Source organism: Muscardinus avellanarius (assembly GCF_963383645.1).
Source record: "Muscardinus avellanarius genome assembly, chromosome: 1".
NCBI lineage: Eukaryota > Metazoa > Chordata > Mammalia > Rodentia > Gliridae > Muscardinus > Muscardinus avellanarius.
In genome coordinates, this window is record NC_137786.1 from 142,645,719 (window position 1) to 142,717,807 (window position 72,089).

Genomic DNA, 72,089 nt, shown 5'->3' on the forward strand with positions numbered 1-72,089 from the left:
GAGTCTGCTCTGTTTCTCAGGGGTAATTTAGACAAAGATAAGTCTTAGCTGCTTTAATGAAACCTAACTGGTCAGATACACAAGTGAAATGCCTTAACCTTGCTTTAGCTTCTGCAGCTTGCTAACAAGGGAACACTGAGCAAGCCACGGGGTAAGAACGTAACAGCAGCAGCATTGCTTTGTCCAAATGGGACTTCTCCAGATACAGCTGAAGCAGGATTCTACCAAGTACCAAAGCTCCTTAGTGAAAGATTATGTCTTATTATGAATGTCTGGATTTTGGAGAGGGCTTCATAAGCATTTTATAGTTCTTTAAGACCTAACTGCATGATTTACATAATCATCTCTGAACTGAAGGGATGAGGTTACCAGACTCCTGTTCAGTAGGGTTGAATCTACAGAAAGATGAATCTAGGGAGCCAATAGGAGAGAAGGGTTTATTAAGGACCTTGGTCATAGCTTTAGCAACTCCAAGACTTTGAACTTTAGCTATAATAGAGGGATACTGGTGTCTGATCTGCTTACCTTTCTTGGTTATTATAAGAACTAAGTATAATGATGAGTGTGCAAAAGTGCTTAAAAGAATTGCTGTAAAGCCCTCTATACATGTAAGGAATTTGTACTGTTACCTGACATTCTGTAGATGGGGATACAAACTTCTCCAGCTATATGTAGCAAATCACATCAAACTCACTCCTGACCTCTAAACTCTGAGCAGGGGCATGATGAACATTACTGAATATTACTTTCAATCCTTGGTTCGAATTTTATTTTAGCTGCCTTTCCCAAGTAATATTTATTGAGCACTTACTGTGTGAAAAGCACTCTTCCAAGTGCTTTATATGCAGTAGCTCACTTAATCCTTAAAATCCCTGTCATCCCCAATTTAAAGATAAGGGGAACTAGACAAGATAAACCGAGTAATCTTCTGGAGGAGACACACCACGGAGGAGCTGAAATCTGAACTCAGTGCACCTGACTTTGGAGCCTGTCTCACCCTCCCTACACAATTTGTTTCCTCCCATTTCATGAGGTCCCTGGCCAAAGGCCCTTTTCATGAAGTTGTACATTGAACAAAAACTGCACCAGGCACAAAATCTGTTGTGGGGGAAGATGTTCCCAGGCTGGAGAAGGACCAAACCTAACACAGGCAAAGCAATCCCCAGCTGTTTGATCCTACCAACACACTCAAACCAACCTACAAGCGACTGTATGATTCAGGCTTCCAGTGACAAGCTGCCCTCTCTTAGGGGATGGTCCCAGCCCATTTTATTTGGCTTTGCTGCTGCTGCCCTGAGTCCTCCTGCCAGCACTTATCTACTTTAGGAAGGTATATAAAGTGCCAGGGAACCCAACGACTCCCCAGATCCACCGTGCCGTAACATGGAACTACAGAAGGCTTTATTACTGTCTCCCTAACAGTAACAGCTACTTACCTGCTGGCTGCCTCTTTCCTGCAGGACTGTCAAGTCTTTTTTACTCGACTCTGACCAGTGAGGGGTGCCCCCCTCCAAAAAAAAATCCTGAGCCTCATGGCATGCCCCACCTGTACTCTATGGCTTCTTGTGGTGAACTGGGATGAAGCTGGGCCCAAGCTATAAGAACAGCTGAGGAAGGCGGGGTCTGACATAGACTGAATGAGGCCTACCATGGGCTGGGGGTGAGGGAGGGTGCATGCTTACGGTTCCCCCCGAGGCTGCCTGGTGAGCCCTCCTCTGCTGCAGCAGCTCCTTCACTGTGATCTTCACCCGCACGCCTTGGTACACCTTGGGTTTCTCTGGGGAAAGGCAACTGAGTCAGTGATCAAGTCCAGGGTGTGGGTATCAGGCTGCGGACCCCCTGTATAGGCTATGACAACCAAAGCACATTTCTGGGTTTGGACAACACAAAGAGAAGACTGAAAGATTGTTTAACTCCGCCCCACTCCAATTCCTCCGAGTTGAAAGGGCGAATGAAGGGGGGGTGCTGGGCAGTTTTGAGGACCCCAGTGGAAATCTGTGGGGCCCTCCACACCAGGCGGGGCCCCAACCCTACGCAACAGCACACAGGTTGTTCTGCTCTGGAATGTGGAGGCCAGTCGGAGTAGCCCGGCCCGCTGCGAGAGGGTGGGTGGTGTGCATCTGGGGGGAGCTGCTCTTGTCCCCCCAAGCATGAAGTGCCCAGTCTCTTCCGTCTCCACGAGGCCAGTGGTGGCTTTCGGGAAGCTAAGACCTCTATGTGTCCTTGCTCTAGAAGCCAGCCTGGGGCGAGCAGCAGTGTTTGGTCAGCCCGTCCTGGGCGGGTGGGACTAGACTGACCCCATTTGGAGGCCAGGCCGACTCCCTCCCTTCCGTCCCCCTCGGTGCCGGCGTCTCCTTCTATTTTCTCCGCCTTTCCCACTCTCCATCTTTCCCCCTCCTTCCTACGGTCCGGCTCGGCTCTCCCCTGCTTCCCCCCTCCCACGCCTCCCCGTCTGGTGCAGGCGTTTCCCGGCGGCGCCTCGGGCGGCGCAGCGGGCTGGCGGGGCGCAGGGTCCGAGGCTGCCGGGGTCCGCGACATCGCGGGGCAGACGCCCTCGGCAGGGGCGGCCTGGGATGGCGGCGCCCAGGGGGGGGACCCGGCGCCCCGCCGCCGCGGTGAGTCTGCGGGGCGGCCTGCGGGGTGGGCCGGCCTCGCCCCGGAGGGGGCGCAGTGCGCTCAGCCCGCGGCGGGGGACGCGGGCGCCTCGCCTGGCCGCCGCCGGGACCGCAGCCGGGCCCGGAGCCCCCCGCCGGCCCGACCCCGAGCGGGGTCTCCCGGGGGCCCGGCGGCCTCGCGGTTTCCAGGACCCGGGCCGCGCCCTCCCCGCGCCCGCGGCCTCCCCGCGCCTCCTGCTCCCGCTCCCGGCCCGGCTGGCGGCGCGGGCGGGCGGGCGGGGGGCGCCCGGGGGTCGCGCCCGCACCGAGCCCGGTCCGCGCCCGCCGCCAGCTCCGCCCGCCGCCGCTCCGGGGCGCGCGAGGTCCGCGCCGCGAGCCCGGGCGCCGCGCGGGGGAAGAGGGAGGGCGGGGGGTCGGGCGCGGTGTCCCGAGCGCCCCCGTCGGCCTCTGGGCCTCGGCCGGGGGCGGCAGGCGCCCGGGGGAGGGGAGGGGAGGCCACGGCGCGGCCCGCGCGCTCTCCGGATCCCCGGCCCTGGCCCGCGTGCCCTGACTCTGTGTGTCTATCTGTTGTGTGCAGGCAAAGCTGCGGAAATGCACCCGGATCGAAATGCCCCTGGCCCGGGCGACCCGACCCCCCGGAGAAGCAACCGAGTTACCGGACATCGTGGTCAGCGGGAGCTGGGTCGCAGGCTGGATGCTGCAGCTGCAGGGACTCTGCCTAGGAGGGCTCCTGTGCAGAGACAAAGGCAGAGATGCGACATTTTTAAAGTTTCACAAAGCATGCGGCTGCACCCAGGTCCCTGGAGCAGGAGACACACAGAATTCATGTTTTATACCTTCGGGTATAGGTTTGAGTTTTTCCCCCCTCATGCCAAGTATTTAAAACCTCTAGAAACCCATGATTTGACAATCAATGATTGCGCGATACTTTCAATTTGAATATTCAAAGGCTTAACAAAATGGACTATCTTCTGCAGAAATCCTGCACACAGGCACCCCACAGGGAGTCCAGAGAAACAGGGAGTGAGACCCCTTTGGGTCCTGACCCTTGCTTTTCTTGTATTTTGAGCGTTTTGTCCACCCTCCCACAGACAAAGCAGGTGTCCTCAAAGATGCTCTGTATTTCTGCTCCAGAGGCAGCTCAGAAGCCCCGGGTGACCTAGGCTGCCCCTCATGACCATCTGAGCCAGGTTGGCTGGCCAGACTGATTCTCACATACCCAGTCTCCATTTTAAGGGGGAAAACTGAGGTTTGGGGGAACGAACATGGCAGCCTGTGGGTGTGGCACGGCCAGGGGTCACTGTGGGCCCAGGTTGCAGGCCAGGGGACAGCAGAGGCCTCAGCTCTGTGCTTGGCTGTCTTTCTGTCCCTGCCTGGCCTTGTGTAGGCTTTTTTTCCCCTATTGATTTTGTTCTTTTCCTGGGCCCCAAACACTGGTGCTCTGGCACTGCAAGTCTGCCCATTAGGACCCTTTCCTCCTCGCCATGGAGCCAGGGATGGCCCAGTAAGGCTGATGTTCATCATCATTGTACTGTGAAGTTCCCTCTTCTGCTCTTGTCCTTCCCCCTCGAGAGCCACCCCTGCCTTCTTGCATAGGAGCAGGGAAACAGTGACAAGCTGGGCTCAGGCTCATTTCAGCTGAAAAGACATGGATCTCTTTTCAAGGCTTCTCACTTTGAGGTGAGAAGTGAGAGGGGTTTGAGGTCAGACCGCCCCTTGGTCCAGGCCCAGACCCCTCACAAATGACTCGGGACTGTGCAAGCTCATTTTCTCCAAGTGTAGGCTGTGCCTTTTCCCTGAGATGTGGAAAATGGATGGGGCAGGAGGGCGGGGCAGGGGGGGCAGGCCAAATCTTCATGTACTCCCCGGAGAAGGGGGCAGCACAGAAGACAGGGAGGTGAGGTGGGGTTTCCTTTGCAGATAACCAGGATCTTCCCAGGATGCCAGGCCAGTGATGGTTATAGGCCTCTGTCCTTTAAACCCTGACTTTTCTGAAACGGGTAGGGGGAATAAAGTTTAGCTCCAAAGGCCTCCAGAAAATATGAGTGCGCTCAAGTGCATCAAGTGCATCAGATGCTAGTGGCAACATACAGATGTCAGGGAAAAGACGTCTTTGAGAATGGTAAGATTGTGATGGGTAGGAATTACTAGGCAGCTAGAGCTACATCTCTGGGACCAGGATCAGGGCTGGGGGCACCTGGCAGTAGAGGGCAGGATGGAGTAAGTTTGTACCCAGTCCAGCTAGGATTTATCAGCTCTTAGTTTCTCCAAAGTCCTCAGGCATATATATATATATATATATATATATATATATATATATATATATATATATATATATATATATATACTGAGTTTCCCTGACAGAAGGCAGGCCTGAGGACCAGATCTGAGGGGGTGGGGGTGGGCAGTAGACTTGAGACCCCTGCCCCTGCTCTTTCCTTTCACCTACCATGCCTGGGCACAGCTCGCAATCAGGGTTAGTCTCTTGTCTTTATAGCTTCTTCCATTGTTTGTTTCCCCTTTGGCTATTTTTTTCCCCAAAAAAACCTTCCCTTCTTTTCCGTTTTATTTACTTTTCTCCATTTTTCTTTCTGTGCCTTTCTGCTTGACTTTCCCTTTCTCCTTTTCTTGTTTGTATTGCTGTTTTTCTTCCTGGCTTCCTGCATACCTTTATCCCCAGCGCTGGGGGCGGCTGTCTCAGTCTTTCAGGATTAAAGTCCTTCCCAACCTCTCCTTTTATGTGGAGAGAGACAGAGCTGGCAGGAAGCCTTTGCTCTCTCTCAGCAACATCATGGTAGTGCTGATGACTGGCTGTTCTGTAGAGAAGACAGGCAAGGCTGGTGAGAGGGGAAGTCATGGGGTCTATAGACACAGCAAATAACTCTTGGTTTCTTCCTTTAGAAGCCTCTGCCTGAGTCACGGCCAAAGTCTTGGATGGAGCTTCTGTGTTGGCCTGTGTTGCTGGGATGGACATCAAGTTGTTGGCTCACAGCTCCAGAAAATCAGGTTTCCTCATGCCTGAGCCCTGTTTTGAGATGAACCCTTGCTCCACCCTATTCTGGTTGTTAGCCTAACTTTAAGGAGTTTAGGTTCCTATTCTTTCTATAACTGCAGAAGGACAATCCTTTCTAAAAGGATCCTGTGAATCTCCCTTGAAAATCTGCATGTACCATGTCACCTGAGCAACCAGCCACTTCTACCCTAAGAACCCAGATACCCAGAGAATTGAGCGATCCTCACTGAAGCCCAAGTTGTCATCTAGCCGGGCATGGTGGCGTATGCTTGTAAAAAAATAAAGTTGTCATCTAATTTTTATTGGGTGTCAGGCACTATGTTGTCTACTGTCCCCATTTTATAGATGAAGAAACAGGCTTAAAGGTAAAAGAAATTTGACAAAATTATTGAGCAGCTAAATTAACAGAATTGGGATTAGAACTTTGATAGCTTTAACTCCAAAGCCCTTGCTCTTAACTCTCATTGTTGTCTGATCTTTTATAACAGAAGCTTTTAAACTTTTTGGACTTCAACCCACATCAAGAAATCCATTTCACATGTTGCATCTGCAACATTATCTATAAAACAAGCCATGAAGCAATGTGTGCCTGTGTATGGGAAGCACTCTGATACTTTCTGTAATACTCCAGCATTTTCATTTCATTCTGTTTATAAGAAATACATATTGGATGGGACTCCCTAAGTTAATTTAATGACCCATAATGAATTGTGAGTAGCTGTGGAAAAATTCCACTCTTAATACATGCAGACATGCTCAGCATTGAGCACGTGAGTATTTTGTGTGCTGTTTTTACTATTAGTTATGTACAAAGTGCCTAAGATGGGGCAGCCTAGTAACTAGGTTCTGAAAACCTTGGAACCCTGAAGAGGAGGCTGGCTGGAGGTAAGGATAAGCTCTTATTATGCTGATTATTACTTGTGCTTCTCAGACTAAAACCCTCTTGTTTGGGGGCACTGTTACCTCTAGGGTGTCTTCCCTGAAATCCTAATAATCTCTTTGGGATTTTGATTAAAAAAAAAAAACAACACTGAAAAACTCTTGTGGGGTCCAATCTACTCACAGGCTCATTTCCTTGAAAATATAATAGTATCTTTGATACTGGGCCTTGGAAAGGGTTTTTGACGTTCAGGGAGGCACTTCCGGTCTTTTCCCAACGTCTCTGTTGGTGGCTATCTAACCTCTGGCTCCATTTCTTGGCTGAGATGCTGAGTCTTAGAGAAGCTCTGTAGAGGAAATGGAGCTCACTGTAAGTCAGCCTGTTTCACTATCATACAATTTTAGTGATCAGTGATTAGGACAAATTTATTATGTACTAATTGATCACCACTGTATACCAGGTATGGTATTAAGCACCAGAAATACAAATATAATAAACCCTGGTTTTAGCCATCAGTCAGTGGCTCTTTCCTCCCACTTTCACACTACTCTTTTTTAAAAGTATGGGTTAAGTTCATTCGTTCATTCATTCATTCATTCATTCAACAATCATATGTCAATTATCTGCCCTGACCTAGTCCAGTACTAGTAAGAGGAAGTTATGCCCACTTTCCACCCAAGCCTTGTCTTCCTGAGGCCAACATCTGCACTTTCTCTAATTATTCATACATCAGTTTTCCAGATCTCTTGCCACCATGCTCAGAAATTCCTTACTTTGTTATTGGGCTTCTTAAAGTCGGCTGGTGGCACTCCAAGTGAATGGATTTGCTTTTGAAAGTTTAAATTGAATATTTTAACGGAAATTTTTGCAGTATTTTATATGCAAATGACACTATAAAGTACTATGTCCCCTTCCCCCAAAGTAGGAGGTTTAGTTAAACTTAGACACATATAGACTGAGAGTTTCCTTAAGAAAAAGGCATAGTTTTATCCCTCCAAATTTGACTACAGCTCTAAATTCTCTTTATTGATGCAAAGTTCTTTTGTTACCTTGACTTTGAGACACTGTTACCAAACCTTGTGGGAAATATCAAGTTCCAAAAAGTTGAATACATGGAGGACAAAGGCACTTATTGGGCGGTAGGATGAACATTTGGCCCTTAGGAAAATGACCAGGTAGACTGTTAGATGAAGGCTGCTCAATGATTTGGCCAACTCAGTCTCTTCTTATAAGACATACTCAAAGTTTTAACTTTTACTTTTTTTTTTTTTTGGTGGTACTGGGGTTCCTGGAAGCCCTGCTACCTCCGAGCTACACTCCCAGACCTATTTTACATTTTTATTTGGAAACAGGGTTTCTTAAGCCAGCACGGCTGACTTCAAACCTGAGCGATCCTCCTGTCTCTGACTCTCAAGCGCAGGGATTACAAGCGTGCGCCACCACGCCCGGCTAACTTTGACTTTTAAAGCTTCCATGAGAACAAACATTTGATAATTCATCATTTAAGTAAAAGATGCCATCATATTCTGTTTTGAAAGTTCATCTTTTACTTAGGGTGTTTTTTATTATGCAGTATTTAAGGCAAACATAAAGAATACTGCGATGAAAACTTAGGAATATGTAACTAATGTTAAGAAATAAAACAGTTAAGTGATCTTTCACTTACATTAGTTTACTAAGCATTAACACTTTTGTATTATTGCACTCAAGATATTTGGCTAGGGGAAAAGTTATCAGGACCATAAATTTTCCCAATGCAAAAGAGTTAATTCCTAGGTATTACTCATTTGGTTCACATTTTTCTCCTTTTTGAACATGTAACATATTTTACTATCCTCCCTTTTTCTTGTAATGTACTGACAGTGATATTGCATATAGCAAGCTGGGCACAGTGGCCCACTCTTGATTTCCTAGCATTTGGGAGGCTGAGACAGGAAGATCGTGGTTCACGGACAGCCTCAGCTACTATGAAACCCTTTGCAACTCAATGAGGTCCTGTTTCAAAATAAAGAATAAAAAATAGAGCTGGGGGTGTAGTTGGAGGTATAACGCCCCTGGGTTCCATACCCAGTACTGCAAAAATAATAATTGCATATAACAAACTTACATGATGATGATTATTATTATTTTATTTTTTTGGTGGTACTGGGGTTCCTGGAAACCCTTCTACCTCTGGGCTACTCTTCCAGACCTATTTTATATTTTTATTTAGATATAAGGGTCTCTTAAGCCAGCGAGCTGGCTTCGAACCTGTGTTATCCTCCTGTCTCCCCCTCCCAAGTGCAGGGATTACAAGTGTGTGCCACCATGCCTGGCACATGACTATTTATTAGGAGTTATGGTTAGATAATATTTCTATATAAAAGATCAGAAATAATTTGGTATCATCATTTGGAAATAAAGATGGAAGATATTATGTATTTAGTTTGACCCTGGGAGATTATAGTTTCTAATTTATTTGGCATACTTGTTTAAATCACACCAGAAAAGCCAGGCGTGGTGGCATACGCTTGTAATCTCTGCACTTGGGAGGCGGAGACAGGAGGATTGCACAGGTGCGAAGCCAGCCTCAGCTACTTAGTGAGGCTCTCAGCAACTTAGTGAGACCCTGTTTCCAAATAAATTATAAAATAGGTCTGGGAGTGTAGCCTGGAGGTAGAAAGCCCCTGGGTTCCATCACCCAGTACTGCAAGTAAATCAATCAATCAATCAATCAATCACACCAGAGATAATACACACACCGAATAACTTGAATTTGTCTTTCTATCAATATATCATAGTACCTGTAAATACTAAATTAACATATCAATATTTTTGTGCTACTTCAAAGGGTCAGTAATTTAACTTCTGAAAAACATTTTAAATACTAACTAAATTGTCTTAAATACATCACTACGAAAGCTTAGTATTCACCTACTGTCTGAATTTCCAGAGTATGGCTAATGTTACATGCTAAGCATGGTGAGAATTTTCTCATGTGCTGTCATCCACAGAGTCAGGGACTAAGCAGTTATTTATCTTGATGGCATAATTCTAGTTTGGTATGCAGACATACTGAGCACCTATAACATGTCAGCTCCCGAGCCAGGTACTAGGCACAACATTGGGAACCATCATGCAGCCTTCTCTTAAGTCTCTTTAGATAGAGAGGTACTCTCTTCTTTAGCATGTCTGATTTCCCTTAATCTCTCTGAGGTCAATAGTTACCATTGTATTGGAGGAATAGTATAATAATAAGAGGACACTTATACACAGAACCCAGTGGTTGAACCTAAAGAGTGTAATTTTGGTGTACGGTTGATAGAATCACTACAGTGCAATGTGACTTAACTCTTGGGTATCAAATGTTATTTTGGGACTCTAAATATTGCCAGTGTTTTATTTCTTATGATGATATTATTTAGATTTACATTTTGAAAAATGTGTCATAGAATACTATCTACATATATGAATATTCCTATGTCTTATATATATTTTACTGTTGGGGTTAGACACTCTCTTCCCTTTGTGAAATTTCTTTTGTAGCACTTCAGTCTTCTTCCTCTCCCACAATCCTACCTTGACATTGTATTATTAACTGAGCTGTGGCAAGTCATAATGATCATTTAAAAGTATTTATTAAATAAACAAGGTAAAGATGTGGTTTTCTCCTCTCATTCTTTGAGGTTTGAATAACACTGTAAGAGAAATGCAAACACTTTCAGCCACATGCTGTTTCAGTCCCCAGTGATTCACGGGGTGATTGTCTATAATGCAGCTTTTGCATGGACACGTTCCACTTTTGGCTTCTTTTTGACATTCTCATCTGGTCAGCTTTCCTGAGTAATTTAGACTTGACATGACTTTCTTTGCTTACTATACATCTTAAATATATGCTGTATCCTGGGAGGGTCTGAAAGAGAAAGTTTTGAACCCACGCTCTTAATTTTCTCTGGCCTTCCTAGAAAAGCCATGAGTCAGATTCGCAGGTTGAAGGAAGAAGAGGAAGAGAAGAATGTGCATTTTTCATATGCTAGTACCATGCAAGAACAGGTGTAACTGGTCCCCACGTGTAGTAAAACTTGGGAGGAGTTGAATGGAAAATAGGGTAGGGAAATAGAATTAAGTTCCCTGTTAAATTTGTAGCTTGTTTTCACTTTTTAGCAAAATGTGTAACAAGAAAATGGGGTCAAAATGAAATTTATGAAATGTAGGAACATGTTGTCAAGCTAAATAGAAATCTGAAAAACCATTTACCATTTGAAATTTATTAGCGTCACTTATACTACCTGCACAGGGCAGGCTAAATAACTGAAATGGGTAGTACATGGAATGTGGACCTGTGCATGTTTCTGCTTTAGAAATTAACTATACCACGCACTGAGAAAGGGTTTAGATGGCTTCAGGAGGAGCGTAGAAAACCCTCACTGTGTTTTCCTCTGCTCTGAAGTCTGGTTGCTGAGCTCAGCTTCTCTGAAAAGCAGTGCATCTTCAGGTTGTGAAGAGATGAATGTACGTCAGCACAAGAGCAGACAACAGTAAAATAAGTGATATGGATGTGTCTGACATTTAACCTTATAATCAAAAGTTAAAGTTATATGGACACATATATATTATTTACACAACCATGTTATTTCCAAATAATAAATGATGAACAGATGACTCTAGTTATACATTTTAAACAGTCAGCCAGGCATGGTGGTGCACACTTTCAATCTCAGTATTTAGGAGGCTGAGAAAGGACACAAATTTGCTGCCAGGCTCAAAAACTTAATAAGGCCTCCTGTAAATTAATCAGGCCTTGTTTCAAAATAAAAAAAAATAGAAAATGGGGCTAGGAGGGTATATCTCAGAGAATGCCCCTGGGTTCAATCTCCAGTAAAAAACACGCGCACGCAGGCACATATACATACATGCCCACACTTTACAGTCAGTCTAGAAAAATGATTCTGAGACTCTTGAAGACCCAGTAAATCTACAAAGAAGGCTGGATCCCTCCCTCCTTTCTTTCCTTTTATTGAACCCAGGGACTTTTTACCCTGAGCTACACTCCCAGCCTTAAAAAAAAAAAAAAAAAAAAAAAAAAAATATATATATATATATATATATATATATATATATATATATATATATATATATATATGGTACTGGGGTTCCTGGAAACCCTTCTACCGCCGGGCTACACTCCCAGACCTATTTTATATTTTTATTTGGAAACAGGGTCTCTTAAACCAGCAAGGCTGGCTTAGAACCTGCGCGATCCTCCTGTATCCACCTCCCAAGCGGGGGGGATTACAAGCATGTGCCACCATGCCCAGCTAAAAATATTAAAAAAAAAAAATTTTGAAACATGCTGGGGGTGGTGGCACATGCTTGTAATCCCAGCATTCGGGAGGCTGAGACAAGAGGATTGCGGTTCACGGAAAGCCTCAGCTACTTAGTGAGGTCCTCTGCAACTCAGTGAGATTCGGTTTCAAAATAAAGAATAAAAAATTGGGCAGGGGGTGTAGCTCAGAGGTCGAATGCCCCTGGGTTCCATCCTCAGACCCCCCCCCCCACACACACACACAAAAAAAAAAATTTGAAACATAATCTTGCTAAGTTGCTGAGGCTGGCCTCAAACCTACATTTCTCCTGTCTCAGCCTACTAAGAACTGAGATTACAGGCAAGCCACCATGCCCAGCTCTTCTTTATGATGCACAGATCTGTTGTTCACATATGAGTTGCTCTGAGGTGGACAGACGGCTCTGCTATTAAGGTCCAAGTCCCACTGGAATTAAGAAACAACAGTTATAGCTGGGCATGGTGGTATATTCCTGTAATCTCAGTACCTAGGAGGCTGAGACAAGAAGAGCACAGGTTTGCTGCCAGCCTCAGTAACTTAGTGAGGCCCTCTGCAACTTAGTGAGACCCTGTTTCAAAATCAAATAAAACAGGGCTGGAGTTTAGCTCAGAGGTAGACCACCTCTGGATTCAATCCCTAGTAACACACACACACACACACACACACACACACACACACACACACACAGTTTTTCTCTCCCACACCAGACATGGCTACCTTTCATGGAAAAACAAATAAAACTCTGGCTGATTTTCTTTCTTTCTTTCAGGCATATAACAGGATGTGGGATTGCTGGGTCATTTGGTAGAGCTATTTTTTTCTCCAGGAACCTCCATACTGTTGAAGAGCTATTTATATTAACTTTTCTTATTTATTTATTTATTTATTTATTTACTTATTTTTGCTATACTGGGGATGGAACCCAGGGGAATTCCACCTTCGAGCTACACCCCACCCCTATTTTTTTATTCTTTATTTCAAAACAGGGTCTCACTGAGCTGCAAAGGGACTCACTAAGTAGCTGATGTTGTCTGAGAACCAGGATCCTCCTGTCTCAGCCTCCCTGGGATTACAAGCGTGTACCATCATGTCTGGCTTGCATGCTTATTTATTTATTTATTTATTTATTTTTACTACGGTATTGAACCCAGAGATATTCTATCTCTGAGCTACATGCTCAGCTCTCTTTTATTCTTTTGTTTTGAGATAGTGTCTTGCTAGGTTACCGAGAGTTTTGCTAAATTGCTGATGCTGTTCTCAAACCTGCAATCCTCCCATATTAGCCTTCCGATTCCTGGGATTACCACTGTGTACCACCACATACAATTTATGCTCACATATTTATTGTAGCATTACTCACAATATCCATGATATGAAATCAACCTAAAGGCCATTGGTTGGTGAATGAATGAAGAGGATTTGGTATATAGACATAAGGCAATAGTATTCAGTCATAAAAAGATAAAAATCTTGTCATTTGTGTCAACATAGAGGAACCTGGATTGTATATTAAATGCAATAAGCCAGGTGCAGAGAGATAATTACAGCATGATCTCTCTGCGTCATGTGCAGAATCTAAATACATCAACCTCATAGAAAGAGTAGAATAATGGTTACCAGAGACTGAAGAGGGGAGATGGGGAAAAGTGAATCCAAGGGCCAAAGTTATAGTTAGGAGTACTGAACTATTATTGCACAGTAGAATAAGTATTGTCAGTAATAACATACTGTATATTTAAAATATAGAAGCGTTTTTTTAAAATGTTTCACTACCAAGATACGCATGTTCATGGGCATGCAAATGACCTTGATTATTATTAAATGTGTAGATGTATTGGAATAGCATGTTGTACCCCATAAGTGTTTACAGTTATTGTATGTCAATATAAAATTTATGAAAAATAAAAATAAGATGGGCGTGGTGGTGCACGCTTGTAACCCCAGTACTTGGGAGGCTGAGACAGGAGGATCACGGAGGTTCAAAGCCAGCCTCAGCTACTTAGTGAGGCTCTCAGCAACTTAGTGAGACCCTGTTTCCAAATAAAATATAAAATAGGTCAAAGATGTAGCCTGGAGGTAGAAAGCCCTGGGGTTCCATTCCCAGTACCACACACAAAAAAAAAGAAAGAGAGAAAGAAAGAAAGAAAGAGAGAAAGAAAGAGAAAGAAAGAAAAGAAAGAAAGAAAGAAAGAAAGAAAGAAAGAAAGAAAGAAAAAGAAAAAATATATAAATATACTCAGCAAAAAATACTTACTTAGCAAAAAAAGAGTTCTGGGGAGTAAGGAAGTTGGACAGGGGACCATAGAGTGTGGCCCAGCAGCTGAGGGCCACAAAGGCTCATTCTTAATTTGCTCCCATCAGTAATGCTCTCCTGGGAGGGAACTTCAGGGGTGTGAGGTTAAGGAAGGATTCCTACCCAGGAATTACTGCTGTCACTCCCAAGGTTAGCAGCATGTTTGCTGAACCATAAGATATCCTTGATATCTCAGAGAAGGAGATATATCCATTATTCACTTCTAAGTGTGACTGAATCCCCTTTATTTGAATTCCTGGACCCTTACCTATCTAAGGTAGAGTACAAGACAATAATTGAAGACACGGCAGAGACTCTATTGAGGGGCTTTGTGCAACTGAGTAGAAATTCAGTCTTTCCTTCCAGAGGATGAATAGGAGAAACGAGAGGGATGAGTAAGATGTGAGAAATAAAGAGAGGATGGAGGTAGAAGATTGGAGGAAGGGTGTAGGTTTAACTTATGGGTCTTGACTTGGGAGTTTGCAGTCAAAGTGTATACAGAGCGTTCATGATGGGCATGGTCTGAGGACAGGTGCACCACCAGGTGGGGCTTACCCTGGCACTGTCAGAGGAAACCCTGCCACAACTTACATGAGAAAGATGAATGTTTCAGGTGTTACTTTCTTCATTCTTACTTAGTAAGAGCTGTATATTTCTGACCAATAAGCCACCAACAAGGCCTTCCTTCACATAGCTAGGGATGCTGTGGGCAGTGCCATGAACTCCAACTGACAATAGATCCTTCCCCAGAGCCACTTGGCTTCGGGCATCCTCTGGCCTGTTTACTGCCAACAACGTGATCCTACTTTTTGTAATTTCTTTAAAATGCATGAATTCTAATTTGATCATGGAATGCCCATTTTACTCATCCACTTTGATAGCTGTTGGCTTATTCCATCAGAGAAACAATGTCTAGTTTAATTAAGGCTGTTGTCATTGATCAAAAAAAAATGTTTGGCTTTTGGGAGGTTGGACTAATTTTTAGACATCTTGGGCTTTAGGGAAGAGTTAAAACTATGTATTTTTAAAAATAGTTTCCTGAGCTCATCCTATTGTATTGATAATAAAACGCTTGCTTCATTGGTGCCTTATTTTTTTTTTTAACTGATCCCTTGCAAAAGTCTCAGGGAAATGCATATAATACTTAATGCTTTAAGGTCACATGATACAAATGGGTTTTGGTTTATGTGTCCCAATCTATATTATATCCTATCCATTCTCTTTTATTAAAGAATACATATAGCGTACAACTGAGAAAATTAGACAGGGAAATCTTTATGTTGTATGATCTGCACAAACTTTTTAATGTAATTTCAGCAAAAAAAAAAAAAAAAAAAAATCAGTGCCCCAAATGACACTCCAAAGATAACAGAGGATTCAAAACGTAATTGGTTCTTAAAGTTCCAGAATTATCTCACTGTAAGGTCATCTCACTAAACATATTCACTTAGCAGTGTGTTGTGTTCCTCGGGGAATGTGGTGGGGAAGATTACAAATAAATGTCATCGTCCATTAACAAAGGGTGGCATTATGGCTTATCCTGAAAATCCAGTTCCAAGTGAGCTGGCACACCTAACGCAATCTGCAGGCCATAGAACCCAACTTAGACATTAGCACAGAGTCCTTTGGTCCACACCCTCAGTAAGCTCTGCGGCATTCATAAGACCCCCAGGCCACACTCCCGTCTTCTTTTGTCCAGGGCGAAGGGTCATGGAGGGAAGAGGCATCTGTCCCCTCATCTGGGGAGAGAGGCACCACCTTGGGTGGCAGGTCATTTGACACCGTCATGAAAGGGGTGAAGGGGTAAGGAGGTGGCGTGGGGTACCCCGGCGTGTGGTGCAGATCCTCCAGCGTATGTAGTGTGTAGGGCTGAGCCCCAGCCAGAGAGGCACCCCAACTGGAGCTCCTGTGGTATGTGGTGCCTCCGGACTCCAGCTGAGGGAGACAGCTGGTGCTGGGTGGCAAGGTCTGCAGGGCGTCCGAGAGCACGGGATCCGGCTGGCTGAGGCCATCCGGCACTGTCTGCTCCCACGAATCCCTCTGAAGAGAACAGAAAGGCCAGCGTGGTTACTGGTTAGCTGGTGGTCTGTGGCTCCCAGGGCTGCTGCTGGACCCTGGCTTCCAGAGCAACCTCGGCGTCCTCCCACTGCTGATAACGCCTGCCTACCCGGCAGCTCACCTCTGGCGTCCGACACCCACAGGGAACGTTTTGGTTCCTTTTTACTCTAGGATGGGATTTCCTTATATGCTGAGATTCTTTTTTCCCAGGAAACAATACTAAGTGGGTGAAATGTGAGAAGAAAAAAAGTGGCCAAGTGCTGGGCATTGTATTGTTTACGATGCGCGGTGTCTAGTGTTCTTTTCGAGCCTCATGTTACTCTGGGCCCTAGAACACCCTTTACATAGTGAGTAGATCAGCATTTGGCCCCTTTCCAGCTGCACAGTGAGCTTTTGAGTGGGCTGGGGAGGCCATCCTGCCTGAGGTGGGGGAAACAGGAATGGAGCTACCTCTTCAAGCCGACCCGTGGGCGGGCTGATTCACTGACAGCTGCTACCTGCTGCCCTCCTGACCTGGAGCATCTCACTTCTTCATCCATAAAATGGGCCTTTCATGAACATTGTCTGCGTTAATGCAAGTACTAACCAGACAAAGTCATATACAGGGTTCTGGAACAGAGTAGGAATTCAGTAAGGTTAATTCTCTCTCCCACCCCTTTTCCCGAAATTCTGCCCTTAGAGACTCATTCCTTTGTGGTGGAGGCTGTATGGTTTTCTATAAGGAGAGGATTGCATCCTTCAGTTCTCTATGAACTTATTTCTTTGGAAGGATCAAGAGAGAACAAGGTGGTATAAGGTAGAGCTATTTTGGGGAAGGAGGAGGCAGGGGATCTTGGTGAAAGGAGAAACCCCTTGACCTGCTTTGGTAGATTACGTAGCCAGGCCTGGATGTAACTCAGTGTTCTGTCCTTAAGGATGACTTGCACTAAGGGGACTGAGGAACATCTGGCAAAATCAAAGTATGAGCAACATGGATGTACATCCTACCTTAAGGATTTTCGGTTCAGTTCCCTAAACACTCTTGCTGTCATGGTTAAAGTGGACCTTTGAGCCAGACTCGCTCAGGGGGCCTGGTGGAACCAGAACCAGTCCGACCTGGTGCCTCCGGGTGCACAGGGCAGCATCAGGGGTCTCGAGGTGAGTCAGAACCGCCTCCATTCCTGGCTTGTGAAATAAGGCATACTCACAAAAACAAAGTGGGCTGGGTCGCTGGGGAAGGGCGGCGGCAGGAGCGGCGGCAGGGGAGAGGCGCTGAACAGAGAGCCGGGGCTGGGGGCGAGCGCCGGGGCGCGGTAGTCAGCGTAGGGCTCCGCCATGTAGGGCTCCAGCAGCGCCGTGTGGCTCTGGCCCGCAGGCGGCTCGCAGGGAAAGGGCTTCGCCATGCTGGAGGTGTAGACGTCATTGGAAAATGGTTTACTGTTGTGAAAGTCTGAGTCAGACAAAAAAGATCTTCTGACGCCATAGTACCCCGACATGACCGGTGAACCTGTTGCCAAATGAAAAACAGTTGAACAAAACTGATGTTAACACCCACCCGATGCCCCTACCCCGAACTAGACAAGGGCCTTGAAAAGCACGAGATCTGCCTGCATTGCCTTTTAGAAATCTCCAGCCCAAGTAACAGAGATACTTAAAGAACACGCTGCCTTTAGGAATTAGCTCATTTTTATATTTTTAGTTTTTTTTTTGTGTGGTACTGAGGATTGAACCTGGGGGTATTGTGCCTCTGAACTGCACCCTCAGCCCCGTTTTATTCTTATTTTGAAACAGGGTCTCCTCAGGTTGAGAGTCTCACTACTTGCTGAGGCTGTCCTTGAACCTGTGACCCTCCGGTCTCAGCCTCCCAAATACTGGGATTACAGGCATGCGATATAGGATCTGTTCAATTATTCAAGCAGGCAACGCACATCTATTGTTTATCTTCCAGATGCTAGGCTCTATGCTAGGAAGGGGTTGGGCTTCAAGACAAAGCCAAGGAAACCCTTGGCATCCACATTTTATTGAATGGAGCATCTTTTATAGCTTTTGTGTGGTGTCCCTAAAATACAAAGATCATTTATAAGAGGCTGCTTCTGGGCTTGTTATCTCAGATGCTGTATCTCTAGATAAGGCTATCTGTATAACTCTACCTCAGATCATAGAAAGAGTTTGTTCTGTCTTCTAATTCTTTTATGTACTGACCTTTAACCTAGTAGGATGATAAATGGCTTGCTTTGATAACATGGTTAAATGGAAACCGATTTTATTTTATTTTTCGGCTAGCAGGTATCTTATTCTTAATGGTTTTTTATTGGTGCATTATAATTATGCATAATGGTGGGATTCATTGTTAGATATTCGTACATGCACATAACACAGTTTTGCCAATTTTATTCCCTACTATCTATCCTCCTTTTCCTTCCTTTAGGGAACCAATTTTAGAGGGTCTTTTTGTCTTTTTGGAACCAGAGATAACACTCAGAGCGCTGTATCTGCGAAGCCGGTGCTTTGCCACTGAGCTACATCTTAGCCTTTTAGGAACCAATTTTAGAGGAACACAAACATTATCCTCTGGCTTTGATGAGTCCGATGTTCTTTGCTGCCCTCTCCTGGCCATATGGGAGCCCTCAGCTCACCAGAGCAGGGCACTGGAAGAGGACGTGCTGGGCTCTGAAGTTTACCTGATGGAAGAGGGGAAAAGCTGAAACTGTCAAGTCTTTTGTAGTCAGGTAATGCTGGAAGTAGTTCCAGAAGAGAAGAGAAGAGAAGAGAAGAGAAGAGAAGAGAAGAGAAGAGAAAAAAAGAGAAGAGAAAAAAGGGAAGAGAAAAAGAGAAGAGAAGAGAAATGTTTGATAACCACTTTCTGACCCCATAGCTCAGTTGTAGCAGCAAACACATGATCACTTAGAACATGTTTGCGGGCACAAATTCAAGGTCTGCGTAACTGAGGTTTGGGTACTCCAGCTGGTGGTAGATGTGGTCTAACTATCAAAGACCAACACTGAGGTCACAGAAGAGCTGAGTGAGGGAGAAGATGCAAGCTCTGTTTCCCTTACTTCTCCCAACCGAGAGTGAAGGGCTTCTGAGCGTGTCTCTGCCCACCCCCCCACTCTCCGGGCTCATCCAGGCCCCTCCCCCTTGTCATCCTGGCACACCTGTCTGCGTGCACAGCGCTCCGGCCACTCCCACACTACATGGGATTTTATATTATGTCTATTTCTCTTTCACAGCTCACACCCGTCTTTCTAATCTGCAGGCCCCGTGGTGCTGGCAGAGCTCGGTCTTAGCCAGTTTCTGTAAACTCAGTGATATAAGATTGTGTTCAACAACTAAATGTAAATGCATTAATGCAGAAGAAGCCAACAAAATTCCCCAATGAAACCTTCAGCGTGATCTGACTTGCTATGTTTTTTTTTTATCTTAAATTCTATAACACCAAACTTCCAATCTACTCATGCATTTGAAACTTGTGGTTAGTTCTAATTATAAACATTCTTCCTTTGGGTGGGAGGGGGATCTGTGGAGATGGAAATTAGTATTTAAAAATAAGGTTCAGTTTTGTGTTACAAGTGTCCATCCATAGGAATGGTTACAGCTGGGGCCAGATTGAAGAATCTGTAAACAAGCCTTCCAGACCGTCATGTCTGTACTTTCAGTTTTCAAATAAAAACCACTATGCATCAGAAAAACCTCTGCTTTAAAAGTGGAAGACCAATTCTAGATGGAAAGAGAAGCTTCAGAAATTTCCTTCTGTAGAAGAGAGCAGCAAATTTCAATGACATTAAGTATGATTGAAAAACACAACATAGAGAGATACGTCCATCTGTTACTGGGTGGGAGAACTTAAAATTACTTTGCCATCTATTTGAGATCCTCCAGGGCTCTTATTTTTTTTCCCCCTATCCATCTTGGAAGATAGGAAAACTATTGAGAAGGCTTGTGAAATTTCTGAGCTTAAGCTCTGTGAAGGATGTGTGTGTGTGTGTGTGTGTGTGTGTGTGTGTGTATGAAGGTGCTCAACACTCTCATTAAGAAAGCCCCTAAACTGGGCATGGTGATGCATATTTGTAATCCCAGTACTGGGGAGACTGAGACAGGAGGATCACAGGTTTGAAGCCAGCCTCAGCAACTTAGTGAGACCTTGTTTCTAAAAAAAAAAAAAAAAAAAAAATATATATATATATATATATATATATATATATATATATATTTTTTTTAGGGCTCAGGATATAGCTCGGAGGTAAAATACCCCTGGGTTCAATCCCCATCACCACAAAGGAAAAATAAATAAAGAGAGAGAGAGAGAGAGAGAGAGAGAGAGAGAGAGAGAGAGAGAGAGAAAAGAGAAGAAAAGAAAGAAGACAAGAAAAAAATAGAAAAGAAAGAATACCCCTAGCCAGGCATCTTCCTGTAATCTTAGTACTTGAAAGACAGAGAGTAATATCACAGATTCAAGGCCGGGCTCAGCAGCTTATTGAAACTCAGAATTTAGTTTGAAAGCAGAAATTTAGAATTTAGCAAGACCTTGTTTTAAAATAAAAAAATAAGCCAGGCATGGTGGCACACACTTGTAATCCCAGCGCTTGGGAAGCTGAGACAGGAGGATCATACAGGTTCGAAGCCAGCCTCAGCTACTGAGTGAGGCTCTCAGCAACTTAGTGAGACCCTGTTTCCAAATAAAGTATAAAATAAGTCTGGGAGTATAGGCCGGAGGTAGAAAAGCCCCTGGGTTCCACCCCCAGTACTACCAAAAAAATAAAAATTAAAAAATAAAAAAAAAAAAATAAAATAAAAAATAAAAAGGGACGAGAGGTTCAGTTTGGAGATAGAATGCCCCTGGCTTCAATCTCTAGTACAAAAAAAAAAAAAAAAAAAAAAAAAAAAAAAAAAAAAAAGAAGAAGAAAAGATACAAGTAGAATGATTCTCTCTGAGCACAGCTCAGCTACTCAGCTACTCAGGAGGCTAAGTCAGGAAATTGCTAGTTGCAGGTGAACAAGGGCAACTTAGCAAGACCTTATTTTTAAAAAAGGAATGCCCCTTTTTACATCCCTACAGGATTATTTAATGAGGTATATGTATCGGAATGAATACAACATACTGAATTAAGTGGGTGACATAATAGAGGGCACCCGGCAAGTAGTCCCCTACTCTGCCTTCAGGTCTCTTTCTCTTTCCGTCTAAAGCAGATGAAACTCTGTCAATGGCTTAATTGCTATTTATTGCTTTTGTTGAAGAAGCTTCTGCTAGACAAGTGACAAGTGATTGAGAGGCTGCCTCCAAGACACATGACTTTGAGTTCAGGAGTGACTGACTGAGGCTTGCCTTCACCTAGCTTGTGGTTTTTTTTTTTGGTGTGTGTGTGTGTGTGTGTGTGTGTGTGTGTGTGTGTGTGTATCCCAGGGTCATTCTACCTCCAAGCTATACCTCCAGACCCCCTTTTTTGTTTGTTTGTTTTAAAATAGGGTCTTACTAAGTTGCTGAGAGTCTCACTACGTTGCTGAGAATGATCCTGCAAACCTGTGATCCTGCTGTTTCAGCCTCCCAAGTACTGAGAATACAGGCGTGCACCATCACCCCCAGCTGAGTCTATGTTTTAAAAATAGCTAATTTATTTTATTAAAATTTTTGTGATGCCAGGGATTGATCCCAGGGTCATTCTACTGTCAAGCTACAAGCCCTATTATTTTTAATTTGGAGTCAGGGTCTCCCTAAATTGCCGAGAGCATCACTAAATTGCTGAGGCTAGCTTTGAACCTGTGACCTCCTGTCTCAGCCTCCCAACTATTGTGATTACAGGCGTGTACGACAATACCTAGCTTAAAAAAGTAGCTTTTTTAAAGAAGCAAAGTTAGGAAAGTTGTGTAAAGTAGAACACACACACACATGCGCATGCACGCGCGCGCGTGTACACACACACACACACACACACCACCACCACCACCACCACCACCACCACCACCACCACCAAATACTCAGTTGTTTAAACTCCAAAGGGAATGAATTGCTGGTTGAATTAATTCAGCTGCTCACCTGGCATCTGGACGAAGGGAGCCTGGGAGGAACTGGCACTGCCCTGGAAGACAAGCAGAGTATGAGCATTCTTCTTTAGGTTTAAGCTCAAATTTAATTAAAAATCAAGAATGTATTTCACAAGCTTTTTTTTCTTATACTCAGAAATATTACTTGAGGAGTTGGGTTGGAGGATGTGACCAGAGAGTAAGAATTCAAGTTTTATAAGGGACAAGATTGAAACAAGACTTTCAGATTCTGGTAATCATGCTAACATGCTGGGTGAATACAATGATTTATTTGTTCTGTTTCACTATTTGTGTTAATATTCATTAAAATATATTAAGTGTAAGCTGGGCGTGGTATAATGCATGCTTGTAATCCCAGCATTTGGGAGGCTGAGACCAGAGGATCGTGATTTGTGGACAGCCTCACAGCCTCAGCTACTTAGTGAGGCCCTCTGCAACTTAGTAAGACCCTTTTTTAAGATAAAAAATAAAAAAATAGGACAGGGGATGTAACTTGGAAATCAAATGCCCCTGGGTTCCATCCCGAGACCTGCAAAAAAAAAAAAAAAAAAATATATATATATATATATATACACATATTAAGTGTATATATGCGCATGCATTGTGTATGTGCAGATGTGCATACGCAGACTTGGCATTTGGCTTCAGCCCTAAAAGTCCACTTTTTATTACCAGTCTCTGTCTAGAATAGAAGGACCTTGACCTTGACCTTGACTGTGGCTTGTCCTTATTGCCCAAAGTGTAGTTCATAAAAGACATAGTAAAAATATGTGAAATAAGGATGCTGTCTTCAAAAATCCCTCAGTCTACTGAGTGTGGGAGGTTAGGAGATGTAACAGGTTGAATTATGTTCCTCTAAAGAGAGATTGAAATCTTAATCCTTGGTACCTGTGAATTAATTCTTCTTGGGAAATAGGATCTTTGAAGGTATAATTATTTGTTTTGTTTTTGTTTCTGGGTACTGGGGATGGAACCCAGGGGCATTCTACCTCTGAGCTATACACTCAGCCCTATTTTTTGTTCTTTATTTTGAAACAAGGTCTCACTGGTTGCAAAGGGCCTCACTAGGTAGCTGGGGCTGTCCGCGAACCTCGATTCTCCTGTCTCAGCCTCCCAAGTGCTGGATTACAAGCATGTGCCACCATGCCCAGCTTTGAAGATATAATTATTTAAATTAAGATGAGGTCATACTGGATTAGAGTGGGCCCTAAGTCCCATTTGACTGATGTCCTTACCAGAAGAACGAGAACACACAAAGATACAAACCCCAAGGGGAGAAGGTCATTTGGAGACAGAAGCTTAAACTCAGTGATGTAACCTCAAGCCAAGGCAGCCCAGGGTTGCCTGGCAACCCCCAGAAGTTCAGAGGAAGCGAGGAAGGATACTTTCCTAGCAGCTTTAGAGGGAACAATCTGCTGACATGTCTGGCATCTAGAATGGTGAGGCAATAAATCCCTGTTGCTTTAAACCTCCTGAACCGGGGCAATCTGTCACTGTAGTCTGGGAAACTACCACAGAGGAGGTGGATGATGAAGCAGACAGCTCACTGAGGCATGAGAAGTGGCTTGGTCAGGAAAGACGGAGCAATATGGGCACTTAGCTGGTGCTAGGGATGGGGTAGGGAACACATCCTAGAGGAGGAGGTGATGCCTACATATGAGTTTGGAGGACACAAACATTCAGGGTATGTAGGTATGAAGTCTTAAATATATAGAGATGTAAGTGAAGACTCCATAGTGCCCTAGAGCACAGTAAGTGGATCCAGAACATCTGTGATTGAACCCCAGTTCTGCCTCTCAAGACAGCTGCGTGATCTTGGCTACATGAAGTACTGCCTGGCACACAGTGAGCAGTGTATATACTCACTAGCTATTCCGCTAGACCCCACTTCTCCCAAGACCCCCAGTGGATGCCTGAAACCCTGAACAATATCCAACCCTATATATATATATACTACCTATTTTTCTTACGCATGCATACTGCCATGAAGCTTCATTTATAATTTAGGCATCTTCTAGGAGCGAGATTTCTATTCTCCATGTGGTCTAATCGATTGTTTATAGTTTGAATTGATGCCTTCACTTCAATGCTTGCATCTTTTATTTCTGTAAATTAGGCAAGTAAAGGAATAACAATAATAATGATAAAATAAATTATAAGGCTATATGGTAATAAAATCGCCAGCATCTCTACTCTCAGTGATGCTGTGACAGTCTATCTGATAACTGAGAGCCTATTAAGTGACAGATGTTTGGGTAGTGCTATTGTACTGGACAAAGGTGTGATTTATGTCCCGAGCAGGACAGAGTGGTACAGCATGAGATCCCATAGTGTTACTCAGAATGCTGCACAATTTAAAACCCATCAATAGCCGGGCGTGGTGGCGCACGCTTGTAATCCCCGCGCTTGGGAGGCGGAGACAGGAGGATCGCGCAGGTTTGAAGCCAGCCGCACGCGCTGGCTTAGGAGACCCTGTTTCCAAATAAAAATTTGATTTGTCTTTTCCTGTTTAATAAGTCAACACGGTTCAGTGGCAGAAAGGCACAGTGGGGCATGCAAGTGGCCAGGAGTGAGTATAGATCAGGATCCTCCTAACATTGTTAAAACACAAATGTGCTTGTGTCTGGGCACATTTTTCCCATGTAGCCAGGGCCTGTGTTGTCCAGTGCCATCTTCTAGTTTCTGGCTCTGAATGGTTGGGTCATTATTGAAGGACTGTGCCCAGGGTCCCTCCTGTCTTCTGCCTTAGCCTTCATTCTGGTATGTCAGGTGTGGCAGGTGGTAGCTGTTGGTGCTGCCTGGAAGATGGCCCATCATTCTTCTCCCACCTTCTCTATCTGCCTGCTTCTCCTAAACTGCTCTGATGAGCTGAGGCCAGGATGAAGGGTCCTGTAAGTTATAGTTTATATGCTCAGTTGGATGCATGGACCGTTCTGACATCAGAGACTGTTCCTGATCACCACAGCAGCCTTCTCTTTCCTCTCAGCATCAGTCACAGCTGGCCTGACTGCCTTTTGCCTCTGTCCCAGGCTTGGATAAAGCTTAGACTATGCCACTATGGTTGACACAGTCCCTTTATTTTTGAGAATTATGCTATTAAATTTTTCCTATCTTTCTCTTCCACTGTCAACAGTTTCTAGCATCTTCTTATACTTCCTCTCTTCCTTCTGCCCAGGTTTATTTAATTATTACCATGCAGCTACTAGCATTGTTCCATCTCCAAATCAGTTTTTATACCAGAAGGCTATATATTACAAGTGTAATTGATTTTACTTATGGTTTGATGAAAAGAAGCCTCTTGTGTTCTTTTTTCCTATATAATTGTCCCTGTACCTGCTGTGGAAACAATATACCCTATTTTCATTTTTTTATGCTACCCATCGCATGTTATCAAGCAGATTTAGCAAAACCTATAAACAATATCTTAAACCTCCCAATGAATGACGAGGACCTGAGGATATGAACTCTTACACCCTTCTCCCAATTAATGTTATTTTAGTCAGCTTTTTTTGTTGCTGTGGCCAAAATGTCTGATCGGAACAACTTAGAAGAAATATTTATTTGGCTGATGGTTTTAGAAATACAGTCCATAGTTGGCCAATTCCAAGGTAGACATGGTAGAGGAAAGCTGAGCTCAATCTGATGGTGGCCAGAAGCAGGGAGAGAAGGGAGAGGGTGAGGGATCTATACAGCCCTAAGGCCATGCCCCCAAGGACCCAGCTCTAGCCATGCTTTACCTTCAAACCTGGCTGTGCAGCTTAACACATGAGCTTTGGAAGGACATTTTAAATTCTTCCAAATTATAAAATATGCGTATGTGCTGTCTTCTTATATTTTAGTGTGATTTGTTTTATTAAACCTCTATAGATTAGACATAATAGTTATCAATATATTAAGTAAATATGCATTAAGCTAACTTACACGGTTACCATTCTCTTTGCTTATTTTCTACCATAGTTTCTTTCTAGATTCATTTCCTTCTTCATAGGGAATTCTTTAAAACATTCACTAAGTGTAGATGGTGTTGATAGTAAACTGTTTTAGGTTTTAATTTATCTGAAACTATCATTTCTTTTGACCTTGTACTTGAAAGAGTATTGCTGGGGTTACAAATGTTACCTTATTGTAATTTTTTCAGTGCTTTTGTATTATTCCACTGTCTCTTGGCTTCCATTACTGTTGAGAAGTCTGCTATTAGTCTTAACATTTATTCTTTTATGACAGCATCCCTTTTCTTTTGCCTGCTTTTAACTCCCATTGTCATTGTCATTAAGGTTCTTCAAGTCCAGCTTAATTTATTTATAGGTAGACTTCTTTTTATTTATCTTGCTTGGTATAGGATATGCTTCATGTGTCTGAGGATTCATGTTTTTCTAGCTCCATGTTTTTTAATAATTCAATGCTTGGAAAACTCAACTTAATAACTCAAAAATAAAAAATAGGAAAGCATGATCATTTAAAAAATTAGCATAAAGGAGACTTAGGGATATTAAGAGAGATCTTATAATTATATAAAAGATCACAAAGAGGACCAGGTAGAATTGGATACTCCCCAGTGTGAACTACATAATGCAATTTTTTTTTTTTTTGGTGGTACTGGGGTTCCTGGAAGCCCTTCTACCTCCGGAATACACGCCCACAGGCTACACTCCCAGACCTATTTTTTAACATTTTTATGTGGAAACAGGGTCTCTTAAGCCAGCGAGGCTGTCTCCGAACCAACGCGATCCTCCTGTCTCCGCCTCCCAAGCGCAGAGATTACAAGCGTGCGCCACCAAGCCCGGCTACATAATGCAAATTTAAACACACAGATATTTACATATATATTTTATATATACTCCTTAATCTTTCAAGTGATAATCTATTTTTTGTGATGGGCAACTTTACTGATGTATAATTCACATATAATAAAATTCACAAATTTAATCATACTAACTGATGAATTTTTACAAATTTTGATGAATTCTTGTGACCCACTACTACATTCATGATACAGAATATTCTCATCGCGTTAATTGTTTTGTAGTTATAATTGGTACTATCCCTTCTGTGGTGGCCTTAGAAATATTTAGATGGACCACTGAGAAAAATTTAGATGGATCATTGACAGAACAAATGACAATACACCTGTTCAACTCACCTCACAGAGCATAGAACAATCCTAAGGGGCCGATCTTAGACTTCACTGGACATGGTTTAGAGAAGGCACTTATTTCTCTCTCCCATCCTCAGATTTCATGGACTAGGAAAGAACAGTCTAAACCAGGAGCCTTCAGCCCCCACACCAGCCATGGTGCCCCACGCAAAGGGAAAAGTCACATTCCTTTCCTCCTTGTTCAGTGTATCACATTAACATAGTTGCTTCTCATCCTACCAATCCTCCAGGAGTCATATTAAAATTAATATTGGAGAGCTCGTAGCTTTTGACCAAGTAAGATGGTATATAATTTTTTTAATTTGCATACTGCAAACAACAGGATCCTGCAATGCCAGGTAGCCAAATTTAGAGGCTTATATTTGAATGAAATTTGCCAGTCTGCAACTTCCTGTAGCTAACACAGCAGCCTCACAGCTGTCCCAAAAGCCCCTTCATGAAAATGAGTTAATTTGAACTAATAGGTCGCCATGTTAGTAGAGTGATAAGATTCGGAGTTTCCCTTGAATATATTAATTGTTATTTTTATGACCCTATAATATTTTTAGGTGCTAACCCAGTTGAAGGAATTATATTTAAATGTACTAGGAAGATTGTTTACTGGCATAACATGTTTTACACTGCTGAATACTTTTATCTTTTAACTTGAATTACATAGTTCAGAAAGTGTCCCTTTAAACTTAACGATGTTGCCACTGATGTTTACATAGTAATAATCATAGCCACTTGTAAATAGTACTTCTTCAAGGAATTCAAAGTACTTTATACATTTAATTTCTCATTGACAGAGCTTATGATAGTATATTGAACATTTTCATACCACATTTTAATATCTGAATTTAGACTCATATGATTTTTCTCCAACTCTGGAATGAATGTAAATACATGCCATATGTTAACACAGCCTTTAAATGAGTACCTGTGTTAGACTGGAACACTTTCTTCCCTCAAGGGGGAAAAATGGGCATAGAGAATTAGATGCCTTAATTAATGTGCTAAATATGTAGTAGAACCAGGAGCCTCTGACTCTTGTCATTTTTTATATGGTGATCAAACTAACCCAAACACATTCTAATAAATCTTATTACTTGTGCAATGTTTTAAACAGGTTTTTGACTTATGGAACACTTCTCTGAGTTACATATTTAATCAAAAATAAGAAAAATGCTCCATAATGAATAGAAGTACACTTATAAGCATCTACCATGTGCCAGATGCTTTATATCATGTTGTCTTAGAAGAAAGTAGATATTCTCATCTCTGTTTAACAGAAGAAGAGACCAAGCATAGGAAAAGTAATGCACTCAAGATCACCCACTTTGTAGATTAAGGAATTAGGACTGAAACCCAAGATTCCACAGTTTATTTTCCTTTGGCCTCTCAAACATAACAAGTAAGTTCTGTGTCCTAGTCTCTAAGTTGAACCAGAGATTCATTGGCCGCCCCCGATGTGGAAGATACAGTGCTGGATTTTGCAGGGGCTAGAGACAATGCCGTAAGCATTGCTTAGATTAGAATTTACTGAGGAAGATTAAATATGGCCATAATTTTTTTTGCAGCTCCTCCCATTAGGAAGTGGAGTCTATCTTGAATTTGGAATGACTTCGTGACTTGCTTTCGCCACTGGAATTTGGCTGAAGTGATAGGCTTCAGAGTCTAGATCTCAAGGGGATGTGCAGGAATCACCGTCACCTGCTTGAAATGCTGCCCTTTGACCTCCTCATAAGGAAGCCCATCAGGTCTCCTGGAGGATGAGACCATGTGGAAGTAAGGGGAGGCATTCCTGTGATAGCGGGCACCACCAACCACCAGACAGGCGATTCTGGGCCTTGCAGCCTAGCTGAGACTCCAGGTAAATGCAACTGCCTGAGGGAGCCCTGGAAAAACAATAGGGGGACTTCCTGGCAACATATAAAACTATAAGAAATAATCATTGTTTCAAATTGCTAAGTGTCAGGTGGTTTCTTAGGCACCAATAAATATCAGCTACAGACTCGTTCAGGTAAAAGTAACTCGTGGTTCACAACAGTGTGTACCTAGTTTCTAGGTATGTGATCTGTGTTCTACAAACGAAGTCAGAAAAGAGGAAAATGGATGTGCCTAGGATCAGAATTGGGTGCTGAAGGCTGAGGGGATGTGGAGAGGGGAAAGGAAGCTCCCAGGTGTGAGGGATCTTGTGAACCAAACATAGGCGAGAGAAAACAGATTTTTTTCTTTAAGAAATAATTAGCTTGTCGATGTTTTGGGCATAGAAGTTTCACTTTGCCAATTGCAGAAAAGTATATTGCATGGCTACTATGCTCCAGGATTGTACTGATTTATACATTATCAAACAAGAATAGGACATGCATTCTATTCTTAGATAGCATACACTTTCAGAGGGAAAATTGTTACACAAACAAATATATGTAATTGGTGCAGTGATTAAAGTAAGAGTTGAGTTGAGAAAACTAGCATTTCCTGACACCTGCTTCCTGTCGGACACTTTGTGTGTTTCTGTGTGTTTGTTTCATCTTTAGTGACAATTGTATCTTTGTGCTTCATGTACTCTGCAGTATGCTATATGATTTACGTACATATCTCATTAAATCCTTACTATTAATCAATGAGATAGATTGTTAAAAGTTATTATCCTTGGTTTATAGATTGGAAAATCAATAGGTACGCTAAACGATTTGTCCAAGGTCATAGAGCCAGTAGGTCATACAGCCTGAATTCTAGCCTAAATCAACTCTAACCACGATTTTGTGCAGCAGATTAAGGAGGAGTTTACTCTTGGACAATGTGATTGAGCACATGGTGATGTAGGTAATAGCTGAGTCCAGTTTTGAAAGATGGAAGGAAATCAGCAAACAGATAGGTTGAAGGTGCTGTCACTGTGGGAGAAAACCAAAGGCTCCAGTATGAGGAAGAGCACAGAGCAGGAGTGAGAGAGAGGAAAGCAGGAAGCTTGAAGCCTGGAAGACCGAGCGGAATCTGCAGAGGATGGAGGAGCTGGGGTCTCAAGGGCTTTTGGAGCCATGCTAAGGAATCTGAGCTTTGTCCACTAGCAGGCCATGATTCTTTTTTTTTTTTTTTTTGCGGGTCTGGGGATGGAACCTAGGGACATTTGACCTCCGAGCTACACCCCCTGCCCTATTTTTTATTCTTTATTTTGAAACGGTCTCACTGAGTTGCGGAGGGCCTCACTAGGTAGCTGAGGCTGTCCGCGATCAGCGATCCTCCGGTCTCAGCCTCCCAAATGCTGGGATTACAAGCGTGCACCACCACGCCCGGCTTGCAGGCCATGATTCTTAAGAAGTTCCTTAGCAGTGTAGACATGGCAAAGGCAGTATTCTAGAAATGGGATCTGAGGCTGAAATGATGAGTCTGAAATGTGATGAGTTTGAAATGATGGGTGAAGTGTGTGTTGAACTTGACTAGAGACCCAGTGACGAGGGTCTGATGGGATTTCAGCAGGCGAGATTCCCAGGTCCTTCTATGTGGCATTCTTTCAGAGAATATATCAGCAAGGGCTGATAGAGTGCCCATAGCAGCTGATATGAGGTCTGCTGGCCAACTGTCCTGGGCCTGTACCATTCTCTCCCTGAGTCATCTCCCGTTTTCTTCATTATCAAAATTTCAGCTGATGCCTGTGTACAGAGGGGCTGGCACATTTCCTGTGTACTACCCTACTTACAAAAGGAGGAAAAATCTATGTTCTTCAATTATTTAATTTAATTGTATGTTGTATACATCTAGTCCTAAGGCCAGTAAGAATTTTTAATTGAGGAAGGAATATTAAAACAAGTATCTTTAAAACTCTTATGCCTGCCAAGCCTAGGTTACAGGGGACTTACCTCACAAGGAAAGAGCTCACCTGGTTTTGATAAACTCGTCTCCACTACCACCAGCCTGGATAGCAAGAGAGACTTATTGACATAAAAGAATTAAGTGATTTGTTTAAGGTCTTTAAATGTATGGAGGTAAGATTAAATAACTATGTTAAAATTCTGTCAGGGAAGGGAACTTGCCATGAATATGTGATTTATTAACGTTTGTAACAGCGTGTGTAATTACCTAACAGACATTTTTGATATTTTTGATATTCATTAATGATGCAACAACTTAAATTTCTCTGTAATAAAACATCATAGAAAATACTGGGAAGAATGCACATGGTACCAGACTAAATGATTGCTGGGATATAGAACAAGTAGGTAGGGGGGTAGGGGAGATTTCAGTAGACTTCTACTTTTAGCTTTATACTCCAGTTTTATTTGCAATTTTTTACAATGCATTGTGTAATTAAAGTAACTAGCTAATAAAAATTAGAAAATAGTCATTAGGTTTTACATCTTTATTGTAAATCTCATTTTTTTAAAAAAAAAACTATGATTCCTAGCATCTTAAATTTCTGGGTTCAGAACAATTTTATGTCCTCTGGAAAGCTCAGAGGATTACAGAAGTCCAACTTTCTGACAGTAAAATTTTTACTGTTTAAATTCTCCTGCTTGGCACAAAATAATGTCCAAGCTGTCTTTGTGAGAAGCCATTGCTGTTGCCTGAGTTATGAAATGAAACCTGTCTTTGAACATTTGTTTATTTCCCCCCTGGATCTTGGTGTGCCTTTCAGATGCTATTTGTATTTATGTAGCTCAGTTAGAGCGACAGGAGTCACTGTAATGTACTTGGGCCAGAACAGAATCTGCAGAACGTTGGCCCTGACAGATGGACTTGCTATGGCTGTTTTGCTGCAAAACTTGATTATTTTTGCAAGCTGCTTGAAAGAATTCACCAGCAGGAATTATTTTAAATTTCATGACATTAAAAAAAAAAAAAAACTCGCAGAACCAACAGAACAGCTGAAAAAATAAGAGGCTTGCAAAAGGTGGACTTTTATTATGATTTAAAAATTTTCTACAATTGTAAAGGAGCAGGTGGTTGGGTGGGGAATGCAGAAAGCCCTAGAAATGTGGTTCAGTTCTCTAAACAGGGCAGGACAGTGGGCTAATTAAAGGCAGACAACGGGCTGTTTAGAAAGGCTCACAAAATAAAGCATTCATCCCAATGAAAGCCAAGGATATAGTGTGTATCTCTGTATTCAAATGATGGCATATTGAGTTTATGAGGCATTGCCTGCTTAGAAAATGCCCCCCCCATTTTTTTTCTTTTTTGATTCTCTGGACTCATGAAGGGGGGTAGCTAGGAATGTTAATAAACAACATGCAAAGTGCCACGCAATGAGAATGGGCAAAAGGTGTGGGGCAGATGTTTCCAGGCTAGATACTCATTCCCTTTATCAGTAACCTTGCAAAAATTACAAGTAATAAGAAAGGGGCTTTTCTGCAGGGAATTCAGAAACACGTAGCAACAGCAAATGAGATGCATTTATTAAAGGGACATAAATCCCTGCAGTTTTCCGAAGGGCTTAGTAATAATGGAGCACAAACAGCAACAGATACTTCTAAAAATAAGAAAAAAAAATAAAGATAATATTGAGAAAAGTAAAAGCACAAGAAAATATAGCAAAAACAAAACAGGTACAGGTAGCAAAGCAGGGGGCCGTACATTAAGCCACATGATGATCGCTTGTTTCTTGTGCCTGGGGGGCAAGCATGACGATCTTATTAAAGCTAGAATACAGTGTGGGAGGGGTTCAGTTTATGAGAGTTGAAGAGATGAAAAATAATTTTTATGTTAAGTTTTAGGAAATCAGAGAGAAGTATGAGCTTCTCCTGAAATAGCCGTGGTGCTGCCTCTTGCATTCATGTGCCTGCAGAGCTTGGGCTGCCTCAAGATATGCCCTACCCTTTCCCCAGCCATCCATGTGCTGCTTTGTTTTCAACCCTAGTAGAGTGATGCACGGGCTAAGGGAGGGAGCCTTGCTGAAGGAAGTGCTTCAGTGGACAGGATGCACATACACAGATTTATCTCTATCACTCTGAACTTCATCATGATATATGATTACAATGCATCAGTCAAAAAAATAATACCAGAGAGAAATAGTGCAATGTAGGAGTTGTCCAACTTTTAGTAGGTTTGGGGATGTCTATCTTGCTTAAAATTGGATTTCTATGCCAGGAAAAGGTTCCGTCTGTCTTTTACATGAAGTATTGGGAAATGAGAGTATGGGTGGTCTCCCTCCACCTATCTTTCCCCATACTTTCATAAGAAGGCAAGTGCATAAGGGAATTGTTCTCCCATTTCCTTGGTAGCTAGAGTATTTGTTAAGAGCTATAGTATTTATTATTAAGTAGTGGTACTTATTATTAAGCTATAGTACTTATCATTAAGTAATGGCCAGGCGTGGTGGTGCATGCTTGTAATCTCAGTACTTGGAAGGCTGAGTCAGGAGGACCGCAGGTTCACAGTCAGCCTCAGTTATTTAGTGAGGCCCTCTGCAACTTAGTGAGATGCTGTTTCAAAATAAAGAATAAAAATAGGGCTGAAGGTATAGCTTGGAGGTAGGATATCCCTGGGTTCCATCCCTAGTTCCACACAAAAAGAAAAAGAAGTGAGATGTAATTTCATGTATACGAGAGGATTGTAGGCACCACCCTCTTGAGGCTGTTGTACTCTTGTGAATAAATGGTATATGTGTGTGTGTGTGTGTGTGTGTGTGTGTGTGTGTTTGTGTATACCTTTTTATTTTTTTTATTGGGGATTGAATTCAGGGGCATTCTGCCTCTGAGCTATACTTCAGCACTTTTAATTTTTTTTAATCTTGAAACAGGATCTTGATGAATTACTAAGAGTCTTGGTAAGTTACTGAGACTGGCCTCTTGAATTCCTCTTTCTCCCAAGTACTAGGATTACAGGCATGTGTTACCACCCCCATCTAGATAAATGAAATGTATTCTAAGTAGGGAAATAAAAACATTTGCAAAGTTTCTATTTCAGAGCTCAGCAGTTAGTGGCAGCTATTGTTGTTGTTGTTATTATTGTTATTATTAATTATTAATTATTATTATTATTATTATTATTATTATTATTATTTCTTATTTATTCTAGAAAGAAGTGATAGAAAAAAGGAGTCAGGTCTGAAAGTCATCTCAATTGTACCACTCCTGCCAGTCTTTTACCAGATATTTGTGTCAGGACATTTATAGGCCATGTAATCATTCTTGTGCTTTATATGATTTTTCTTTTCTTTATGGTACTGGGGATAGAACCTAGGAGCTTTCTACCTTCAGGATACACACCCAACCTTTTTTCTTTTTCTGGAAACAGGGTCTCTCTAAGTTACTGACAGCCTCACTAAATTGCTGAGATTGGTTGCAAACCTGTGATCCTCCTGTCTCCGCCTCCCCAGCACTGGGATTACAGGTATGTGCCTCTACTCTCAGCTTATATAAATTTTCTATTCCCTGTTTTTCTTGGAAATGTTTTCCAAGACTTTAGCTGAACCAGAGAAAAGAGGATGTAGCTTTCTTAGTATAAATAGGGGCTTCATCTTGGCATTGGAGGCTGGGAATTGAGGTGCTCATGGGTCTATTCTTGAGGTCTGAATAAATCTGTTGAGTCAAGAAGAAAAACAACTGCCTCCCATGGAGAGTTGTGGACACATTGAGACCCCATGCATACTGATCTCCTCCTATCTGCACCACACTTAAGAGTTTTTTATACTGAGGAAATATAGGCTTAAGAAAGTAATATTGCTTGTTATGTCAGTAACAAATAATAGCAAGTCATAACCAAAATATTAGGACTTTTGGTTTCCTTCTTTCTGTCATTTGAAGCTAGATTTTTCATAAAATGGTACATTACAGTGGATAAATATGATTCATGGTTTGTTATCCAAGACTGGCCAAGTCTTTGTATAGTTAGGATTATGGAATGGGAGCAATTGAAATTATATTAACGAAATACAACAGGTTGGAACTCTGAATCTCACCATTTCAACCCACAGAATCAGAGAGGGTGGTATGGCTGAGTTCATATAAAATTAAGATTGTTCTTGCCATGTTTATTCCTGCACTATTTACAATAGCCAAGATAAGGAATTACAAAAGGTGTATCTGTTGATGGGTGAATAGATAGCAATGCAGTACATATGCATAACAGAATATTATTCAGCCAGGCCGGGAGTGGTGGCTCACACTTGTAATCCCCGCGCTTGGGAAGAAGAGACAGGAGGATCACGCAGGTTCGAAGCTAGACACGCTGGCTTAAGAGACCCTGTTTCCAAATAAAACCTATAAAATAGGTCTGGGAGTGTAGCCCAGAGGTAGACGGGCTTCCAGGAACCCCAGTACCACTACCACACACACAAAAAAAGAATATTATTCAGCCAGAAAAAGAAGAAAATCTTGTCATTTGTGGCTGCATGAATGGAATTGAAGGACATTATTAAGTGAAATAAGCCAGACACAGAAAGACAAATATATGTTCTTGCTCCTATAGGAAAACTAAAAAAGTGGATCTCATAGAAGCTGAGGAGTCGAATAGCATTACCAGAGGTTGAGAAGTGTCAGTGAGAGGAGACAAGAAATTGAAAAGGGCTGGTTAGTAGGTATGGTGGTGAAGTTGGATAAGGAGGGATTCATTTCCAGTGTTTGATAGCACAGTAAGATAACTATGTTTGACAATATTTAATCATAAATTTCAAAATAGCTAATAATAGGAATTTTGAATGTTTCCAACACAAAGAAATGATAAATGTTTGAGATAATGGAGATGCCACTTTCCTGATCTGATCATTATATAACATATAAGTGTATTGAAATATCACATTGTACTCCAGAAGCATATAAAACAATTATGAGTCAGTAAAAATTTTAAAATGAAAGAAAATCCCAAATAACAAAATACTAAGGTTTCTAGCTCTTGTTTTTACCATTGTTGTTTCATTCACTTATAGTGAATACAGTTTTTTCAGGCCTGCAAAGTTTCCCCAGTGGCCTTGCTAGTAGTTGATGTATTTCTGTACGTTAGACATTGTAGTGACAAAACCAGGTATGGTGATGCATGCTTCTAATCCCAGTACTCGGGAGGCTGAGACAGGAAGATCATAGTTGTGCAGCCAACCTCAGCTACTTAGTGAGGCCCTCTGCAGCTTAGTGAGACCTTGCTTCAAAATAAAGAATAAAAAATAGGGCTGGGAGTATAGCTCGGAGGTAGAATGCCCCTGGGTTCAATCCCAGCACCACACACAAAAAAGAAGAAATGGTAATGACAAGGACAAGAATATCTGACTCCTAAGGCCGCTCTTCAGAGCTACCATGACCTACCATGTTTACCTTAGTGCAGCATACCTTTGCTATGATACTTATCAAATGCTGCTATCAGTTCTATAAAAAGCCATAAAATCTGCCATTTGCTGAACACAATAGGTCATGTGTTGTACCAGGTGTATTGTAGAAGTCACCTAATTTCTCTCGCATGGTACTTTCTATGTTGGGTATCATTGCTCTCATTTGCATAAGAGGAAACTGAGGCCCAGAGAAATTAGATCCTTTCACATGCTAGAGTCAGAGCTAGGTCTGTCTGGCTCTGAGATGCAAGGTCCCAACCTTCCTACCACATTGCCATTCATTCTGGGCCAGAGGCTCCAGAAGGGACAAATAGACATAGCCAGACACTAGTCAGCTGGGGAGGAGATTTAAGAAAACAAATGGTATGGTGCAATGCAGTAAGTATTTCAGCAGAAAAATATGCTAGAGGCTCCGGGAGCAGCAGAGAGTTTCTGAGCCACCTTACTAGACAAGCCTAGAACTGAATTTTGAAGGGTTATGCACCAGGCAGGCCTCCCAGCTGTCTCTTTCACTTCTGCATCCTGCAGACAGAGTTGGTCCACTCACTGTGTATGGCTGATAGAGCACCTTGTTTTCCTGGCCTTTACCCTCTCCTCTGCATGGACTCTCTCCCACTCACTGCTCACTTGTCATTTTTTTTCCTTCAAAGCCAATGCGAGGCACAGCATCTTGCAAGGAGTCTTCCTGCACCCACCCTGCCTGGGCTTTGCTCATTCCTTCTGGGCCTCTGCAGTGTTCACCGATGGTCACCGTCACTCTTCTGGCACTTGGCGCAAAGCCAACTTGGTATATTGATCATATAGGTCATGTATAATTCCTTCTCCCACAACTGCACTATACATTTCTTCAGGGCAGTAGAATTTTTATATTACTCTGGATTCTAATCAGCATCATTACTTGCATGTAGTCACATCAATTGAGCACCTATTATGTTCCAAGTCCTTGGCAAATATTAAATATAACATTTATGATAAACCTGCAAGGCAGAATTATTGTCTTCCTTTAGCAGCAAGGTTAGGTAACTTTACCACTGGCACATAGTTGGCAGTGGCAGAGCTGGGGTTTGAATGTGGGTCACCTGGATCCAGTCCCCAAACTCTTCACCTTGCTAAGCAAGCATCTTACATGATGGACCTCTGTCAACCCAAGTGCTGAGGCTCCCAGATGACAGCGATCTGAACATTAGCTCAAAGGTGTTCATGCTGGGTCTGGGCTAGTTCTCAGGGACTCAGATCTATTTAAAATCCTAAGCAGTGAGATGGACACATTTTTTTTTTTTTTTTTTTTTTTGTGGTACTGGGGTTCCTGGAAGCCCGTCTGCCTCTGGGTTACACTCCCAGACCTATTTTTATATTTTTATTTGGAAACAGGGCCTCTTAAGCCAGCCTGGCTGGCTTCGAACCTGCGCAATCCTCCTGTCTCTGCCTCCCAAGCGCGGGGATTACAAGCGTGCGCCACCACGCCCGGTAGAGATGAACACATTTTAAATATGAATAAGAGCTGGGCAGAATGGCACATACCTGTAATTTCAATGCTTGGGAAGCTGAGACAGGAGGATTGCAAGTTTGAGACCATACTCAGAAATTTAGTGAGGTCCTCTACAACTGAGCAAGACCTGTTTTCAAAATAAGAAACAAAAAGAGCTGGGGTGTAGCTCAGAGATGGAATTCCCCTGGGTTCAATCCTAGTCTCCGACCCCCACACCCCCAATGTAAACTATGAATAACATAAAGAAGGTAAAATAATTGGATAAACCTTTTAGAGTGTTAAAAATGAATGCTGAGTTGTACTTCAAAGGGTCCAAAGTAGCAGATATCCAGGAAGAACAAGTTTAGAGATCTTATGTACAATAGAAAAGCTATAGTTTATGAAATTGTAATATGTTAGAGATCTTTGTTAAATAAATATATTTTAGCTTCTCTTGACACAAAATACCTGTGAGATATATATATGTTAATTTGCTTCATTATAATAACAATTTTACTATTAATAGTTATCTCATAATATCAAATTATACAATCAAATTGATTAAAAATGAACACACTCAAATTGGTTAAAAAATGAACACCGAGAGGAATCTTAGATATCTCAATTTTCTGCTTCTGTTGACAAAGACACTGAGGCTCATAAAGGAGAAAGGAATTGCCCCAGACCACTTATTGCTACCATGAGGAATTCAAGAAGACCAAGGAAAGGAAAATTTTTCCTGGGGGCAGAAAAGAGGTCTTGAATATGTTTCCCAAATTTTCAGGGAAGCTAAAGAAACTATGACTGACATAGGATGACATAATACACAGTTCCCAATTGTGTATTTTTTCCTAATACTTCACAAGAAATCCAAATGCAAATCATGGATTTGGACATCACAGTGTTTATACTCGGCGGTAATTGAAGTATACACGTGACTGGGATAGCAAAGCAGCAGCTGGGTATGTATCTAAACAAACCTCCAACTAGCAGTCCTGGTGCAAAGACAGTTACTAGGAACTGAGCTGGCCAGTGCACATCTGTTCTGCAGTTGGGGTTTGCTCACCTCTCAGCAAAGATTAAATACTTCCAATGACTCCATGCCATAAACCCACTGTAGGGTACCGTTTACCTCTGTTCCCTCAAAAATTTTCTACAGATATGTACTATTGTTGAACCTCTTTTTGTTACTTACAATGTGTTCATCCCCAAAACAACAATGACAAATTATTAATTAAGAACTCCAGCTGACAATATGGCTTCATCCAAGATGTTCTTGACATAGAGGTTTCAGAGGTTAATTTAAATATGAGCACTTAGAAAAATGGGGAAAGAGAAAATAATTGTAAGTAATTACAGTTTGAGAACAAACACCCCAGGCTGGTACCAAAGAATTGTGCCATGCGGAAATAAATGTTGCTCTGTATCTACATAATATGTTTATTTACATATCATCTTTATCATCCAACTATATTTCCTATTTGAGATATTCCTCTTCCGCATTTCCCTCAGTTTAGTTTTTCATGAACAGAACCAGAATTCTTATTTTTCCTCATTTATGTAAAATAGTAACTTAAAGGAACTTTCATACCTATATTATTATTGTTACTGATCGTAGCACTTTGAAGAGTGAGTAGAGTAGAAGAGCCCTTATTATTCCCATAAATCCATAAAATTAATCAACCGCCAGCCTGTAGTTTCAGGCCTATTGCTAATCTTCCGCAGAACACATAGCCCTTCTCCCTTCTCCCACAAGATTTTAATTCTAAGCTGATTTCCATTTCCTACTTCTCCCCTCATGCCAGCTGTTGTATATTCAACGTTTCAAAATGAGTCTTTATGACAGTTTAAGAAAAACTTGATCAGAAAGCTGAAGAGCCTGCAAACTGCTCCCTGGATTTCAAAACAAAGCTGAAAAATAATGGCTATTACACTTACTGTTTTTTATTTCCCTATAGATAACAGAGTTTATTGAATTTTATGATGTTATTTTAAGAAATTCTATGATGAGCTTATACGGAACTCCACTGGGATAGTTTAATTGGAAAAATGCAGCAATCAGAAATCTAATTCTTTGGTACTAGATGTTGGTGAGTGGCTCATATTTATTTATTCTGGCAGAAGATCTATTAATGTAGTAAAGAATAATAGAAAAATCCAAGAAAGAAAACCCATGATTTAAAAATATTCACAATAGTAGTTGTGAAGCCACAGAATTGTGGCTAAAATGCATAAAGGTGTTTTTAATTTCTAGTCTTTGGTAAAAATCTTTTTGATGCAAGATTTTTGTCTTTATGGTTTTTTTTTTTAAATTTCTACTGCCAAGATGTGAAAAACATTCCATAACATGGAGAACATCTGTTCTTGAAGGAAATGTGGTAAAGCTGGATCACCGTGACTTGTGTAAACCTGTCAGAGTGTTGTCAGAAAGAGAAGGGCCACGATTGAGGCATCAGATAATTTCTTCCTGAACACACACTTTTCCAGGGAGTTGTAGTTTTTGTAATTTATGTGCATTAGTTTTCTAGAATTCCTGTAATGAATGACCACAAAGGAGATAGTTTTAAACCATCAAAATCGATGGTTTTCCTGTGGTTCTGGGGGCCAAAATGGAGGTGTTGGCAGGGCTGGACTCATCATGGGGCTCCAGGAGGAAACTGGACCTCTTCTACCTATGCCTCTGCCTCTTCCACCTTTCAGGGGTTTGGGGACTTCTTGCTTCATCATTCCAACCTGTCTGAAGTGATCCCTTCACCTCCTTTTTCTGTCTTCCATGTGAAGTTTCTCCCTCTGACTCTCCTCTTTTAAGAATACATGTGGTTGCCCAGAGTGATCGCCCAGACAACCTAGGATAAGGGCTTCCTCTCAAGGTCCTTAGCTAACCGCAGATTTTGTCATGGAAGGCAACATTTATAGGTCCTTTGACATGGACTCTTTTGGGGTCAGTTTTTGCAGCCTAGTAAAGTGTGTTTATAGTAAAACTGCACAGTAGGGCCTTTAGTCATTAGTCACGCTCTCAGCCAAAACTCTTGAACACAGCTCATGGATGGCTTCCCTATCTGAACCTAACTGAGATATTAGACTCATTGTTGTGTATTGCACTGGTATTAAAAAAAAGTAGTTTCAGCCGGGCGTGGTGGCGCACGCTTGTAATCCCCGCGCTTGGGGGGTGGAGACAGGAGGATCGCGCAGGTTTGAAGCCAGCCGCGCTGGCTTAAGAGACCCTGTTTCCAAATAAAAAAGTATAAAAATAGGTCTGGGAGTGTAGCCCAGAGGTAGAAGGGCTTCCAGGAACCCCAGTACCACCAAAAAAAAAAAAAAGTAGTTTTAGCATTGCTCATGCCATGAGAACCCCTGGAGTATCCACCAGTGAAATGATGCTCTGTGACTTTTGCTCATTGGGCTGCAATTTTCAACAGGGGCAGAAACAGGTCTTAAGAGTGGATGATACATGAAAACAACATTGTTGACATTTTCAGGTATTCTAGAAGAGACAGCAAGAAGATGAAACATGTGCAAGTGGACAATAAGGTCAACCCACAGATGCTTGAAGCCTCAATAACACCCTGTTGGGATGTTATGAATTTAATTATTCAAATTGAATACATCACCAAAGTGAAGATGAGAGTAAGATGCTGGCCTTGAGATGCTGCCTAATTTGATGGGAACCTGGAGTAAAGGGTGAGTTTGTACCACCTGTGCACCTGCTACCAGAGAGTAACAATATCGTTAGAGCTGCTTTGCACTTTCTAGTTCTACTTCTTCCTACATGATATTTCATGCAATATTCTCTGTTTCTCTTTTTATATATTTTCTTTTTTTCAATCTATCAGAGATTATTCTATGCTTGTCCACATTGATCTTTCCTTTCAAATATGGAATTAGGAGAAACAAAGTCTGCTAATTATTAACTGTGCAGCTTGGAAACAATCACTTTTGTTCTCTTGTTTTCAAATGACTCATCTGTAAATATCAACCTCATGGGTTAGTGTGTCTATGGAATAAGATAAAATACACAAGGAAGTACACCTTAAAACCTCCCAAAGAGGATAGTTCCATTCACTGCTATTCCGCCCAGTCTTCTTGTCTTTAGCATTCAGTCTAGTGCTTGGATATATGGTCTTGCCTTTTTATATGTGTAAATTTTTTTTCACCAGATGATTTGTTTAATGCCCTAGGCTATGTGCTAGCTTCTCTTGTACATAGTTTGTCAATAACACAGGGTCACTAGGCCAATATCAATGGTTGGCAAGTTTTTATCTGGGTACAGGTAAGAGCGTTGGTTGTGGTGTGTGAGGCCTGGACACTTGCTCTTTGCTCTGTGACCAAGTTCGTGAATAGTGATGTGCAACGAAATCGCACAAGGAGCCTGTGAAAGAATGGGAGAATGAGCGTTCCCTGGCCCCAACCCAACAGCTCTATGTTAGGAAACATGGGATAGGCCCAGGGACTTTAATTTTAAATGAAATAAGATAAACTATTTTCAATTATTTTGATATCATTTTATCTTTTTTTGCGGTACTGGGGATGGAACCCAGGGGGATTCTACCTCTGAGCTACACTTCCAACCCTATTTTTTTTCTCTTTATTTTGAAACAGGGTCTCACTGAGTTGCAAAGGGCCTTACTAAGTAGCTGAGGCTGGCTGCGAACCGCAATCCTCCTGTCTCAGCCTCCTGAATGCTGGGATTATAAGTGTGTGCCACCATGCCTGGCTCATTTTATTTTTTAAAAATAAAAAATTTAAAATTAAAGAAACAAAAAATAGTTACATACACTTAGTATTAAGTACTGTTTGTGTGTGTGTGTGTGTGTGTGTGTGTGTGTGTGTGTATGTGAGTGACTCAGGATTGAACCCAGGAACATTCAACCTCTGATCTACACTTCCAGCCCTTCTTTAAAATTTTGATTTTAAATCAGGGTCTCCCTAGGTTGCTGAAAATTTTGCTAAGTTGATGAAGGTAGTCTTGAACCTGCAATCCTCCTGACTCAGCCTCTCAAGTACTGGATCACAGGCATATAGCACACACAGTTTAAGTACATTTTAAAAATAGTTTATTCAAACTTGAAATATAAGTCAGAAAAACAAAGATCTTGTCACTGTTAGCTTTTGGGAAAATTTAAGGCTTTATGGCGCAAATGATTTGATGACTTTAAATAAACAGCTACTTTCTTATACATTATAATGAAAAGCAATAAGAAAATGTTGTATCTTTGTATTCTTCATCCCTATTTATATCTTGGAAATATTGGAATATTGGGCATAGATTATATATAAAATTTCCTAATTTTTTAATGAAAGTTTTAAAAATACTTTTATTGGTACATTATAGTCTCACACCATAATGGAGTTCACGGTGATAGTAGCATACATGCACACAACACTTGGTGGGCTTTGCTCCGGCTCCATCCCCACCTCCCCTTTTCCTGTACAGGGTACTGAGATTGGCATTGGTATTCTCACATATGTACACAGTCAGTGGAAGTGATTCCTTCGCTGATTTTCATTCTCCACCTCCCTTCTCCTAGACCACCTCCCTGGATGCACTGGAGTTTCTCCTCTATTATCTGACGTCCTTCTGATATCTTGATTACTCCCTAGTTTCCATATATGAGAAAAAACACATGACCCTTAATTTTCTGTGACTGGCTAATCTCACTTAACATTTCATATGGAGAAACAAAAGACCCAGAATAGCTAAAGCAATTCTCAACAATAAGAATCATGCAGGGGGTGTCGCAATTCTTGACTTAATACTGCAAAGCTGTAGTAACAAAAACAGCATGCATGGTATTGGCACAAAAACAGACAGATAGACCAATAGAACAGAATAGAAGATACAGAAACAAGTCCACACACTTTTAGCCAGTTGATTTTCAACAAAAGTGTCAAATACATATGTTGAAGAAAAGACAGTTTTTTTCAACCAACAGTGTTGGGAAAACTGGTTATCCATTTGTAGAACAATAAAATTAAGGCCCTACCTTTCACCCTGCACAAGAGCCACCTTGAGATAGATCAAAGACCTGGAAATTAGATTGAAGACTTTGAAATTACTAGAGAAGAACAGAGGTCCAACATTCCAACATATACTTACAGAAATAAACTTCCTCAGTAAGACCTCCCAAACTCAGGAAATTAAAACAAGAATGAGTAAATGGGATGACATTAAACCAGAAACTTCTGCTCATCAAAAGAAACAACCGAGTCTAAAGAAAGAGCCTACAGAATGGGAGAAGATTTTTACCAGATATTCCTCTTATAGAGAACTAATATCTAGAATATATGAAGTATTTAAGTAAAATTTAAAAAACACGGCATGGTGGTGCTTGCTTATAATCCCAGTACTTGGGAGGCTAAGACAGGATAATCACAGATTCATGGCCAGTCTCAGCAATGTAAGATTCTCCCTAACTTGGTGACATTTGGTTTCAAAATACAAAACAAAATAGGGCTAGAGATTTGGCCCAGAGGTAGAATGATCCTGGGTTCAATTCTCAGTAACACACACACACACACACACACACACACACACACACACACACACACTCATTCACCATTTGGATATGCAGTATGCCTTCTTGTCTTTTTATATAATATTTTTTGGTATTGGGAATTGAAACCAGGGTAATTCTAGTTCTGAGCTATACCCTTAACGCCCTTTATTTAATTTTTTAAAAATTTGAAACAGAGTCTTGCTAAGTTGAACTCTGATATTGTGCTTTATCATTTTTGTCCAAGTATTGATTATGATGCTAAGATTCAGGTAGATCCTTGTTGACACTAAGAAGATATAATACCTGCTCCTAGACCATGGGTATTTTCCTTAAAATGTGATTATCTTTCTGATTGACAATTTGCCTGGAACTTTTATCAAGTTTCACAATTCAGTTGTTCCTTGTCTGTAGTTGTCCTTGTAGTTATGGCCAAACGATCCACATTACTTCTACTTGAAGTCATGGTTCAATTTCAGTAGACTGTGAAATCACTCTCTTCCTTGCACTTTCAGGAGACTAAGCTCAGCATGATATTTTAAAATTTTATTATATATTTTATTATTATAATTGCTTATATCATATTATATGGTTTTATTAATAATATATAAGCCAAATATATGATATTAACATAATATCTATTAATTTGAAATATGCATGGGATAAACCCATTTTTTGTCATGTTTAAAAATTTTTTTAAAGTTTTTATTGGTGCATTAAAGCCATACATCTTAATGGGGTAAAAGATGGTGGAGGCATACATGCACACATCACCCAATTAGCCCTTACCCAATTCCCACTCCATTCCCTTCCCCCTCCCTCCTCTCATGTTTGGCTTAGTGATTGACTCTGATGTGTTTGTGAATGCACATCATACACATGAGGGAATTACCCTCTTCCCCTCTCCCATTCTCATCAGTTAGACCTCCTTATTTGCTTATCTATAGTTTCTCCTTCTTTGCCTAGAGTTCTTCCCATGACCCTTTTTCTCCCTAGTTTCTGCATATTAGGGAGAACAACCAATTTCTTACTTTTTGTGACTGACTAATCTTATTTAGCATAATGTTCTCCAGTTCCATCCATTTTCTTGCAAATGATATAATTTTGTTCTTCTTTATGGCTGAGTAAAATTTCATTGGGTACATATTCCATAGTTTTGTAATCCATTCATCTGTTGATGGACAACTTGGCTGATTCCATAGTTTGGCAATTGTGAATTATCAGAATGATATTTTTAACATCAACTCCAGATGCTTTTGAGCAGATATGAGGAGAAGCACTGAATGAGGAACAGATAAGGGATCAATAATTCAGTTTCCTCTGTGTCAACTAAGCTTCATTTGTTGAGCTAGAAGAGGAGAGGTGGCTTCAAAGAAAGGACAACAGGAATTGAGCAATGGAAGGTGTCCTTGGATCACTTGAATCACTTGAAGCTGTTCCAGGAGTTTGCTTTTGGAGCAGTGTTGGCCATGGTCCCCACATTTTCAGCAGACACGCAGGAGGCAGAAGGACTTCTGTGTATCAGCCCCTGCACTAGATACTGCACCTGGCTGCCCTGTTTATTCCTGGCCATACGCAGATGCCCAACAGATGCTCAGCATTCATGTTGTTATACTCTGCTTAGTAGAATAGGTGGTTATTTACTGACTTGACAGCCTAAGTAGTATTGTTATGCTTGGATAATTTTTGGATATGCAGGTGCAACTACTGAAATATTGAAGGTGCAGAGTTTAGCTATCTATGAAGACATGGGTGGCAAATAAGAGGTTTTAGACTCAAGACATATCTCATTTTATTTTTTTATTTTTATCTTTTTGGTGGTACTGGGGTTCCTGGAAACCCTTCTACCTCCGGGCTACACTCCCAGATCTATTTAATACTTTTGTATTTGGAAACAGGGTCTCTTGAGCCAGTGCGGCTGGCTTCGAACCTGCGCGATCTTCCTGTCTCTGCCTCCCAAGTGCGGGGATTAAAAGCATGTGTCACCACACCCGGCTCATATCTCATTTTAAAGTCTGATTTTTGTGTATTATAGAGATGATTCTTCTGAATTTATCTCTGCCTGGTTTAGAAGACCATGGGGATTAAGGTCAGCATTATCCTCACACACTGAGCTATTGTTAATTCATGACTGAGGGACATGGAAAAGTCAGGGTGCACCATCTTCTCATTGTCACCAGATTCAGTAACCAGCCAGCAAGATCACAAAACTCTTGGAACAGCGCTAACAGACATGCCAGGGTGTGGCTAACGCTCAGAGATTTTTATGTCATAAGGCACCCTTGAGGTCATTTTGATTCACTTATTTCATCTTGGATCCAGAGAAATCAAGTGACTTTCCCAGGTTCACGCATCTGAGTCCTGGCAGGGACATGGCTCCCTCTATGTTCCTTCCACTCCACCAGGCTTTTTAGTTAGGAAGAGAGTCAACCCATATCAACTGTAACTTACATGACATATAATTTTGAGGGAAGGCAAGTTCTATTTCCAAAGGCATATGATCAATAGCAGATGAATAGAGATATCTATTTTAAAAAGAACACATAGACTTCCGGGAAGATGGCGACGGAGGAAAGCGGCACTTACAAGTCCCGCTAACAATCCAACTCTACTACCACAAAACCAGCACCTTTCAGAGCCAGAAAACACCACCAGCAAAGAAATAAAAACGGTAAATACAAGGGACAGAGAAAAAGGGCTGGAAAAACAAGACACCAGAAAAAAACCAGCCCGAAGTGCCGCGCCCGCGCGGCGCGGAGCGGCCGGAACAGCTGGAGTGGCCAGAGCCGCAGCGCGGATTGGGGGAGCCACGGAACGGAGTGGCCTGAGCAGCCAGAGCAGCCAGAGCCACGTCGCGGAACGGCTGGAGCAGCCGGAGTGGCCAGACCCGCGGTGCAGAGCAGCCGGAGCTGCGGTTCAGAGCAGCCGAGCAGAGCGGCCAGAACAGCCCAGCAGAGCAGCCAGAACAGCCGGAGCAGCCAGAGCGGAGCGGCCAGAACAGCTGGGCGGAGCGGCCAGAGCAGCCGAGCAGAGCGGCCGGAGCAGAGCGGCCAGAACAGCCGGAGCAGCCAGAGCCGCGTCGCGGAACGGCCGGAGTGGCCAGACCCGCGGTGTAGAGCAGCCAGAGCTGCAGTGCAGAGCGGCCGGAGCAGCTGGAGTGGCCAGAGCCGTGGTGCGGAGCAGTCAGAGCCGCGGCGCAGAGCAGCCGGAGCGGCACGGCCTACATCTCCCCTAGCAGCACCAGGCTCCAGAGAGGAGGGAGACTCAAAACAGAGCTCAAATCCAGAGAGGAGGTACTCTGGCCTCGCGGCCTAGGTTGCAGAAGCAGCATCTTACTGCTGGCGGCAGCGGCGAGTTCACCGGACGGCCCTAGACCAACCCACTCAACCAGCCACCAGGCGCCTGAGAGGAGGGGTGGACAGCGAGCCGAGGTGAGCAGGTGCTGAACAGCTGGGCAGCAGTCAGCAGTTTTGTCGGTGCAGGGAACATCTAAAGCTCCCAAGGGCCGGGCACAGCACAACTGGCAAGGACTCAGAGTGGAGTTAAAAACCTGAGAAGAAATACACCGCATCACGGCTGAGGGCGTGGCAGTGGTGCCATATTGCCAGTGGCGGCAGCAGCGAATCCACCGAGTTCACTACAGCTCCATCAGTGCACTCAACAACCATGAGTCAAATTGCGGCCCGTAGGAGAGAAATCCCAGTACTGCACTCCCAGGGACTTGCGCAGATAGTCTCCCTGGGTCGGAGATTTTAGCAGTGCAGCCTAGTGGGGGAGTGGCAGTGGCAGGGATATCATACCATAGTCACAACTCCCCACTGGAGAACGCCCAACTTGGCACCCCCCACGGTCTAAGCAGCCTTGATTGACTCCCTGGGTCTGAGACTTTGTGATACAACCCAGTAAAGGAGTAGTGGTGACTGAGATACCACAGACTCGAGATCCAGAGCATCTTATGTGAACTCGTAGTGACTCAGGGAAGAACCCAGAGAAGGCACAAACTTCCAAAATCATGGGAAAGAGAAATAACAATGGAGCAGTGAATGCCAACAACCCCACAACATCAGAATCTGATAACACAGAAATCCAAAGATCTCTAGAAGATCAAATTAGGAAAATAATTTTAGAAATAATAGAGGACTTTCGAAAAGAATTTAGAGAGAGTAAAAAAGAGATAAAGGATGCAATTAATGAAGTAAAGGCCTCAATTAAAAGTATAAACAACAAATTAGACCACATGGAGAATAGAATCTCGTTTCTTGAAGATTATCATTCTAAAAATGAACGCATAGTTTCTAATTTAGAAAAAAAAAACCCGACAGCAGGAATCTGACATTGAAGAAATATGGGCCCATTTCAAGAGAGCTAACCTAAGAATAATTGGAATAGAGGAGGGAAAAGAAGGTGAAACCAAAGGGATCAACAATCTCTTCAAGGAAGTAATAGCAGAAAATTTTCCAAACATAGAGCAAGAGGTCGATACACAGGTCCAGAAAACTTATAGAACTCCCTTTAGACAGGATCGGAGAAGAGGATCCCCACGCCACATAATTGTCAAAATGACTAATGTGGAAGCCAAGCAGAGAATCTTAAAGGCAACAAAAACAAAGGGCCAAGTGACATTCAGAGGCAAACCAATTAGAATCACTCCAGATTTCCCAAACCAAGTCATGAGAGCCAGAAGGGCTTGGAGTAACATATTCCAAACTCTGAAAGAAAACAACTTCCAGCCAAAAATTTCGTACCCAGCAAAACTATCCATCAAATTAGATGGGGAAATAAGAAGCTTCCATGACAAACAGCAACTGAAGGAATTTATGTCTTCAAAACCAGCGCTAGAGAAAATACTCAAGGAGATTAACTGCAAAGAGGAAATGGGTAATACATGCCAGAACCAAAGAAACAAGAATTCCCATCCAGCAGACAACTAAGCAAAGAAGAATAAACAGTATCTCAAACAGAAATAAGATCTTAACATGTTGGGAATTAAAAATTATCTCTCTATAATCACACTGAATGTAAACGGCCTCAACTCCCCAATAAAAAGACATAAAGTGGCAAAATGGATTAAAAGCCAGAATCCATCCATCTGCTGCTTACAAGAAACACACCTTACAAGTAAAGATAGGAACAAACTCAAGGTAAAGGGCTGGAGCAAGGTAATCCATGCTAATGGTACTCGAAGACAAGCAGGAGTAGCAATTATGATATCAGACAAGCTAGACTTCAAACCCAAACTTATTAGAAGAGACAAAGAAGGTCACATTTTACTGGTAAAAGGAATAGTCCAGCAAGAGGAAATAACAATAATCAACATCTATGCCCCAAACATAGGGGCAGCTACTTTCATAAACTAAACTCTTTGTGACATGAAGTCACACATAAATCCCAACACAATAATACTGGGAGACTTCAACACACCTCTTACAATACTAGACCAATCTTCCAGACAAAGGGTCAGTAAAGATGTCTCAGAACAAAAGAACACCATTAACCAAATGGACCTGTTGGACACATATAGAATATTTCACCCAACTACAGCAGAGTTTACATTTTTCTCAGCTGCTCATGGAACCTTCTCCAAAATAGATCACATCCTGGGACACAAAATGAGCACTAGCAAATTTAAAAAAATGTTACATACTTCCCTGTGTCATTTCAGACCATAATGGAATGAAACTAGAAATCAACTATAAGAAGACCCAGAGAAACAACATAAACATGTGGAGACTGAACACCACACTTCTGAATGAAGAATGGGTCATAGAAGATGTAAGAGGTGAAATCAAGAAATTTCTAGAAACAAATGAAAATAAAGAAGCAACATATCAAAACCTCTGGGACACTTTGAAGGCAGTAATAAGAGGAAAATTTATAGCACTGAGTGCTCACATAAGAAAAACAGAAAATCTTCAAATAAATAGCCTTATGACACACCTCAAAGCCCTTGAAAAGCAGGAACAATTGAACCCCAAAGCCAGCAGAAGACGGGAAATTATTAAAATTAGAGCAGAAATTAACGAAATAGAGAATAAAAAAACAATACAGAAAATCAACAAAACCAAAAGCTGGTTTCTTGAAAAAATTAACAAGATTGATAAACCACTAGCCAACCTAACTAAAAAAAAGAGAGAATCAACCCAAATTATGAAGATAAGGGATGAAAAAGGAGACATTACTACTGACAGCGTAGAAATCCAGAGGATTATCAGAAGCTACTTTGAAAAACTATACTCCAACAAAATGAAAAATCTGGAGGAAATCGACAACTTCCTAGATAAATACAACCTTCCTAAACTGAGTCAAGAAGATATAGAACACTTAAACCAACCAATAACAATCAAAGAGATTGAAATAGCAATAAAAAGCTTACCATCAAAGAAAAGCCCAGGACCAGATGGTTTCCCAAGTGAATTCTATAAAACCTTTATAGGAGAACTAATCCCAATACTACTCAAACTATTTCGGGAAATAGAAAAAAACAGGACTCTCCCAAATACATTCTATGAAGCCAACATCACTCTAATACCCAAACCGAATAAAGACAGTTCAAGGAAGGAAAACTACAGGCCTATATCTCTGATGAACTTGCATGCAAAACTATTAAACAAAATACTAGCAACACGCATTCAAAACCACATCAAGAAAATCATTCACCATGACCAGGTAGGGTTCATCCCAGGGATGCAAGGCTGGTTCAATATACGAAAATCAATCCATGTAATTCATCATATAAACAGAATCAAAGACAAAAACCACATGATCATCTCAATAGATGCTGAAAAAGCATTTGCAAAAATTCAACATCCATTTATGATAAAAACACTGCAGAGAATTGGAATAGAAGGAACATATCTCAACATTATTAAGGCAATCTACAATAAGCCCACTGCCAACATCTATTAAATGGGGAAAAACTTCAAGAATTTCCCCTAAAAACTGGAACGAGACAAGGATGTCCACTATCACCACTTCTCTTCAATATAGTACTAGAGACTCTAGCCAGAGCAATAAGGCAAGAAAAGGAAATCAAAGGAGTACAAATAGGAAAAGAAGAACTTAAGCTTTCACTATTTGCAGATGACATGATACTATATTTAGAAAACCCAACAAACTCAACCAAAAGGCTTATAGAACTGATCAACAAATTCAGCAAGGTATCTGGATACAAAATCAATCTTAAAAAATCAGAAGCTTTCCTGTACACCAACCATAAATCCACTGAAAAAGAAATTCAGAAAACACTTCCACTCAGGATCTCCCACAAAAAAATAAAATACCTAGGAATAAACTTGACCAAGGAGGTAAAAGATCTCTACAAAGAAAATTATAAAACACTGAAAAAAGACATCGAAGAAGATCTTAGAAGATGGAAAGACCTTCCATGTTCATGGATTGGCAGAATAAATATCATTAAAATGGCCATCCTCCCAAAAATGATCTACAGATTTAATGCAATGCCCATTAAACTACCAAGATCATTCCTCACAGACATAGAAAAATCAGTCCTTAAATTTATCTGGAATAACAAAAAGCCCAGAATAGCCAAGGTAGTTCTCAGCAACAAAAACCACGCAGGAGGAATCACAATACCTGACTTTAAACTATACTACAAAGCCATTGTAATAAAAACAGCATGGCACTGGCAAAAGAACAGATATATAGACCAATGGAGCAGAATAGAAGACCCAGAAACAAGTCCACACACTATCAGCCAATTGATTTTTGACAAAGAGGCCAAAAACATACACTGGAAAAAAGCCTCTTCAACAAATGGTGTTGGCAAAACTGGTTAACCATATGCAGAAAATTGGATGTTAATCCCACTTTTTTACCCTGTACAAAAGTCAACTCATGATGGATCAAAGACTTGGAAATTAAACCAGAGACTTTGAAGCTCCTTGAAGAGGGCATAGGTCCAACACTACAACACATAGGCACAGACTAACATTTCCTCAACAAGACCCCAAAGGCACAACAAATTAAAAGGAGAATCAATACATGGGATTGCATGAAACTAAGAGCTTCTGTTCAGCAAAGGAAACTATCAAGAATCTCAATCGAGAGCCAACAGAATGGGAGAAGATTTTTGCCACCTACACCACTGATAGAGGACTAATATCTAGAATATACAGAGAACTCAAGAAACTCAACACTAAGAAAACAAAGCATCCAATAACAAAATGGGCAAATGAACTAAATAGACACTTCACAAAAGAAGGAATTCATATGGCCAATAAATGCATGAAAAAATGCTCAACATCACTGGCAATCAGAGAGATGCAAATCAAAACTACCCTGAGATTTCACCTAACTCCAACTAGAATGGCCATTATTCAAAACACAAACAACAACAGATGCTGGCGAGGATGTGGAGAAGTGGGGACTCTAAGACATTGTTGGTGGGATTGCAAATTAGTGCAACCACTTTGGAAAACAGTATGGAGAATCCTCAGAAGAATGGGAACAAATCTACCATTTGATCCAGCAATACCACTGTTGGGTACCTACCCAAAAGAAAAGAAACCAAACTACCAAACTAATGCATGTGTATCTATGTTCATAGCTGCACAATTCACCATAGCTAAACTATGGAACCAGCCAAGATGTCCATCAACAGATGAATGGATTACAAAACTGTGGGATATGTACACAATGGAATTTTACTCAGCCATCAAAAAAAAACCTCAATTACATCATTTTCAGGGAAATGGATGGAACTGGAGGACATTATGCTAAGTGAGATTAGTCAGGCACAAAAAATAAGAAATCAGATGCTTTCCCTAATATGTGAGAGTTAGGGAGAAAAGAGGAGCAAACAAGACAACCTAAAGGAGGAGAAATGAGGGGGAAGAGGAAAATCTCTAAAGCTCACAATGTACTTAAACATATCGAAGTCAATCACTAAGCCAAGCAAGGGAGGGAGGGACGGGGAGGGAATGGGGTGGGATTTGGGTAGGGGTTAAATCAGCGATGAGTACATGTTTGTACACACAAGTTTTTTACCCCAATAAGTTGTATGTATAATGCACCAATAAAAAAATTTAAAAAAATAAAAATAAAAAAGAACACAAAAACCAGTGTGCAGTAGGATGAGGAAGGTGAGGGAGGAGTAAAATTAAGGTGTAAATAGTGTAAGGTGTAAGTGTAATTAAAGTGTAAATCATCTCAGTATTTGGGAGGCTGAGATAGGAAGATTGCAGTTTTGAGGCCAACTTCAACAACTTAGTGAGACCCTGTTTCAAAATAAAAATAAATAAATAAATAAAAAGGGCTAGGGGTAAAACTCAGAGGCAAAAATGCCACTGGGTTTAATCTCCAGTATGAAAAAGAAAATAGTGTAGGTGTTGGCACCACTGAGAGAGTGGGTGTGTCCTGCAGAGAAAAAGTGTTCATCATTCATCATAGGGTTAAATGAAAAAATAAAAAACCAACATAAATCTGTCGTTCCAGTTAAAGGAAGGCTTAGGAAGTGGGAAGTTGGAGTGTGGATAAAGGGAGAGGGGAGATAGCCGACCTTAACAGAGGACTTGAGCACCTCCTGCCTGGGAATATGTTAAGTCAGGACTTACATTAAGTCTCGAGTTACTTGTCTGCTTGGATCGTTTTTCTGCCAGGAGATCTTTGACGGTGTGCTTCACCCTCACGCCTTGGTACACTCGTTTGGTGTAATCTCCTGGGACTTAAACAAATGGAATAGTTACAGTCAGACTTACATAGAATAACTAGGTCAACTTCCCAAAGGGTATGGGCTGATAACTAAGATACTCTTTCCTCGTTATAATGATAGATATCTGGAATGTGCAGTGGCTTCAATAGAGTCCTGTTTCTTAGTCTTTGAAGGAATCTCAGCCAAGGAAACACTTCCATCTTCTGCACAAAAACTCTTCAAAGTACGTCTTTTTTCTACTCTTATTTGGCAAGATTTGCTGCAGCAAAATCTATAACTATTCTTTAATCACCAGATAAGGTATTGGATGCAACTTGAAATAATGCCTTTGACTCTATGAGGTAGCAGTTAGATTTGCATGATTCTGGATACAGACAGTATTTCTGCCCTGTCATATTCATGCCCAGTGTGAGGGAGCTGGTCATCTGGACTGTCTTAAGAAGATTATGATCCTAAGAAGAAAGTCATTTGTTATCCATTTATTGTATGACACAGTGTGTTTTGTTTTGAAAAATATGGTGGGCATGGGAGTTACACTAGTTCATTTTACAGATATCTCTGAGCATTTACTACATTCTTTGGAGTTGTTATAGTGCTTGGCAGTGTACATTCATTATCTCACTTGATCCATTTTGCAGATGAGGAACCTGAGATCCATAGCCAAGTTATTTTCCAAGGCGTCATAGCGGCTAATGAGCAACAGAGCTGGTACCCAGATTCAGGACAGTTTGTAACACTAACAACAAAAAAATGTACTATTTTTTCAAGAGAGATATGTACATATAGTTACAGAGAGATATGTAGATATAGAGAAAACATTTTCCCAAGGTTCTAAAATGTTTTGACATTTCTAAGGATGTTGAGCTCCTTGTCACTGAGGACGGTCAGTGATAACTGCAGAACTTTTCATTTGGACTGTTCTAGAAACCATTTAAGCACTGAATTAGTGATTGAGCTAGACACATTTTCAGCTCTTTTTTTTAACCTCTGAAATTGTTTTTCTGTAGTAGTTGGAGGGCTTTAACTCATTTTAGTGGAAATGTTGCTGGCTTACCAGCAAATTCAGCTGGGATGAAATCCAGCATCAACGTGTGAGGCAGGATATATACTAATGTGTGTATGTACAAGGCACATAACCAAAAACATTCTCTAATCAGATTGAATTCATGGATAGTCTGGGATACATCTGACATGTAAATGAAATTGTACTACAGAAAGAATAAAGGGAAGGAAGGAACTAAAACTGCAGCCTGTGGCAAGGTGGTCTACTGGGTGGAAGAGTTGCTGATCAGGATGTATAGAACCACACATTAATCGTTGACTTAAGAAAATCATAATCTTTCAGCTCCATTTTCTTCATGAAAAAAGTGTATATCATCTCTTTTTATCTGTTCTCAGAGATTTATAAGGAAAAATTAAGACATATACATAAAAATGCCTTTAAAACTACCAAGTTTCGTATCAAACACCTGGCTAGAGACAGAGAAAAATAAATCTAGATTCCAAAACACTGTATTACTTATTTCAAATAAAAACACATGCAACTTGATATATAAAACAAAATTATGTGAGTGACCCTTTCAGTTGAATTTAGATAGAATTTGATCTCTATATCTTTTAATTAAAGAGACTTGAAATACTTCTTTTGAATACGTCTCAAATATAAATCATAACGACCTGCCTGAGGTTTATTCCAAATGAATCTAAATGTTGCTTCTAGAATTAGGAGTGTCTTATTATTATTTTTTTTGAAAAAGCCTAAGGTACATTTATTCACTAATTACTTATTGACTGTTTCCGATGTGTCGGTAGAATATAAAAGAATATGCTCTCTATTGGAGAGAAATACTTTAAAAATAATTATAATTTAAATTGCTGTATGAGCAATAACAGATATAAGCCTAGGATGTTCAGAGAAACATAAAATGCATCACTTCCTGTGGCGGATAAGGAGTCAGGGAAGGCAGGTGATACTTGAGCTGAGGTTTGACAGAGAAGGCAAAGATGCTGGGTGAGTACAGAAGGGCAAGAACATTTTAGATGCACAGGACAACATGGACAGAAGTCTGGAGTCAATGTAAGAAAGAGGGATAAGGGTGGAAGTGTCAGGAAGTGAGGCCGGGACAGTAGGGGGCTGTAACCATGGCATTGCTGCTATGCAGAAGGAGCTTGGACTTCACCTGTGGTCAGTGATCCACTGATGCCTCTAGGCAAGGGAGTAGTGTGGCTAGATTTGCATTTTGGATAGACTCTCCTGGCAGCTGTGTGCAAGGTGGATTTAGGAATCACAAAGCCACAGGGAGATCAGTCAGGAGTATTCTAGAATGACTTGGGCCAGAGGTGATGGGGCCTAAATAGAGGCAGACAGGCAAGCCAGGGTTGGTCAGATGTAAAAGGTACTTAAGATGAGGGAGGAAAGGAAAGGGAAGTCTCAAGGTGACTCTCGAGTTTCCACCATTGCTTTAGGATATAAATTTCAGAATCATATGGTAAAACCAGGAAAACAAATAGAATCCCTTGAGGAAGTGTTCAACAGAGTCACACAATAGAAAATATTAACATGTTTTTAGCCCACTGGGATAAACAGGCCAGGGTTTCCCGAGGGCTGATAGGATTAGTATCTTGGGAATATCTACAACACTGATTTCTGACAACGGATCGGGAATTTCTGTCCTAAATGATTATAAAGATGGAAGGCTGGAGCTGGGCACAGTGGCACACACCTTGTAATCCAGTACTGGGAATCTGAGACAGGAGGATCACAGGTTCAAGAACACCCTCAGCAACTTAGCAAGACCTTGTTTCAAAATAGAAAATAAAAAGGCTGTGGGTATAGCTCAGAGGTAAGCCTGGGGGGCATAATCATTGTCAGAGGAAAAGAGAACCTTTTGAAGAAATGGAAAAACTGGTTGGAGAAGAACCAGTAAAATCCAAGGAAGGTGAGGCACTGAGAACTCAGGAAGAGATTTTGAGAAAGAAAGAACAGTTATCAGGTGCAGTGGAATGGGCCAGGAAGATAAGGATGGAAGAACTTCCATCACTTTCCATCCAGCAGTTGATGTTGACCTTAGCAAGAGTGATTTTGGAAGTGTTGGGTGGCTGGAAGCCAAACAATAGCATCAAGGGAGGAGGTGGAAGCAGGGAGGCAGACTACTTTTTCTTGAAGTTTGACTGAGAAAGGGAAACAAGAGAGTAGGTGATGACACAGTGAGGCTTGCTTATGTTTTTCATGTCTATTTATGCATCTATGGGTATAGGAGATGTAACGATACTTGAATGAGTCAGAGGGAAGATTAAAGATTTGGAAAGATGGAGAAAATGATGGAAGTCTTGAAGAGAAAGAAATACATTGGAATCAAGAGCACAAACTGGTCCTCAGCCTCTAAAACAGGAATAAAAAAAAAGAAGAGTAGAGGAGGAGGTCATTGCAGTGATGAAGACAGCTCTAATATATGTTGAGCAGCTTGAAGTAGGAGAGTAACTGATATAATAAAGGTTCAGACAAGGAAGGGGTCAAAGCCAGACAAGTCAAATTGAGAATATATACTAGCAAGTCTCAACATGTGACCCCTGGACCTCCAGTATCAGCATTAGCTAGGAGCTTGTTAGGATCAAAGTTTCTCAGGCCCCACTCCTAAGTACTAAACCAGAAACCCTAGAGACGGGGCCTGGCTGTCTATGTGATTTTGATGTTCTCTGCGGTTTGAGAATTAGGAATGTATATATAAGTAAGGCCTGTATGGGGTTCACGTGTATGCCTGTGTGTGTGAAGGAAGTCTAACCTAGTCAATCCTGACCAAGCAAGAAGGGCGTATCTGAGTTATTGATGAGATTTGTGGACTTAGGGCCTGTGAAGGAGAAGGGGTTGGAGGTTGGAGAGGTTCGGGCTGGGTGATTTGTGTGTTCACAGACAGTCTTGGCTTTCATTTATTCTGAAAGACTTTTTAATTGATTATTCCAGTTTGACTTATCAATTTATACTTTATGTATATGCCAAAAAGCTTAGGGAAAATATACATATTCTAAATAAGTTTAACAAACAACCACCTGGTAATTAATAGAGGAATTAAATCCAGGAGCTGGAAAATAAACAGATCAAGACTTCTGAAGTTTTGTCATTAAACAATCAGTCTTGTGTACCAGCTGGCACCAACATAGTGCAAAATCTGGAACTCCATGACAAAAGAGATGCAAAGTAAGTTTAGAACACATAGCAGTTGTTCTTAAGAGATCCTATTTTAGTGAGAGAAGCAAGGCATTCACATGTGAAAGAGTAGAGACGGGAGAAGACTACACTTTGAATGGCAAATGAAAGGTTCAAGGGGTTGGATGGGACTTAGGCTGGACTTGGGTGTGGATAAGTTAAGGAGAAGGAGACAGGGTATATAGACAGCAGGCATGGATTGGCACCTGGGTGTAGATAAGTTAGGAAGAAAGAGAAAGAACGTGTAGACAGCAAATGTGCAGGGAATAACTCAGAGGCAGGAAGGTGCAGTGCTTATGTGGAAGGAGTATGGAGTTGGGGCCATTGCAGTTACTAGATTTAAATACATGCATATGTCGATGAATTTCTAATGAATATACAAGCTCTGACCTAAACTCAGACTTAGATATCCATTTACATTTGCATGTCCAGTAGACAGCTCAAACTCTACATGTCCAAATCTGAACTTCCTTTTCCCCTTTCGTATCTGTTCTGTCTAAAATCTTCCCTGTCTCAGTTGATGGCAAATTCAGCCTCTAGTTGCTCAGTCCCAGAGCTCAAGACTCCTCTTTGGCTCCCTTCCTCCTCTCACACTTTACAACACATCTCTAAGAAATACACAGCCAAGCCACCTACAAAAGAGATCCAGAATCTTTAGACTTCCATTGCCATTATCCAGGTTCAATCTACTGTCATCTAATGGATGCTACTGAGGGAAGTTGCTAATGGTCTTCCTGGGCCCCTACCCCAATCTGTTCTCAACACAGCCACCAGAATGCTCCTTTAAAATGCTCTCCACTGTGTCATCACTCTATTCAAAACCCTACAATGATTCTGTATTCCATTCGGCCAAAGTTCTTGCAATGGCCATATATGACCTTATTCCCTGCACCTCTGTACTCATTTCTTAAGACTCTCTCCCTTGCTCTTTGTATTCCACACAGCTTTTGAAATGCACAAAGCATATTTTGCATGAGGCCCTTTGCCTCGGCTGCCTCTCCTGACTGGAATATTCTTTCCCCTGTTATCTACATAGCTAACTGTCATTTTCTCCTTCAAGTCTTGACTCAGTTATCTTCCCCATAAACCATTCTGGATCCTCCTGCATTACTTTTTATTCTGTGTAGCATCGATTACTTTATAAAGACCTACATAATTTCCTCACTTAAAAGTTTACTGTTTATTGCCTGCTCATTGCAAGAGTTTAAGCCAGGCGTGGTGGCGCACGCTTGTAATCCCAGCATTTGGGAGGCGGAGACAGGAGGATTGTGGTTTGTGGACAGCCTCAGCTACTTAGTGAGGCCCTTTACAACTTGGTGAGGCCCTGTTTCAAAATAAAGAATAAAAAATAGAGCTGGGGATGTAGCTTGGAGGTAGAATGTCCCTGGGTTCCATCCCCAGTACTATAAGAAAAAAAAAAGTTTAAGTTCTATGAAGGTAGGGGTCTTGCCTTTTTTGTTTTTTGTTTTTACTGATGGTACATCCCAAATACCAGTGCCTGGCACATTCTAGGCTTTCATAAAATATTGAAAGCATTCTTAAAAAAATAATAAAGTGCTAAAGGTCTTAAAACCTGATTATAGAAATTTATACAGTCATGCATTGCTTAACAACCAGGACATATCCCAAGAAATTTTGTCATTGTGCAAATATTATAAAGTGTAATTATGCAAATAAAGACATCTATGATGTCACTAGGTGAAATAATCTTATGGGATAATTGTTCTATATGCAGCTAGTTATTGACTGAAAGTTTAAAGTTTATGCAGTGTGTGACTATACTTTATGTTGTTGATAAAAAAAAAACACTGAAATTTTCCAACAGAATTGTGATTTTTTTTTTTTTTTTTTTTTGCGGTACTGGGGATGGAACCCAGGGGCATTCTATCTCCGAGCTCCACCTCTAGCTCTATTATTTAGTCTTTATTTTCAAACAGGATCTCACTGAGTTGCAAAGGGCCTCACTAAGTAGCTGAGGCTATCTGTAAACCATGATCTTCCTGTCTCAGCCTCCCAAATGCTGGCATTACAAGCTTGAGCCACCACTCCTGGATAGGATTGTGATTTTTATCATATTTTTTGAAGAGTAGAAAACATTTTTGAAAGATAGATCTAAGGATATATTCTAGAATGGACTGAAGATGAAAAAGCAGAGAGGGTGGGAAATTGTTTAACAGAGGCTAGCATGAAACATTGGATACTGGAATGAAAGGACACAGTTAAAAGGAAAACACACACACACACACACACACACACACACACACACACACACCGAACACCATGACTGAGAAATCCAGCTATTCATGGTATCAAATACCTTCAATCTCAGTATTCAGGAGGCTGAGGCAGGAGGATCACAGGTTTGAGACCAGCCCTAGCAACTTAGTGAGACCCTGTTTCAACACAAAAATAAAATCAGACTGAGGGTAGAGCCTGTACATAGAATGCCCCTGGATTCAAAAATAAAATAAAATTAATAAAAAGAAGAGAAACCTAAAAGGGCAGGGGAAAGAATTGATTTTGATAGGGAAAGATAATTCAATTTTGACTATGTTGACTTTGAGGTTGTAGTGACACAATCAAATGAAATTAAAATATGCTATAGATAGGACTAGAATATAGACCTGGGTTAGAATTGTAGATTTAAGAAACATCTTTAAAATGGTAATTAAGGCTATGAAAACAAAGTTCTCCAAGGAGGACTTTGCAATAACAGAAGAATGGAAATTCAAGCACCGAGCTTTGGAAATAGCTACAGTTCTGATGCCCATAGAAGGAAGGGGTCTGGGAAAGAGCCATTATGAGAGGCAGCGTGGGGGCAGGAGAGGCTAGAAGTGTCCTCCTGTACCAAAGTGAGACTATCAGGGGAATGAAAGAAGACAGAGCATAGGGAAAGAGGGGAAGCCGGGGTGTTGTGAATCTGGCACCAGTAAGCGCTCAGTAAATGCTGGTAATGTATACAACATGCCTTAGAATGCTGAAGGACATGAAGAGGAGAGAGACCACAGGGTTTGGAAAGATGCAGCTTTTCAGAACTCAGGAAAGAACAGTTTTACAAAAAACAGAGATGCAGTCCTTTATTTGGGGCTTCATGGGAAGATGAGTGATAAGAAAATGGAAGTAGACACCGGCCTCACGCCCGAGGACGCGGCAACAGCGCCATACTGCCGGTGGCAGCGGCGAATTCACTGGACGGCTACAGCAAGCCGAGGTGAGCCGCTGCGGAACAGCCAGGCGGGATCTTTCGGCGCAGGGAGCATCTAAAGCACCCAGTGGCTGAGCTCAGCACACGCTGCAGGGACTCAGAGTGGAACTCAAAACCAGAGAAGAAAAAATACGCCAGCCTCATGGCCGAGGGCATGGCAGCGGCGCCATATTGTCACTGGCGGCAGCAGCAGTGAATTCACCGAGTCCAGTACAGCTACATCTGCGTACTCAAGAACAGTGAGTCAAATTGTGGGCCACAGAGGAGAAATCCCAGTACTGTACTCCCTGGGACTTGACCCAGTGGGAGAGTGGCGGTGGCAGAGATATCACACCATAGGAGAACGTGCAACCTGGCACCCCCCACAGTCTAAAGCAGCCTCTATCGACTCTCTGGGTCGGAGACTCTGTGATAAAACCCAGTAAAGGAGTAGTGGGGTCTGAGATACTACAGACTCGAGATCCAGAGCACCTTAAGCGAAGTCATAGTGACCCAAGGGAAGAACCCAGAGAAGGCACAAACTTCCGAAATCATGGGAAAGAGGAATAACACTGGAGCAATGAATGCCCACAACCCCACAACATCAGAACCCGATAAAACAGAAAATCAGAGATTTCTAGAAGATCAAATCAGGAAAATAACTGTAGAAATAATAGAGGTGCTCCAAAAAGAATTCAGAGAGAGCCAAAAAGAGATAAAGGATGCAATTAATGAAGTAAAGACCTCAATTCAAAGCATGAACAACCGATTAGACCACATGGAGAACAGAATCTCGCTCTTAGAAGATGATCATTCCAAAAATGAACACATAGTTTCTAATCTAAAAAAAAATATCCGACAGCAGAAATCTGACATTGAAGAAATATGGGCCCATTTTAAGAGAGCTAACCTAAGAATAATTGGAATAGAGGAGGGAAAAGAAAGTGAAACCAAAGGGATCAACAATCTCTTCAAGGAAGTAATAGCAGAAAATTTTCCAAACATAGAGCAAGAGGTTGATACACAGGTCCAGGAAACTTATAGAACTCCCTTTAGACAGGATCGGAGAAGAGGATCCCCACGCCACATAATTGTCAAAATGACCAATGTGGAAGCCAAGCAGAGAATCTTAAAGGCAACAAAAACAAAGGGCCAAGTGACATTCAGAGGCAAACCAATTAGAATCACTCCAGACTTCCCAAACCAAGTTATGAGAGCCAGAAGGGCTTGGAGTAACATATTCCAAACTCTGAAAGAAAACAACTTCCAGCCAAAAATTTCGTACCCAGCAAAACTATCCATCAAATTAGATGGAAAAATAAGAAGCTTCCATGGCAAACAGAAACTGAAGGAATTTATGTCTTCAAAACCAGCGCTAGAGAAAATACTCAAAGAGATTAACCACAAAGAAGAAATAGGTAACACACACAAGAACCAGAGAAACAAGAGTTTCCATCCAACAGTCAACTAAGATTGGTTATCTGTGGAGATTCATTATTTATGTTAGTCTTTTACCTATCTCTAAATGGTATTGTTTGCCTTTATTGTTGTTAATTTCTAGGATGCCTAGTTGGAATATTAATATACCTTCAGATATAGTATTTGGAAATATTTTATCCCATTCTATTAGTAACTTTTAACTTTGTTTACATTGTCTTTGGATATACAATATTTTTTTTATTTTTTAGGGAGTTTGTATACTCTTCTGTTGCCTGTGCCATTGAAATCATATCCAAGAAATCACTGCCAATTTCAATGTTGTGCGGTTTTATGACCCAGATTTTCCTCTAAAAGTTTATAGTCTTAAGATTTATATTTAGGTCTTTTATCTATTTTGAGTTAATATTTTTATATGGGATTAGGTAAGGGTCCAATTTTATTCTTTTCCATGTAAGTATTATTTTTCAACAATATTTAGTTAAAAGATTATTATTTCCACCACCAAATGTTCGTGGAAACCTTGTCAAAAATAACTTGACAATATAGGAAAGAATTTAGCTCTAGGCTTTTATTTAACTCCAATGGTTTATATGCCTTTAGAACAGTACTACACAGTTTCAATTATTGTAGCTTTATATGGTTTGAAATCAGAAAATATATATCTTCTAGCTTTGTTCTTTTTCAAGATCGTTTTGGGTATCTAGAGTCCATATTCCATATTAGGATAGATTTTTTTTCCTGAAAAATAAATATATAAATATATGATAGTTTCACCTAAAAAAATAGAAAAAAAATATTCTCTGGTAAGAAAGAAAGCAAAAAGAAATATTGAAATGTTAACTCATCAAAAGCTTGGTATCAGACAAATGAAACTGTTATGTGAAAATATCATTTTTAATTTTGGATAAATTGCTATAATACTAGATGTCAACCACTAAGCCAAGCATGGGAAGGAGGGATGGGGAGAGAATGGGGTGGGGATCGGGTGGGGGCTGAGTGGGCGATGTGTGCATGTATGTCTACAAAAGTTTGTATCCCACTATGATGTATGAATGCAGTGCACCAATAAAAAATAAAATAAAAAATAAAAAAAAGAAAAAGAAAAAAAAATTAAAAAAAAAGAAAAAGAAAATGGAAGTAGCAAGATAAATCATGTTCTAAAGAAATGGTCCAGAAAAGCAAAAACCTACATTCACAATACCATAGAGTTGATTTAAAAATATATTTTTTTTTGTGGTACTGGGGATGGAACCCTTCTCGGGTTGCACTCCCAGACCTATTTTATATTTTATTTGGAGACAGGGTCTCTTAAGCCAGACAGGCTGGCTTCGAACCTGCATGATCCTCCTTTCTCTGCCTCCCCAGCACGGGGATTACAAGTGTGTACCACCATGCTCGGCTAAAAATAAATTTTGACAAAACAATGAAGCCTAGTAAAAATTCTTTAAAATACCACCTGAAGTATTCTTTATATTTTTGAGGAGTCTGGAAATTTCCTCCTTCCTTCCTTCTTTCCTTCCTTCCTTCCGTAATTTAGAGTTGAAAAATGTCACCAGTTTTCCTATTCCCAAACATTTTTCCCCTTATGTGTTGTGTCTATTTAAAGAATCCACACCTGCATAAACCAGGAGAGCATAAGAGTTTTTATTCAAATACTCTAGATACAAACTTGCATTCAGATTAGTTGTTGAGAAAACAAAGACAAGTGTTTCCGGAGAGAAAGCACAAGCAAATTTATCATTAGGAATCATTTTTTCTTTTAGAATTTGGAGAAAAATAGGTACCATTAGATTGTTATTTTGTACGAGGCAGTGTGTGTGTGTGTGTGTGTGTGTGTGTGTGTGTGTACACGTGTGCTAAAGATCATTCCTAGGCCTTCAAGCATGCTGGGCAATTGTTCTGTCACTGATCTATACCCCAGGCCAGCAAGTTGTTTTAGCCAGTGTGATCCTACTCCCCTTTTCTTTGATGGAGAATTTGGCCCATAGTAGATTTAATGATCTATTGCTTTAATATTATTTTTGAAAACTAAGTATCTCCTCCAACCAATCCAAGTCATATATTCTGAAATTGATTTAATACTTATTTTAGTTCTTAAATCATAAGTCTACTTGTGGTATCTAAAATACATTCTTATCTTCCTTCTTCTTCTTTTTTTTAGCAGTGAGGATTGAACCCAGGGGCATTCTACCTTCAAGCTCCACCTCCAGTCCTTTTCATTTTTTAATTTTAAAACAAGATCTTGCTAAATTGCTGAGCATCTTGCTAAGCTGGCAAATTGCCTTGAACTTGCCATCTTCCTGTCTCAGCTTCCCAAATACTGGGATTATAGGCATGCACCACCTACGCCCAACTTATTTTCTTTCTTTTCTTTGTGTGTGAAACTAGGGATGGAATCCAGGGACAACAGTCTCCCTCCGAGCTCTACCCCCATCCCTATTTTTTATTCTTTATTTTGAAACAGGGTCTCACTGAGTTGCAAAGGCTCTCACTAAGTAGCTGAGGCTGTCTGCAATCCAGGATCCTCCTGTCTCAGCCTCCCGAATGCTGGGATTACAAGCATGTGCCACCACGCCCGGCTCTATTATTTCTGATGACATTTTATGGAGTGTATTTTCTTGCTTTTAGGTTCTTTAGAGACTCTAAGCAGGTGCTTGTGACATAAAGTAAATAAAAAAGTTTTTTTATTAAAAAATTTAAAAAAAGAAAAAAAAAGAAAAAGAAAAGGAAAACCAAACGATTCCATGACTTTAGAAAAGAAGAAATTAGAATTTGAGTTCTGAAACTGAAAAGCATGATGAAGGTAGCAGGTGATGTCTCTCTGACTTATGACCCCTGTGACGTTGTCCCTCAGGAGGGAACAGAATACAAATGGTGAAGGACAGGTTATTGATAGATATCCTGCATGTCGTTCCATTCTCTGCCTATCAGGCAAGTGTCAAGAATGCAGCTGCTGCCAGGGTGTGGTGGCGCACACTTGTAATCCCCATGCTTGGGAGGAGGAGACAGGAGGATTGCTCAGGTTCGAAGCTAGCCATGCTGGCTTAGGAGACCCTGTTTCCAAATAAAAATATTAAAAAATAGGTGTCTGGGAGTGTATCCCGGAGGTAGAAGTGTTTCCAGGAACCCCAGTACCACCACAAAAGAAAGAAAGAAAGAAAGAAAGAAAGAAAGAAAGAAAGAAAGAAAGAAAGAAGAAAAAAAAAGAATGCGGTTTCAGACAGTGTTAGCAGCAATGTAGTGTGTTGGGTCACTGTAATGTGTTGGGTCACTGTAGTGTGTTGGGTCACTGTCTGGCTGTGAGTTTCCCCTCTTTACCCCACTATCACAGCTCAGCCTGCTTTCTTGAGGGGCAGGCAGATTCTCTCCCAGGAACATAGTTCTGGCTCCATGCACACTGGAAGCTCAGTGTTTGTGGTTTCATTTCTGATCTGGGGAGATGATATCTGTGTGTGTGTGTGTGTGTGTGTGTGTGTGTGTGTGTGTGTGTGTGTATTTTACTGGGGATTGAACCCACAGACATTCTACTTCTGAGATACACCTTGCCCCCAGCCCTATGCCCTATTTTATCTCTATTTTTGAATAATATGCTCAAGGCCTTGTTAAGTTCCTGAGGCTGGCCTTGAGCCTACAGTCCTCCTGTCTCAGCCTCTCAAGTACAGGGATTACAGGTGTGCACCACTACACCTGGCCGATATATTAGCTTTATTGTGGAAAACCCACAGGAGAATACAAGGAGAGACAATATAGAGTCTCCAAAATTCATTAATTATTCTTACAATGTTCAAACTATTAAGCAGAAAACAATGCATACTGTTTATGAGATCTTAAAGACTAAATTTTTTAATGATGTAAGGTCAGGTTAACCAACAGATCACATTTTGTTGAATCTTTTGTTGAAATATGGTTTGCCTACATGTTTGGTATCCATAACCTCTCTCAACCTTCCCTCTCTCCCCACCGTTTAAGGCTCATAGATAGATTCCATAACAGCACTGTAACCAGCAACCAACTGACACTGCAGAGAGATTCTCTTATAGCTTTGGCTATCTTCTTATTCTATGAGATCAGACTTTGAGGTCATGTGTCTTTTTTAAGTTACCAATTTTTTCAAGGTGCTTCACAAAGTATTTTAAAATATTTATTTTGTCATCATTATTAGCATTTAAAATGCTAATGTTTATATGTAAAATTTGTTACAAGTGGGGTTTTACTCTATATTGACACTAACGTTTGCATCTTTAGGAGGAATGAACAGAAAATCTATACGTCGTTTGAATTCATGAAACAAAACTCACTCTCTTTCTTATCATGTGTAAATATGCCCTTTATCCTTAGCCTTAAGAGCCTAAAGCAAGATGACTGAATGAAAGATGTTTCAAGTTCTATGTAAATGTGAGCTCTCTTGAGTTTTATCACTGAGGACTTACCAGAAACAATACTCAGCGTAAGACATCATTATACTGGAAAACAGTACATTAATTCTCAAGTCATCATTTAAAAAAATAATGTTCAACTGAGTTGAGTTTTCAGAGTATCTACTTAATTCAATTCAGCAAAATTAAATATGACAATTATAATTAAAGTTCACTAGAATTATCAAAATGTTACCAAGAGTTACATAGTTGATTCATGGTCTCTGTGTGTGTTTAAAAGACATTTTCAACAATAAAGCCAAAATTAATATTACTTCTTTTTTTTTTACCTTTGCTTTATGTTATGATTTTGTGACATCAAAACTAAAAATTAGAATTACTGAAGTTCTAAAGATTGCAACAATTGACATTAACTTACCACTTTCCATTCTGGATGGTTCTGGTGAATTTCCTCCTTAACAACGGTGCAGGGCTTCTGGTCAATGATGTCCTCTCCCTGGGAAGGGATCCTGTCTCTCGGAAAGCCCAGCCTGATTCCAGTGGGAAAGTCTTCGTGAACACTAGTGATGCTTCTGAAAGACTTGCTTTAGATTTGAGTAAATGCAAATCCTTTGGTGTATGTTTCTCTCCAATTTGCATCCCCGATGCTGATTGTATATGAAGGCACGTTTTTCCTCCCCAAGAAGATTTTTATTCAGTAACAAGAGTTTCCACTGGGAACAAAGTCTCCTAAATGTTTATTATGGAAACAAGGCATCCATTATTTGTTTCATGAAAGCAGTGGCAATTTTCCATTCCTTTAATTTGAGGTTAGCTTTTAAAAAAATAGTATGCATGTATGCACGGAACAGCCCATCTTTCTTAGTAAGTATCAGGCTACAATTCTTAGATTATGGGTACATGAGTTTTAGAAGCTGGGCATCTTTCATGTGTGGGTAAAATCCTAGGAAGATGTTTTCATTTAGAAATAGAAATCAAAATTAATGTCATGTAACCATTAGTTTTCCTTTTTTGTGATTTATAAAACAAATGTATGAAATAGCAGAGGTTCCTGTAATCTACGGTACATCAGAATCATCCCACGAAGCTAGTCAAAAACACATTTGCCCAGCCCCCATCCCAGTGGAGTTCAGAATATCTTGAAGTACTACTCGAGTAATTGCCTTTTAAAACATTCTTTTTTTTTTCAATGAGTCTTTTGATGCATAGTAAATATCATGAATTTTCCAGAGAAAATTTTAGAGGAAATGAATTACAGGTATTTTCTTCATTTATTTTAACTTACAGTTGCTGCTTGGTATAATTTTGATTCTGTCTTCTGCTTTTAAACAGAGTTAGAAGCAGGACCTTTCTGGGCTCCTGCCTCATTGTCCCGGATTTGTAAAACACTTGTTATTTCAAGATGCTTCTTGTGGGCTTCACCCACAAAACAAACACAGTACTGAAGAGTTGTAACCTTCTCTTGGCAGGCTGGTCCAGAGTCACAAAATCAAATAAATAGTGATTTTCTAGAGGAGGTTTAATGTAGAAATGTCCAGTACACTGCAGAGGCATTTCTAACATTTGATGCCATGGAAAGGAATACATCAAAACTGAGAAACTGATTTGCAATAAATACTTGTTTTTTAAAAATCTTCCCTAATATATATGCTGCATTTACTTGGGACTCCAAGGTTACTTATGTAGAATTAAATACATTCTAAAAATAAATCCAAAGAAAGCTTGCTTTCTTATACCAAGGAAATAAGTTTTCCACAGAATTGACCTGATGCTGTGGCTGAGAGGATGGGGGTTGGTGATGGGTCTGGCTATGTTTTTCTTAGTTGCTGATGCAGTCAGCGTGGCATCTGTGCTGTCCGGCATGTAGCCGGGTCACGGTAAGGACCTATGGTGGTCCAGGGAACCTGATAAGAAGGAAGGAAAAAAGGTCAGGATTGAATAGACTAAATCAACCCCTCACATTCACAGACACAATATGTCTTCTGCTGATGAGCCCAACCATGGGGCTTTGGTGCCAGCCTTCTTTTTCTTTCTAGGGTGGGGCCCCTGATCGGGGCGGGGGACAGTAGCTCCTGATGACTTGCCGGTGGTGTCATTGACAGATGTGGTGGAGGCAAAAGTGTGAAGCACAGGTATGTGAGACTTTAGAGCAGGTACACCAAGGTGGGAACCTGTTCTAGTTGGGATGTAAAATGTCCACCAAACCTCTGGAGGTAGTTATGCCCCAGCCTGGTCTTTAGGGTCCTCAGGGTGAAGTCTGGTACAGTGTGGGCTGGATGTTCCAGAGAGCCCATGGTGGGGTGGCCCAGTACAGCATATGCGTGTGTGTTCTGGTCCCATCTAGCAGCAGTGTCTGGCACTATCTCTCTCTGACCAAAGTTCTCTTTTGCTTCTCACCATCACGCCCTAAGGACCTATCTTCCCACTCCTGCTTGTCAGCTGGCATAAAATGGAAATTATATTGTCCTTCCTCTAAGTTTGTCAGGGGTTTTGAATCACAGGAGAGAGAATGCTGACAGCAACAGAATGGAAGCACCCTCGTTCCTCCCCCTGCCTTTGTTTTAAGGTTTTCTTATTCCCCGGGCCCTAAGGGAGACAGGAGGGAGCAGCTAAGGCTGCTCAGGGGTTGAGCTGTTGGGATGCCCCATTTACATGGTGCATGGAGGCCCAGATTTGAGAATATAATCAGGAGACTATACCGCTGACCTTGGATAGAGCAATGGGTAGGGAAGATGCCAGAGTAGGAATTTAAGTCAATTGAACTGTCACACAGAGGGCCTTGCTTGGATTTGTATTCTAGTGACTTGGCTATTCAGCCATCTGATCCTTCTACATGTGGCCAATTTCATGGCCGCAGACTTTCCCTTGAATAAAAAAAACAGCTGGTTTGCAAATACCATAGCATTTGGGTGTGTATATGGATGCTCATTTGGAAAATAAAATGTGGATGGGAAGCTGTTTCCACATTGAAGATGAGACAAGACTATATTCCTCAGTTTGGGAGAAAACTTAGTTCTAGATCTTCTGGATCACTACCAGTGGAAAAATGATTAAATTAAGCTTGGCATTTGATTAGTAGCATTGGAGCTATAGAAATTTGGGGTATTGCTTTGGTGGCAGAACATGCTTCAGGGGAACATTGATCTGTAGCCACTGGAGAGGATAAATCTACCTAGGGAAGCCTTTGGGAATGCAGTTATTTTATTTCCTGGGCTGCATCATTCCATGACAGCCACTATTCCCTTCAGGTGGCCACTGGAGTGCTGGGGTAGCTCTTTGGGGCAGAGGAGAAAAAAGAGGTTTATTTTCTGCATGGTGCACAGGGCCTAGAGAGGGTTTTATTTATTTATTTATTTATTTATATTTATTTATTTATTTATTTATTTATTTTTTGTGGTACTGGAGCTCCTGGAAGCCCTTCTACCTCTGGGCTACACTCCCAGACATATTTTTTTTTACATTTTTATTTGGAAACAGGGTCTCCTAAGCCAATGCACATGGCTGGCTTCGAACCTGTGTGATCCTCCTGTCTCTGCCTCCCAAGTGCAGGGATTACAAGCATGTGCCACCACTCCCAGCTAGAGAGGGTTTTAGATCCTAAGCTTCACACCTAATGGAGGCAGACAAGCCTACTGCAGAATCTAGAAGCAAAAACAGCCTCAAGAGTTGGTGAAAAAAGCCAAATGAGCTGGGAAGATGGTCCAGCAGGTGAACATCTGACTGCTCCCACCCTGACTAACACAGGTTCCTTTGGTTCACACCTGCCAGTGAGATCCTGAACTGTGGTGTGGCCTCTGACGTCCTTAACTGTGGTGTGGCGAGGAGAAGCAACAGTGATGATGGGCAGGGGCAGGGTGAAAACAAACCCTTTCCCTGATGATGAGGCATTTTTCCATTTAACAAAGATGCCATGATTTTAGAATCATAAGGTCCCCATATATTCAGATATCCTGATCAAGACAGCTAAACAGGGGATCTTGACTACGTAAGCTAAGAAGTAGCTTCAGTGAAATTTATTTAATTACAGATTTGATTTCACATTTATTAGGTGCCAGGTATAACCTGGCTAAGGGGTACAAAGTGCTGCCCAAGCATGTTGTGGTCCTCCCCTATGCAAAGGCTGTGACCTTATAAATAGCAGATTGCTTGTATCCAGCCTGGGCTCCTCTGCACAACTCCAAAGTGATGGTGCAAATAATAGTGTCATCATTATGCAACCTGTGGGCAATGGGCCTGGTGGTATAATAGAAAATAGTATCCAAGCAGTGGAGCCAGGGAGGAGGTCTAGGGGAAGGGGATAGGAGGACTGAGATTCATTAATGAAAATACTATTGTCAACTGTGTATACATAGGTGAGTATACTAACATCAGTCTCTGTACTCTGTATTGGGAAGGGGGAAAGGGGAGGCAGGGGAGCCACAAAGTGCTGTGTACATATATGTCACTGTCAATATAATTTACATTATAATATGAGACTATAATGCATCAATAAAAGCATATAAATAAGTAAATAAGTGCTCAAGACACACACACACACACACACACACACACACACACACACACACACCATGTACAGGCACAGATGTTAGAATCAAATGCCATAGCTTGTAGAAGACAGTTTTTGCAATTGTGTGTGTGTGTATGTGTGTGTGTGTGTGTGTG

At 41.3% G+C, this 72,089-nt stretch overlaps 1 protein-coding gene across 1 annotated transcript; it reads right to left on the reverse strand.

The window, feature by feature from the left end:
* Window positions 1-15,763: 15,763 nt before the first annotated feature.
* Window positions 15,764-54,230, reverse strand: POU2AF2 (POU class 2 homeobox associating factor 2; the record flags this gene model as incomplete). The annotated part of the gene is made up of 4 exons (XM_080716976.1): window positions 54,126-54,230; window positions 22,194-22,236; window positions 17,371-17,669; window positions 15,764-16,165 (listed from the first exon to the last, which is right to left on the reverse strand). The coding sequence occupies exons 2-4, from the start codon at window positions 22,198-22,200 to the stop codon at window positions 15,764-15,766; spliced, it is 708 nt and encodes a 235-aa protein (XP_080573102.1). The 5' UTR covers window positions 22,201-22,236; window positions 54,126-54,230.
* Between the last annotated feature and the right edge of the window lie 17,859 nt (window positions 54,231-72,089).